This window comes from Hippopotamus amphibius, chromosome 2, assembly GCF_030028045.1.
Source record: "Hippopotamus amphibius kiboko isolate mHipAmp2 chromosome 2, mHipAmp2.hap2, whole genome shotgun sequence".
NCBI classification, from domain to species: Eukaryota; Metazoa; Chordata; class Mammalia; order Artiodactyla; family Hippopotamidae; genus Hippopotamus; species Hippopotamus amphibius.
In genome coordinates this window covers 220,788,814-220,860,902 of record NC_080187.1, presented here as the reverse complement: position 1 = coordinate 220,860,902, position 72,089 = coordinate 220,788,814, and the positions used below count along the sequence as shown (strand labels likewise).

General features: G+C 36.5%; 2 protein-coding genes, 1 long non-coding RNA gene, 1 other non-coding gene and 1 pseudogene across 5 annotated transcripts; 1 reads left to right on the top strand and 4 right to left on the bottom strand.

The window, feature by feature from the left end:
• Positions 1-1,778: 1,778 nt before the first annotated feature.
• On the bottom strand, positions 1,779-6,830 carry LOC130846090 (uncharacterized). Its single transcript, XR_009051509.1, has 4 exons — positions 5,889-6,830; positions 5,316-5,426; positions 4,633-4,781; positions 1,779-2,935 (listed from the first exon to the last, which is right to left on the bottom strand). It is a non-coding gene; the product is annotated as an uncharacterized LOC130846090 (long non-coding RNA).
• A 10,474-nt stretch (positions 6,831-17,304) lies between these two features.
• Positions 17,305-17,378, bottom strand: LOC130847267 (small nucleolar RNA SNORD107). Its single transcript, XR_009052048.1, has one exon. It is a non-coding gene; the product is annotated as a small nucleolar RNA SNORD107 (small nucleolar RNA).
• A 3,841-nt stretch (positions 17,379-21,219) lies between these two features.
• On the bottom strand, positions 21,220-27,014 carry SNRPN (small nuclear ribonucleoprotein polypeptide N). Its single transcript, XM_057724942.1, has 7 exons — positions 26,932-27,014; positions 25,495-25,646; positions 23,113-23,224; positions 22,510-22,662; positions 21,927-22,065; positions 21,441-21,566; positions 21,220-21,335 (listed from the first exon to the last, which is right to left on the bottom strand). The coding sequence occupies exons 1-7, from the start codon at positions 26,932-26,934 to the stop codon at positions 21,298-21,300; spliced, it is 723 nt and encodes a 240-aa protein (XP_057580925.1). The 5' UTR covers positions 26,935-27,014; the 3' UTR covers positions 21,220-21,297.
• SNURF (SNRPN upstream open reading frame) lies at positions 26,932-41,161 on the bottom strand. Of its 2 annotated transcripts, XM_057724944.1 has the most exons (4): positions 41,076-41,161; positions 35,770-35,865; positions 32,522-32,650; positions 26,932-27,077 (listed from the first exon to the last, which is right to left on the bottom strand). In XM_057724944.1, exons 1-3 carry the CDS (start codon positions 41,087-41,089, stop codon positions 32,542-32,544), a joined length of 219 nt encoding a protein of 72 aa, XP_057580927.1. In that variant the 5' UTR covers positions 41,090-41,161; the 3' UTR covers positions 26,932-27,077; positions 32,522-32,541. The 2 variants fall into 2 exon arrangements, with proteins under 2 accessions (XP_057580927.1, XP_057580926.1); XM_057724943.1 differs by lacking the exon at positions 26,932-27,077 and having other exon boundaries at positions 30,450-32,650.
• An 11,703-nt stretch (positions 41,162-52,864) lies between these two features.
• Positions 52,865-55,687, top strand: LOC130844719 (centromere protein K-like; annotated as a pseudogene).
• The last annotated feature ends 16,402 nt before the right edge of the window (positions 55,688-72,089 follow it).

The following is a 72,089-nucleotide window of genomic DNA, read 5'->3' as shown; positions in this document are numbered from 1 at the left end:
CAGGATAAAGAAAATATCCATGAGTCTACACTGAAATGAATATTTGAAAAACTGAATGGGGGAGAATGGACAACTCCAAATAATTGGACAACTCCAATTAATAAAATGTAAGATTGACAGAATTTTTTTAACATCATGATTTGACAGGAAACCTAAACCCAAAATTAGTATATAAGAACCAGTACTTGCAGTATCTTTCCCAAAAGATACTTATTAATTACAATACTAAGTAAGCAAAGTAACATCACTGGTCATAAGGCACTATCAACACTATGTGATCCCTAGTGATGAACTGAGAACTACATCATTTCTGTAGTATTTTTACTAAAAGAATATAACCTCAAACTCAAAGAAAAAAAACAAACAAACCCATACTGAGAGACATGTATGGTTAAGATATTTTGTAGAATCTTCAAGTGTCAAAATCACGAAAATCAAAGGAAACTGGGCAACCGTCCCAAAGAGGAGATTAAGTAGACTTTGACAACTATATGCAACGTCGGATCCCACTTTGGATGTATAAAACAATCAGTTAATAGTAGTTAGTACATCAACAGAAATCTGTTTTAGATAAGTGTATCCTGCATATGAAACATGTTAATATACGCTGGAAAATATTGAAAACCTGAATGAACAACAGCAAAACAAACAAAAAAAAACAAAAAAAAACTATGTACTACTTTTGAAATATTTTTGTAGGTATAAAGTTATATGAAAATAGAATTAAAAATGAAGTAATGCTAGTATTTTTTAATTGCTTCCAATCTATATGAAAAAATACTCAAAACTGTTTGATGGACTCAGTAAATAAAATAGAAAGTTCCAACAAAAATACAACAAAATAAAGCTCTTTGTTTAGGATTATCTCTCAGAAAGTGCAAATGAAACTATAATGACTATAATAGGGGAGATTCTAACCGAAAAATGAACAAAATTTAGTTCACATATTCATTGGATGCAAAATGTTCGTCTTTAGAAAAATTCAATTTTTTAGCCTAACCAATATCATAATGGCAAAATATGATCAACTGTAAAACACAAAAGACGTTTTATTAAACCCATCACGAAATTTGGTGAAAAATCCTTAATTAAAGGGAGAAAAATTTCCTAAAATGACCCATAAGTACTTACAGATTGTGAAAGAAAACCATAATTTTTCAATTTCAATGAAATTACATTTAAAAACTTTACAAAATGACTTTCATATATAAACATGAAAATAAACTAGGTGTACAATCCCTATCACTACATTAAAAATCTATGAAATGCTTCAGAATGAATTAAAAAAAATACTAAACTAGCAGTATCCCAACATAACAATTTGATAAAAAAAAATAAGAAGGACATACCTTGCTGTTTGATAGGAAGATTCAATTTTAAAGAGATCTATTCTCTAATTAATCTATTAAATTTGTTGCAAATGAAATAAAAACTGCATTATTTTTTCCAACTTGCAAAGTAATTTTAAGCGTCAACTGAGAGAAAAAAATGCAAGTATAGACAGGGAATATTCTGAAAAAGAAGAGAAATGAGATAGAACTCAATGGAATAGGTAAGACTCACTAGTAATTGTAAAGTATCAATAGAAGAATTGAAGATAAGTGGTAATTGCTTAAGTCAAGGTGAATAATTTGAATATGTAATGCTTTAAAACCACAGTAGAGATTAATGGAAAGAGAAATGACAAAAATACTTGATGAAAAAAAGAAAATACTAAGACTAAGAAATGATACTAATGCAAATGTGTTTTTAAAGAAAAACACAAAACTCAAAACGCATAAAACACAACATGATTATATTTTAATACACAACCAAAATACAAAACACCATAGTAAACTGATGGCAATAAAATATATTTCATTTTCATTGCATGACAAATTGTTAACATCCTTAAGTCATAAATGAGTTCTTAGAAGCCACTAACAAAGACATTGTATACCACGGGAATTGGAAAAATAAATGAACCAAAAAAACCCAAAACAAAACAAAAAAACCCAGAAAAAAATGAAATAACAGAAGTAACTAGTAAGGATTAAGCATATAAGATGACTGAGCTGACCAATAACAGGAGAAAAGCAATTTCTTTGTAATACCATATTACCAAAGATTAAAAATGTAACACTTGTACAGTTCTAGGAAATATACTCACATAAACACTAAGGGACAAGATTGATGAGGTCCTGCCTATAAAGTAGGGGAGAATCTAGTTGGACTCAAAACTATAAAATTTGGATATCCTTAGTCCTAGCAGTTCCAATCACTGGAATTATTTCAACAAATTAGCTGGATAGACTTATAATTGATATATAAACCATGTTTACTGCAAAGAAAATCTGTAGCTAGTATATAGACCCCCCTCCAAATGACTTGCATATTAATTTATTAATACACCCAGAAGGTGTATTGCACAAGGATGTGCACAAAATTTCATTAACAGTAGATAACACAGAGGTGGCAGAATTAGAGGAGGAAAAAAGGCATTTAAGAAGTAAAATATTATACTTTACAAATTTCCGTGTCCTTCGAAATCTTGAAAAAGATGATTTCTTTTATGAATCAATTTTAATTTCCCTGTGATAAGTGAAATTTTTAAAATATGCAGTTAATATTTATGGGAGCACTGAAATGAAGCCTTGAAATTACACCATCCTGAGTGTCTCTGTGTCCTAACGTCTCAAGCTCCTGAGATTTAGTCCAATGGCAACAATGAAAACAGTCAACATGCCTGGTCACAATTCTCTCCAATATCACCCTTTAGGTCACTTTCAAACTTGGGCCTTCTCAACCTGCTTTTCTGATCTACAAGGAGTGTCCATTGCAACACATCAATGAGGAATCTCCATACATTATGAAGACTGTCTTCTGGTTTTACTGAAGATGGTGACAGAAGCAATGGCATCAGTTTTCCTATTCAGTCGTCACCTGAGAGGACACACTGGGGAAAAAAAAAATGGGAAAAGGTTAGCTGCAGACTTCATGAGATCATCAGTAGGGGCTAATAAAACTTTCACGTAAATGAAATGCAATGGCCATTATATTACAGAGAAATAATAGGTGGATCAAAATTCGTTTTGGAATTTTCTAACAATGAGAAAGCCAGATTTGGGGAGTCTCTCTTCTTCTATCTTGCTTATATCTCCTCACGTTGTCTGTGTCTCTTTTTTACAATGTATGGTTTCTTGTATCTCTAGATCAACTCATTCATGATATGCAATCTACATGCATTTCTGTACAAGAAACATAACAATGCCTAAACATTGCAATGAAAATAACCAAGGAGTTTTAGTCTATTTGACAAGAAAAACAGTAACTATTAAAGATATAGAGACTACAATGGAACTTAGGAAAAGATTTGGCTCCTGACCCATTATTCCAGGGGCCATCAAAATTGCTAAGTAGGTACCTCCCAAGAAACCATTAACCTTCTATTTAGCTATGATTTATCCTAAGGAAAAAAGAAACACTTTCTGATTAAAACCTTCACTTTCAAGGTTATCCCACGGACAGCAGGTATGCAATAAAGCTCTCTGAGAACAAATGTTTAAGGAATTTTTGAGCATTCACTCTTCACATCACACCTCATGAATTAACCTTCCTGTGGGGTACAGCGAAAAATGAACGAAAAACTACTGGGTGTGTTAAGAGCAGTGATTCAGTATTTGTCATAACATTATTGATTTCATCAGCAACTCTCCCCCTCTCATTCTTTTTTACAGTTGCATAGCTTTCGTAGTTCTAAGATTATACATATTTTGGTATCAACATATTGCACCTGGGCCTTTCCCCTTCTGCATTCCCTAAACTGACAATCCAAAAATCATGTAGTTTTTTTCTAACTTCTTATCTTTTGCCTAATTAACTCCCAAAACAATTCATTAAGACTTTGTTTTATCCCAGGCAATGTATAAAATGTTTGTTGAAAATTATCTGTTGAGAGATTCCGAGTGTGAAAGTAGTGGGATTCTAAAAATCAAGGACCACCCTCACCCAAACAAAACAAAACAAAACAAAAACAAGTACAGTTCCACATCTCTAGCTCCTACCTACTGTGCCTTCTTTCATCTGGTCTTACAAGCTGTCTGGGTCTGCAGTCAGTCACCTTGGCACTATCCCACCATGCTATGGAATTGTTAGCCAACAAAATATGGCAGAAATGATGCCACATGACTTCTGAAACTAGATCAGAAAGGCCATGCCACTTTTACAAGGCTCTCCTCCAACACTTATTTTTATGATTCATGTGGGAACCTGGCTGTGTGAAGGAACTCTAATTGAAAGCTTCAGTTAAGCCCAACCTTCCAAGTTATTTAAAACCAGTGCCAGATGTGAGTGAAGAAGTATCCAGAAGACTCCAGTGGTCTGAATCACTCTCAACCACTGGATTGCGTCTTCCCAGTTGATACCAGACATTTGGGCACTGTCAGAAACCTTTGCCCACAGAATCCATGGAAGTAACACAATAATGTATTACGCACTACTAAGTTTTAGGATAATTTGCTACTCATATGTTACCTGCACAATACCCACTAGCTATCTCCAAAAATCCATCAAGCTTAGGAAAAACAGAATATAAGTTCCTGTCAAACCAAAGTGCCCCTCCCTGAATCAAATGAGCACTCAAACTGTCCTTACAAGCATTATCGCCAAGGGGTTCTCCTGGGCCTAGTGATGAGAGTGAAGAACACTTGAAATGTGGAATACTGCAACAGGTCTGGTGGTACCAATTATTGAGATTAAAAACAAAGATGGCAAAAGTATCTTTTCTTGCAACTATCATCTCCCTACAGAGAAAAAGAAAAAACATTATAAGGTAAAATACTTAGTATTCTGACCAAACACTGAAGCAGCAGGTAAATGGAGGCTCAAGTTGAACTTCGTTCCAAATTTCAGTTAAGGCTTAAACACAGTTCCTCATTAATCAATTCTGTAGCTGATTCAACTCTCCAACTTGACTTTACTACTACTACTCTTCTATATCAGTACCTTTTTTAGGTTGCCATAAACTTCTCCCTTTATCATACCACAAAACTATACATGTAAAATAGTTGGTAATTTATAACTATTAAAATATTGATCATCATTTCCTTTATAATATTAGTTATTAATTGAAGTAAGTCGTAAGTAATCACATTATTCATGGACTCCATCGTTTAATAAAATTATATTTTTAAATAATTGGTTCACTTACTAATTCTCAGGAATGTTTGATAATTGCAACGTGTTCAAAAAGAACCAAGTCTGCACCAGTGTTATTTTCCTGAGCCTAGCCAAAACCTCGCCCTAATACCGCATTTCTTGATCCAGAACCTTCTTACCTGTGGTTTAGAGATGAGATTTATAAATTAAGAAACTTCACAGGAAGAATGTTCCTGATGATGTCAGATATTCTCCGGTTATCTGCACCTTATGTCTTTCACCATGTTCACCTGAGAAGCAAGTATAGCGAAGTTCAGACACAAATGAGACACCAGGAGACACAAATTAGGATGACTTTAGAACTGACGGGAACAGTGAATGGAAATAAAAAACGAGCAGATATGACTGCCCAAAGAGATAACTGTTTTTCACATTTTCACCTTTTCAGAGTACCTTTAGCACAAATGTTGAGAGTATTGAAACATTTTTCATGCCAATTAGGAGTAATCTTAAAAGCCATAAAGACCTACTTGAAATTCTTCTGACAGACTCAACTACTATAAAAGAAAACAATGTTTTCTAATTACGCCCATTAATAGAGTAATTCCCAGTTACCCCAAGAGACTCTTCCCTCCAACAACAATATGTCACAAATAAGGCATGGCCTTATAAAATTACCCCTTATAGAAAATTTCAATAACTACTTTCATCACTCGTGTTTATCAACCCAAATATAATTGTTTAGCACCTACCTCAAATCCCATCTTCTCCTTCCTTTCCATGGGTAATCCAATACTGTTTCACCGTGTAAAACCCTGTGCCGCACTAGTATCTAAGTCACCGCTCTTCATGATCACTCAAAACTATTCATAACAGTCACTGGGAAAACAAAGTTGGATACAACAGCCCAACGCTCCCAAGATGCCAACAGGTAACAATGAACACAGGCACAAATTGGTTGTATCTTTAAAATTCCCTCTGTTGTTTAAATCTTGCTTTTGAAATACCTTCCAAATTTTAAAGGCAGAAAGTACCAACAGTCCCTTCTTTTCTGATCTATTTATACAGTAATGTTAACATTTTGTCATGTTTCTCCATTCAACTTTCCATTCAATAATTCACATCTGCATTTTAGATTGTCATGTAGCAATACACAAATATATAAAGGTTTTAGTATTTAACTTACACGTGTACAAAAATTTCAAAAAGTATGTTAAAATAATCACCATTACAGTAACACTAATGAGTAAGCATTACTTAACTCTATTATCATGTTGGACTAATCCCATTCCCCATGAATACTAACCATTAATATTGCAAATAGAAAAACCAGAGGCATATGGACACACCACAGCACACACATTTAGTTGATGTTTGCACAAAAATAACTGAAAAAAATCAACTTAAAACACCCTTCAATAACAATTTTTTTCAGTGTTCAAAAATTCTTAAGTATTAGCTATCATTACAATCGTTCTTTTAATGTATATTTCAGACATTCAAATTTTTTGTTATACTCATCTATGACATACTTTCTTCTTTATGAATTTGAGAGTAGGAATAGATAAAATCCCATCAGCAAGTTATACCATTTCAAAAGTTTTACACACTTGAATTTTGATTGTCATTGCCAAACTGCTGTTCAAAAAGATAACTGATTACACTTTGATAATACTGGATAGGATTCTAAGAAATTTTCATTATTTACATCATAGACAACTGAGAATACTGTTGACACTGGTTACTTAACATACAAATTAACTACTCATCAGAAAATTTTCAAAAGATCTCAGAAAAACATTGATAATCTTGGAAATTCTGTTCTCATACAGATGTATATATGGAAACATTAAAAAAACAGATCCATAGCTGCTTAAACATTTTATGTAAAAATTAATATTCATTTGGATATAACATGAAGTGGGCTTCTACACATGTTTAAGCTTACAATTGAATACTATTTCCATTTTAAAAAAAAGTAAAGCAATAAGCTAATAAATGAGAAAAGAGAACATTATTATATCTATACTCCTAAAACTATTTTTACATATGTATGTCTATATACACTTATAATATACATGTATATGCATATAAATTTATAAATTTGCAAATAGGTTTATGCCATAGCGAAATAACCATTACTTTACCAATGTTATATAGCTATGAATATACCTGTAATTTAAAACAATTCTCTTCTCATATCTCCCTTTTTCTTCCTAAAGGTAAAAATAAACTCAATGGGCATTTTTTTTAAAGTACACAATCTTATCTTTTCTTACAACATGAAAACCTAAAAATCTGAAGATATGGAGTCAGTCTGTGTACCCCTATCCACCAAAACCCCCTACATAAACACCAAAATGTTATAAAGCCCTAAAAGGCCCATTATTAGTTACCTATTACACTGCTAAAACATTTATAGAAGCCAACTCATATTTTACAGTGAGATATTTACAAATTTATACTTTGTGAAATTTCATACATCTAGAAAAACTAATTTTTAAATGACACCTTTACTGTTATTTACAATGTTGTCTTGAATGTTGTCATGCAGTCCAATTAAATACAAAGCTGTATAATTCAAAGAGAATAAAATCTTACCAGACATTTCCTGATTAAAATATGTAATACCCTATCAGCAACACAACTACAAATTATGATTTAGCTTTTTTAATGTATAAAAATCCAAGCACTAAACAATGATTAAAATGTAAAAAAATTTTTAGATGAGAATGCAAAAAAAGTGAAAAAATACCCTTTTAACTCCTGCTTTCCCATAACTCCACGAACAGATCCCAAAATATGTAAATAGCTTAAAAATCCACAATTGTACGAATTTCACTGCTGAGACATCTGAAGAAAACAATGAAACTTTACAATGAATTATTTACAAAATTATACTTTGTGAGACTCTATACATCTAGAAAGTCTAGATGTTAAAAATTAAAAACTTCTATTTGCCTATTTACAAAGCTGTCTTGAATACTGTCATGCAACCATGGGAACACATACAGAACCGTGTATAGTTCCTAGAGGTAGTATAAAATCTCTTTGACTAAGTCATTTATTAATTTGAATATTAAGGAGAAAAAAAGAAAGAAAAGTAAAAAAAGATATATAAGGGGAAGGATAAGTAGTTGGAGAACAGAGGATTTCTAGGGCCATTAAAATATGATGATGAATACATGTCATTATACATTCATCTCAACCCACAGAATGTACAACACTAAGAGTTACCCATAATGTAAATTACTAACACTGGGTGATTTATGATGTGATGTGTCAATGTGGGTTCATCAATTATAACAAGTGTACCAATCTGATGGGGTGATGTGATAATGTGGGTAGATTACACATATGCTGGGTTGATGATGGGGGAGGAATATGCATGTGTTGAGGCAGGGGGTATATGGGAAATCTCTGTGCCTTCCCCTCAATTTTTCTGTGACCCTAAAACTATTCTTAACTAAAAGTCTTAATAAAAAATAATAATATAAAGGAACTATATTAGGAATCTTGGTACATCCAGAAACACCAAATAAATTTACATGGTATAAGCTTTAAATATACATACTTGATACAATGACAAATTCTTCTACATGAGAACAGGGTAAATGCATAATCTTGTCAATGTTTCCTCTTAACACCAAACTAATATATGATAAAATTTGCATAGCTCTAAGAGCCTGTTTGTCAACTTCATTGCCATGTTAATTTTAAAAGACAATAGTATCAATACTAACACATTTACAACAAAATATTTACAAAATTATACTTTTTGAGACTCAATACATCTAGAAATAGCAGATGTTTAAAACTAAATATTTCTCTTGCCCCTTATAAACAAAATTGTCTTGGTTATTGCCATGTAACAAATGAACACAGAAACTTCTATAAAATGTTCTTTAGAAAAATGAACTGCATCATGAACCTCAGCACACCTGGGAAAGTTTACCTACATGTCCCACAAAGAGAGGTAAATCTGTATGTATATCAGAAATGTCTATATCTAGAAAGAACACGTTTGTAATGTAACTATATACACAGCAGTCTAAAAGTCACTCAACAATAGTGAGACAGCATACCATTTCATTTCTACAAGCATAAAGAAGCTTATGTGCTATTAATTTTAAGTAAATAAACATTCAAACTATGACAAATTTCTGTGCATCTACAAAATTATATGGTATTAAAACAAAAACCTGATCTTATGCACACAACTACCTCATTATTCCCGCCCCTCCCACAGAGACCACGTATAAAACACACAGGGGTCATGTAACTCTTCTATTAGTGATAGATACTTTTCACCATCAGTTTAACATTAATATACTGAGAGTGTGTGTGTGTGCGTGTGTGTGTGTGTGTGTGTGTGGGGAGAGGGAGTTTCTAAATACCTAGAAAGCTGTTACAGAAGAGCAGACAGCAGTCAAACACTTCCCTGCTCTGTCCCAACATTTAAAACTCAAAAATTATGTATATATGCCACATCTTCTGTATCCATTCATTTGCTGATGGGCATTTAGGTTGCTTCCATGTCCTGGCTATTGTAAATAGTGCTGCAATAAACATTATGGTACAAGTTTCTTTTGGGATTATGGTTTTCTTTGGGTATATGCCCAATAGCGGGATTACTGGATCATATGGTAGTTCTATTTGTAGTTTTTTAAGGAACCTCCAAATTGTTTTCCATAGTGGCTGTACCAACTTACAGTCCCACCAACAGTGCAGGAGAGTTCCCTTTTCTCCACACAATGGAATATTACTCAGCTATAAAAAGGGATGAGATGGAGCTATATGTAATGAGGTGGATAGAACTACAATCTGTCATATAGAGCAAAGTAAGTCAGAAAGAGGACAAATATTGTATGCTAACTCACATATACGGAATCTAAAAATGGTACTGATGAACTCAGTGACAAGAATAAGGATGCAGATACAGAGAATGGACTGGAGAACTCGAGGTATGGGAGGGGGCGGGGGGTGAAGGGGAAACTGAGACGAAGCGAGAGAGTAGCACAGACATATATATACTACCAACTGTAAAATAGTCAGTGGGCAGTTGTTGTATAACAAAGGGAGTCCAACTCGAGGATGGAAGATGCCTTAGAGGACTGGGGCAGGGAGGGTGGGGGGGACTCGAAGGGGGGGGAGTCAAGGAAGGGAGGGAATACGGGGATATGTGTATAAAAACAGATGATTGAACCTGGTGTACCTCCAAAATAAAATAAAAAAAATAAAAAAAAACAAACTCAAAAATTAGATTGGAATAAGAAAAACTGTACAAGTTTACATATTTAAAGAGGAATGGCAACAATTTCTACACTATAACCAACAATGTTTAATTTAAAAACCTCAAGAGCATAAAAATAAACAAAAAACCCCTCAAAAATCAAGCCTAATTTACGAAGATGCTTACTCTACTATATCTATTGTATCTTTAACATTTCAAAGAAAAGATATTTCCAAAATTATTGACAGAAAATACATAACCAAAATTATTTTATGAAGTAACATGTATCTTCAAGATAGAGAACAAAGTATTAATATAACCCAGGGCAACCAAATATATCCCAAATAGATGTGGTTTAGCAATTCAACTTACCAAAAGTGTTTTTACCTTCATCTATCAGTTTGGTACTCACAAAATATGTCTACTCAGCAAATCCTTTGCAGATATGAAAAAAAAAACCCACACATTTGTCTACCACATATCTAGCAGCCTCACAACACCCCCAGCAACTAAACAAAGTTCGTATCATCTGTCCTCTAACAATCCAAAGAACAGAATATAAGACTTAAGCCAAATGATAATTGTTTGGGCCAAAAAATATTTCCACTCTATAACTTTTAATAACACTAGTTTTATACACATGTATGCATGTGCATATATGTATACATATGTATATGTAGGAAATACCTATAAATCAAGGACTAAAAGTTTACAGCAAAACTATTACATATTCTAACTATTTTACTAACAACCATCTAATAAAACACCCCTTTAGCTGCCCAATTATTTACTCAGATAATCTGACAATTAGGGAAATTTTTCAATCTCTATATAGTTTATATTTTATAAAACATGCAGAAATTACAGAAATCATAAGCCTAAAAAATATTTAATAATGGTGTCTATTATATACACATAATACATAAACATTCCTTTGATCAGCCCACTATTTAACAAACTCAGGTCTGGTATACCATCACTAACATCAAGTATAAAAATTTACAAATTGCCTATACAACTAGAAATAAGTACTTTAAAACAATAATTCACTATTTTCATTAAAAGTCAAATTCCACTCTCAAATGAAAACTATTCTAACCTATGCTATTTTACCACATGTGGAGATTTCTCTAAGTTATACAAAGAGCTGTGTTCTATTTGTACATAAATATATCTGAAAATCATAAACAAGGGTAGTCCAGTGATGATTCCACCATGGTGAATCTTGTCATAAAATAATGATATGTTTATATTAGATACTACACAATGTATTTCTCACAACCTAAAAATTGAGTCCAGTAATCCAGGTGAACACAATGAGAGGCCAGATGGAACATTTCTTTTGGCAAACAAAAATATTTCTATCCTAATAGGTTGATGTGTATTTATCTTGATGTTTATTATACATGTAGAAAATTAGAGGTTAAACAAAAAATTTTAACAGTATAACACTATTATAACAAACTGTTTAACAATTTCTACTAGAAATGAGTTAATAAGCAATTCCACTGGCACAAGGAAAAAATTATCTACCTGTTTTTAACATTAGAATATTTATAAAATACATGTAGATGCCCAACATCTGAGAACGGAGTAAAGCCCGAATGCTGTTTAAGAAGTCTCTATGCATATGCATATATATACACAACCCTCCAAAACCCCCTACTCTCTATCTCCTAAATTCAGTTTTTATTTGCCTAATACAAAGCCGTCTAGAAATTCCTCTCAGTAACCAATATTATATTCTAGTAATTGAAATGCCCAAAATGTCATCTATCTCTATGCTTGATAAGATGGTATAGCACAGTACTTTTTCTATTATATACAAAGTAATAAAAAAAAAAAACCACTGAACCCTGATCATTCAAGTGTTCAGAGGTTGTCTCTTGTACAAAAATTTCATCATGATAAAGCAATCTCATTATATACAAATTGTAACATAAAAACCATTTACAGGATAACATCTACAACCAGATTAAGCACCCTTAATAAAATTTCTTAGGTAACAGGTATATACAGAACAATCCCCTGCCCCCCAAAAAACCCACTGCAATAATCCAATCAAATGATTTCAAACATATATCATTTAGAGGTATTCTAACAATCCTTATTTCTATAATCATGTATTAAAAATAATTCTTCTGTATATATTAGCAAACTCTTTGTTAGCACTTGCAATACATTAAGAAACGTCACAAAGCAATTATATTTGGTTATTTCATACACAGTATTCTCAAAATGCATATAAACAATAACTAGTGTCTTCCTTTGCTTTTATGATTCATGTATTAAACATTCTCATGTCCTTCTCTTTTCTGCTACCCAAAAACAATGCAGAATTGTGTATAGATTACAAAATGTCCTCAGAATCCTTTTCTTAAAAATCTTTTCCAGGAGACAATTTTACCAAACATGTTTCTACAAACTTCTTTAGGAAACAAGCTGTATTATCACAACACTCGTCTTAAAAAGTATCTAAAAATAACAGATTTATGTTTATAAATGTAGGCCTCTGTACTCGAGTATTAGATTCCAAAAGATTAAGCAAAGAATATAATACAATTAACTATTACACATTGAATGTCATTCTCTTCATCTCCTAACATTCACTTAACAGTTCACACATCAGTCGCTGAATGTTATATTTACATTTCAATACCATTACCCAAACACAATTTTCATAAGTATTTAAATAAATTAATAAGCTATATAAGTCCAGTTAATTAGTTAATCGGATTAGATTTCAAGTTGTTTTAAAATGCCATGGGGAAAAATAAGGTTTATCACATATGCATACAAATGCCATATATACAGGGCTTTTACTGGTAACTCTTTTGAAGGCAAGTTGATATTCCATGGCAAGGAAAATATTCTCCCCCACCAATCCAAAGATTGCCAATGAAATGTAAATATTTGAAAGCCAAGATTACGTGCAGGCCAGTATAAATGTCTACTTTGTCTGTAATTTTTGTAGCTGGTGAAGCTTCTACTAAATTCAAGATGCGCTGTCCTTCCCTTCCTAGCCACATATTCCTACAGGGTTAGCTTATGTTTACTTGAGATAATTTTCAATTCAGTAGATACCCTTCACACACTTGAATATTTGGGAGATATTTGGAATGAGAGATGCTGTACTGATGCTGTGTGAATAGAGTAAAATCAATAGAGTAAAAGATCTAGGAAATGTCTTTACAGGAGGGCCCTGGCCAAAAACCCCTTAAATTAGCATGAGGGGTAGACGTCCGCAGCAGTCCATAAGTAAAATTACTCAGGATACTCCAGAAAAATCTGTTCATCTACGTTAACAGAAAAAAGGCTTGCAAAACAACCCTAAAATTATCCTGGGTTGCAATCACATTGTATCTTGCTGAGCAAATTTCTTGAGATTCTTATGGACCAAAGGGTAAAAGGAAAGGTGTGTCTGAAATTTGTGAATCCAAATGTTCAGTGACTAGAACTGGAAATTTTCCAGTTCTGACAGTGGCAAAAGATGCTCCAAATATTATCAGTTTATATAATCTTTGTTCTCTTCTCTGATTATTGCTTATTTCTAACACCTTTAAAACATGTCAACTGCAGATTTATGAAGAACATGTGGTTTCATCATTTCTCCCAAAGACTGTTCTGGCAGACAGATGAATTAGAGAATCTGAAGCTAGAAGTAAGGGGACCAGTCAGAAGTTTCAATATGAAAGGTAGTTCCAAAAAAGCCATCTATATTGGAGTATCTATTGTGCAACAAAGGTTCTAAGTTTCTGGATGAAATCCTTGTCCATCTTTCTTAGGCTCCATTCATGTCCATGAATGACAGCCAATCACCTTCTAGTTGATATCACGTTTCAAATCTCTGTAAAATTGATAGTCAAATATATTACACATTTATTTTAAAAGGATGTTTATGAATTAGAGATATTTCCCACTTATTTGACATTATTTTCTTCTTTCAATTACCTGTACATGTGTTTGTCATTTTAAAAACAATTATTCAAAGTCTCTTCTTTTACCATGAGTTGTAGGACAATGTTTATGGAACATTACAAAAACCAAGAGAATAATCAATATATTTTGACAACCTAAATAACATCACAGATGAATTTTCACATAATTTTATGTGTTCAAGTACTCTGTTAGCCACTAATAAGTAAACTCTGTTGTATATGCCTCAACAACTATGCCCTCTTGACTTCTAAGAGATTTGCTCTAGGGGTACATTCAAATAAAGACATGCCTTTTGTTTTTAAACACAGAAGATTTATTCTCTAGTGAGCTAGACTGAAACAGAGAACGGCATCCAGTAAGAAGAGACACCCATTTCTCTTTCCACCAAAGCCCCAAATTGAAATTTGGCACTCTCACATAAGTGAGTTTAAGATGGTACCACCTAGGGAATTCCCTAGCGGTCCAATGATTAGGATACCATGCCTTCACTACTGAGGGCCTGAGTTCAATCCCTGGTCCTGGTCTGGGAACTAAGATCCCATGCTGTACAGGCAGGGGTGGGGGTGGGGTAATAGTACCACCCAATTCCCTGCTCCAAAGTTGTGGCACAATAAACTACTTTGTTTCTTAACTCAATCCTTACAAAAAAAAAATAATAATCAGAAATAAAGGTTAAGCTGGAAGCCAAATTTTGCCTATACTATAAGGCAAATTTCTTGTGCCTTTTGTTCATTCATGTATTGATTCTACCAGTAAGTATGACAACAATGTAACAAAAATTACTGACTATCCATCAAAAACCTACTAGGTTCCAATTTTTATGATAGGCCTTGGAGAAAGTACAGTCATAATGACACCAAGGCCTGCAGTGAACCGTTGTTTCATTATCCTAATAAAGGAAGAAAATTTAAAAATTTATGTACATTCTTATAACCATTTTCCCAAAACTTGCCATGCTATAATCTTAGGCAAACAAAAATATTATTCAGTAACTCGAGGCTTCTATAAAAGTTTCTTCATTGTGACTTCAGCAGTTTTGGAGGCTGGAGTACTTGTATTGTTACCTTGACATCATTTAGCACCATAATTCACTTTTAGTCAAGAAAATACCCAGTCTGTCTAAAATTCAAATTCAGTGTCCAGCCAAGTTCACTAGAGAGGGTTATACATTATGCAAAAGATAATTAGAAAAATATAATGCTTTATTTTCTGCCATCTTACCAAAGTAAGAAAAATCAATATCCCTGCAATAACTTATAGTAATCATATCACAATTTTAAAAAATCCTCTGTGATTTCTTATTTTATTCAGTCCAAGCCACGGAAAAGAAGTCTCCTTGTTTCAAGTCTGGGTTCATTCTTCAGTTTCTATAGCACGGTGAGCTACTGTGTTTTGACTTACAGTTTATATTCTTCACCACTTACAAACCAAGAGGAATCCCAACTAAAGGGACTAATTTTCAGAGATCGTAAGTGAAAGCAGACAATTCATTATAACACTTAACACTACAGAGAACTGTCCTTAGAAAACAGTACTAATTTCAATAATCAGTATGGCCAGAGTATTTATTTACTGCTAAGCCACAACATATTTGATAGAAATTTCCTCCAGAAAACAGGACATCCGAAAGCTACTGGTATTTCCAGTTTATGGTCCACTTAAAATAACCCAGAAGTGGACGCTTAAAATATATATGCCTAAAAGCAAAGTAATTCAAGTTATTCATAGTTCAGTAACTAAAACAGAATATAAACTGGATAAATCTTACCCTAAAACTATAATAGGTAGAAGTCACCATGTCTAGGAAATCAACACACTATTCACTAAGATCATACCTACTCTTAGAAATATGTTTTAAAACATCCACTATTTCCTGGAAATTTTTGTTTGTCATTTTTATGACTGAAGGACAGAAGTCACAGAAACAAGGTTTCTTCATATACCATTTGAAAAGGTAAATTAAGTATCCTGTATCAAAAACCCAACAGCTCCCCTGTACTAACTGCCCCTATTCATTGTTGGCAAAGACTGACTGGCTGGGTGAACACCTGAAGCTGTTTATTAACATTCACATCTAGAACAAACATAAGTGGATTTCAAATACTGCTCTTCTAGTAGGCCTTCACCATCTAACTAAGCAAGAGGTACTCTCACCCCTATGCACTGAAACAGCACTTTATTTCCACTTTTGACCAAAAATGACTAAACTGTAACCCTATAAATACACTGTAAACGTAACGACAAAGTATTTAGCTTCTCTACAAGTCCTGGTATACACTAAACAGCTTTTCCCAGATAAGGGCCAAACTGACTAGTGACAACTGAGTATTAAGAGTATGAAATTAGATATCAGATAGCCCTAAATTCTAATCATAAATATTTCACTAAAGGAAATAACTGTAAAATATCTAAAAACATGTTTTAAAAATCAGTAATGTCATATTTCTTAAACACCTACTCTGTGATAGGCTCTGAACCCACTGATCGACTGCAGACAATTGAAAAAACAAAAACAAAATAAACTGTCCTTAAACACCAACATCCATGTGAGGGCACTTACCACACTCACTGCGTTTCATAAAATGTTCCACAAATATTCTTTCTGGACATCACTTAGACACCTATAACTGTCTTTCAATGTTTGATCCAAGAGGTGGTACTTTTCTTTTTATATGTCTTTGTTTCCATCTCACCATATGCGTGCCTTCTGAGATCCAAGGATGAGCTCCCATTTTTGCTTTGAACAGTGTGTGTGTGTGTGTGTGTGTAGACACACACACAGAGACATACACACACACACATGTATATATGATATATAAAAAAAGAAGAAAAGAAAATAATTAGCTCACAAAAAAGAAAAGAAAAAGGATGTTTGAAGAACTGGCAAAGTATACTACTACACCTGCCATTTCTAGCTATTCAGTTTTCGCATGTCAAGCCAACATTTTCTGCCAAGAATAATGTTTTCTGAAAAGACTATTGAGGCACATTGACTGGGTTTCAGAGTATCCCTTTAAGCTCAAATTTTGAAATCATCATGTTCAGACAAGGTCCTGTGTCATCATAAACCTAGCCAAGGCCTCTGCAATACACTCTCACTTTTTTTTTTTAAAAAACAAGGTTATTTTACCTGGAGTGGTTTGTTTCTGTCCTAAATGCAGCTAATACGATTTTTAGCCTCAGTGCAACACTACTGGGTAGGATCCACACTGACATTTCAGAAAAGTCAGTGACCAAATTCTCTCTTCCTTCGGCACTGCAAATTACTTAAAGTTTCAAAACAAAAAACAAAAACAGAACAAAACAAAACCATGATAACATGCATTTCTTTATTTAAGAAAATTCAAATACTGAACATTATGAGGATGAGTTAAAAATTATCCGCACTCCACACTCCGTTGGCCTCACTGTCTTATCAGTGCTTTCTGTTCAAGGTTACTGTTTCCCCAGTCACTGCTGTGCAGGTGTGAACGTGTTCCATCAGTTCCTTTGTAACTGCTGTGCAAGCAAAAATGGATGCCCCACTGGTAATTTGCACAACAGGAGAGAAGCATGCCGTGATTCATTTTTTTTGTGGTCTGAGGCTGTACCTGGTGCCATTATTTATATAACACTTTGTGCATGGTATGGACAATGTGTTTCGTTGCAAAGAAGAGGAGGTCACACAAGTATTAGCCATCAAGGAGCCGTATTCACTTCTGGTGAAGAAGTGAAGACAGCAGTGCATTCGTGGCTCACAGCTCAGTCTAAAACATTTTTTAATGAGGGAATTACAGGAAGTTGTTGAGAGATGGACAAAGTGTATTGAGAAACAAAGAGATTATGTCAAAAAATGGTGTGTTTATTTTTTCTAAAAGGTAATTAAAATAAATTCTACAGCCAGAGTGCGGATAATTTTTGACTCACCTTCGTATATTTATGGCCAGTCCCAAGGGAATTAGAATGCAAAGATGAGTAAAACAGCATCTGGCAATGTGTTATAAACTGAATACCATGTATCTGAAAATTTCATGATACAGTTGAGGCTTATAACTGACTAAATGCTGAAATCAGTAAAAGTTTTACTTGAAATTAATGCAGTAAAGTGTTTTTTTCCTGATATTTGTAAGATTTTGAAAATTCTAAACAAGTACTACCATTTTTCACATAATTCCATAAACTACTTCTAGAAATACAGACCTTTAAGAAAAAAAATCAGTTTTGTTTACCAAAATTAAAGACTTTTGATCTCATTTATATGTGGAATCTAAAAATCTGAAGAAATAGAATGGTGATTGTTGCCAGGGCTTAGGGGGTGGCAGAAATGGGGAGATGCTCATCAAAGGCAATAAACTTTTCTAGGGATCTAATATACAGCATGGTGACTATAGTTAACAATATCATATTTTACAATTAAAATTTGCTAAGATCGTAGACCTTAAATATTCTCACCACGAAAAACAAAAAAGAAATGGTAACTATGTAAGGTAATAGACTGTGCTAAGTAAACTTATTGTGTTAATCTTTCTATAACATATACATATTACAAGACATCATGTTATGTACCTTAAGATTATACAATGTTATTTATTACTTAGATATCAATGAAGTTGAAAAAATTTCAGGACTTCTAAATGACATGATTAAGTAACAATGCGTTTATGAAGGCAGGAAACTATGTCACATTTGACATGCTTTTATACCGAGTCCAGTTTACCTATCACATAACACAGAATACCACAAATTAACTCAAAAATGTAAAGGTTATTTAAGGTAGTATAACTATTATATCCCGGAATTCTCACTTCAATTTTAAAGTCTCAGAATTCTATTTGAAACTGTAAACCACAATGAAAAAATATATTGCTATGCAATATGTATATATTTATGGAGTCACAATTAATAAATCTGAACAGGAAACCAGGAAGTTGTTGTCTAACAGGAAGTTGTTGCCTAACCATATTTTAGATGAAACATTCATTTGAATGTAGGAATGCAGGAAAAATTCTAAGGGACACCAAGTATGTACTTCCATGAATGTCTGAAAATTGACTACATTGGTACATGACTCCAACAGAACTCTGCAGAAGCTTTGGTCTAGCAAAATACCCACTTATCTTACACCCTATGTGCAATTATATAAATATCTGTATCCCTTAAGTTTTCTTAGTATATGTTCCACAATTAAGAGTTCTCAAAAAAAAAAAATTCAAGGAGGTTCTAGGCAGAGAAGAATACTATTATCACCAAACAAAAATAGCCATTAGAAGTAAGCATCTTGCGGAATCTAGAGTTCTCGTCACTAAACTCTAACTTGCAGAAGAGGCAATCTCTAGTAAAGAATATTAGAGAACAAGTCTTCTTCAAATATGCTGCATGACCACTCATGCCAAAATCTAAAGGCCATGCATGTCAGCAGATGTATATAAGGATAAATGTTTTCCCTCCAAAAACAGAAAAAAGTATCACAAATTATTTGAAGTTGATCCAGTGAACAGAGTTCTCAGAAAATAAGGCTCTATACATACTTCTGGTCTAAAATATGAGGGTTATATCTGTCCTATATATCAGGGTCAATTTTATCCTAAGAGAATGGTTTTGCCTATAAAACCAGATGCCTGGGGCTCTGGTAACCACAAATTTTCTCTGTAACATTCACAAAGTCTGAGAAAAGTATTACATATATATTATAAAAATCTCTTAAACCAAGGAAGGCTTTTCTCCTTTTGTTCCTTACCTGATATTGGCCATTAATCTTAAAAACTACTTTGGGATAGATCATAAGATGTTGGTGCAGTAACTATAGTCATTTTGAAGGCCCCTTTTCTTCCGGAGACTATTACTTGAAAGGCCATGATTTAAAAGCTGGAAAAGGCGACACAGATACAACCTCTGATGATAAAAATCAAAGAAGAAGACATAATCAGTCTAGTAGTCTTAAATTATTAAGGAGTTATTACCAATCGTTAACTGTCGTATTTTACAAGCTAATTCCTACAATCAGTAAGGACTTATTTATTGTCTAGTTGAAACCTTAGCTGTAAACCTAAAACCTCCCACCTCTTCCTTTTAAAAGTGATTTCTTTGTTCCATAACCAACTTTAACTGGACCTAGATATTTGGGCATTCCTTAACTATTTAATTGGAAGATATTGTTTACTTCTCTGAATACTTCCCATGCATCACTAAGTGATGAAGTGATGCATTTGGATATAATCGTAATTTGTACTTAGGAGTGTCAACTAGGGCCTTCCGTAGTGGTCGAGTGGTTAACACAACTTGTCTCAAATATGCAGTCTCCCCAGCTCCCAAGACCCATGCTCTGCCACTTATTTAAAAATTTGTAAGTAAATACTTACTCACTGGTAGGGAATGACGATTACTCCAGGATCCTGTCATCTCTCTGACCACACAGATACAAGGGCATCGTAAAAAGCTCATCAACTGAGGTAACTTGCAAGGAAAAGGAGTACCTTCCTATTCCAAATGCTTTGATTGAAAGAATAAAGTCTAATTCAGTACCACACCTTCCTTCTATAGATGGCCTTATAAGGCCTTTCATTACATCCCTACTTTCCTTCAAGTATGTATGGAATATTAAGTAGAGGGGACTATGCGTGAGTCTCAGATCAACCACTTTACCCCCTGGTCAAGTTTCCTTATGTGTAAAGCTTATTATGTGACACTAGTCAGTGCAGATAGGAAGCTGAAACAAGCATCACAACCATTTCATCTTAAGAATTAAAGAGAAAATTATTTAAATGAGCTGGTTAACAGGATTTACCTCAACCATAATAACTTCAAGACCAGAAAAATCTCAGTCTTCACTCTGACCTCAAAAAAAAATCAATAGGCCAAAAAAATGTACAACAGTACCTCACAGTTTAATTGCTCTATGCATTTATTAGCTAATATTAATGCAGCAGAGGGGACAAAAGCTCACAAACACTCCACACATTTCACAAGACGCAATGCAGGAAAAAAAGTTACTAAGGAGGATCAATAGTATCCTAGGGTCTTGGTGGACGCATTCCTGGGGGAGGTGGACCTTGAAAAGAAAAAGCAGAATTTCATGAGACCATAAAAAAGTAGAAAAACATATAAATTTTCAGGGGCCTGACTAGCACTATGGAGAATATATATACCCACTCACCTCTTATTCCTGGTGGAGGAGGTCTCATTCCTGGAGGGGGCATGCCTATCGGCGTCCCTCGAGTAGGAGGAAGCCCAATTGGTGGGCCCATGGGTGGCCTCATACCAGGTGGAGGAGCCATAATTCCTAGAATGAAAAATGGCAGAAATAAAGGCCTCATAAATCAGCTAAGATGGCAGCATTAAACACAGGATATTTAAAGAAATAAGCCCAGTACTAAGTAAAGAGTTGAACAATTTCTCCTTGCCCACTGCCATGTAGGCCATTCCCAACTCAAAAAGACTCCAAATCCTCTCGTTAAAAATCAGTGTCTAAAAGTGGAAAACATATTCCAAGTTCCTAGTTAGGTAGTTAGGCTGGGTCTTAATTCAGTATCTTCTTAAGAGTATTTTTCATCATCACTCCTCAAGATGATATGATTTTTCACAGACCCACACCTATATCTAAGAATCAAATTCTTTTACTTCTTTCCCATCATTTCCTTACCTGGAGGTGGGGTTGCTCGACCAACAGGTGTAGGCGCAGTCCCCCGTCCTGGTGGATACTGAGTCGGGGCTCCAGCAATGCTGGCAGTAGCAGCAACTGCAGCAGCTGCTACAGTGCCTCTTCCCTGTGGGGTCATTACCTGAGAAGGAGGGGTTAGAAAGACAGCGAAGGTAAGGCACTTCCTCGCCTCACTCAAAAACAGAAAATAAAAGGATGACCATGGACTATTAAACACAAAATAATTACAGCAATTGTGCACTTCTCCCGTTATTCTCATTTAAAAAAAATCTTGGCATACTATCATACACTCCTTCAAAGTGAGTATGTCCCCTTTTAACCTAATCACCCGCTTTACATTTTCTCAACTCTGGTTTATCCATCCATATTCCTCTTCACTCGCCAACAATGGTGAGTTACTGTTATCATGGTGGCTTTAATCTACTGCCTTCCTAATGTATATCTGTACCTCTCTTCCCTCCACAGCATATGCTGCTTATGTAGTATAGGAAGTACACTCAGATTCCTCAATCTCTTCAGCCTCAGGCTCTAGGCACCAATAATGTAAAAACTTCTGGTTCCTCACCTGTTGGGATGGGCCCCCAACACCTCGGACAGGGCCTGCTAATCCAGCAGGAGCCTGGGGAATTGGAACACCAGCTGGAACACCTCTGCCAGCTGCCCTGCCAACCCCAGGGCCTCCTGCAGCTCCAGCAAGTGGTACCCGAGCAATGCCCGTCTGAGACAAAAAAATTACAGATTGAAATCAAATGATTTATGAAAGTTATCAATAATCTTACTCCTAAAAAATTGCCCCTTCCCACCATTTTCCCATATCACCTATCTCATATTAGTTCTGTATTCAAAACAGCACCACAGGAGGCATCCTACAGATTAAGTGTACATTTGTCAAACTGGGAGTCCATATATTTTCACGAACCTTACCAAGAGAAAATAAATCAGCAACTCCTACCTTTATCTAGGTTATAGTCAGCATGTAGAATAACCCATCAGAAAACCTTTAATATCCCAGTACAGACAAGCAAGAACTTACATTAAGCGCCAGGCACATTTTACTTCACAAAGGTATACTATACTGTGCCGCTGTTGCACCCTGATTTAGCAAATAGTTCAAATAATGTGATGTCCTTCCACATTAATGCTCTCTCCTGTTCTACATCTTCCTTACATCTTTGGGGGGTGGTCCCTCCACAGTCATGGAAACCAAGTTCTCCCCACGCAGCAACACCAGACCCAAAACCCGCTTTTCTTCACGCTCTGGCTGCTTAGCATTCTTTGGCCTATAAATTGCAAGAAAAATTTAGTATGGTAAGTTATGGATCACTCATTCACTAACATTTTTATAATTACCAATTAAGACAATAACTGATGCCCAGATGCTCATGCTCAGTTAGCAAGTTATTACAGAAACAAATGAAACTAGACTCAGTTGATATAAGGTGAATGGTAAAGCTCTTTTCCTATCATACTTCAATCTTCCAGAATGTTCCCTCAATGTTATACTGTAGCAAAACTTATTTCCTCTTTGTGAAACACAGATGTAAATGATATGACTAAGATTTTTTTTAAGAGTACTGATTGAAAATCTTGGAATTTTACTTTTTTCTTCCAGTTTTACTGAGATATATTTGACGTACAGCACTGTGTAAGTTTAAGGTGTGTAACATAATGACTTACTTCATGAAATGATTACCACAATAAGTTTAGTGGACATCCAACAGTTCTTATAGATACAAAAGAAAAAATATTTTTCCTTTTGGTGAAAACTCTTAGGATTTACTCTTGTAACAACTTGCATATGTAACATACAGTAGTGTTGATCACATTCACCATGTTGTACATTACATCCCTTGTACTTAATTATCTTAAAACTGGAAGTTTGTACCTTTTGACCACTTTCACCCAACTCACCCTCCCCCATCCCCCGCCTCCAGTAGCCACACAAATCTGATCTCTTTTTCTATGAGTTTGTTTTTGAAGTATAACTGACCTACACTATGTTGTTTTCTGATACATAACACAGTAATTCAGTGTTTTTATACATTATAAAATGATCGCCACTGGCTAAGACTTTGAAGACAGGCAAACCGAAAACTCAAGTTTTCATGTTAAGATGGGATTTAAATCATTTTTCAACTAAATAAGTAAATATTGCTAACAGACAACTGAAATAAGGGATGGGAACAGCAATAAACAATGACGGCACGCCAAAAAGTTTTTAATAACAGACACCTGTTTACTCCTTGACTTACCACATACTGTTTAACCATGGGAATTTTTTTTTAAACTTTTTTCTAACCTCTGCGATTCTAATTTCTTCATCTGTCAGCAGCAAAAATCATACATGCATGAGGCTTATACCACATACTATAGGTAATGCTTTATTCAGGTGAAATTATCCCTATAACTTACTGAAGAGTGAAACAGAAATCAAGACTATACCTAAAGGACTTGTCAAATGTTTTTAGTGTTTATTAACATTGTAAGTTTTTTTTTTTAATTCTTTTCAGTAAAAAGGCAGATTATTTAAAAGAAAAAATTAACACTGAAGCATTCACCATCCTAGAATTTCTGAAATGATTCAACTTTGTATGCAGGAAAAAGAATAAGAATAAATAAAAAGGGAAGAACAAGGAAGGTTACTAATTCTATTCCGATTTGAGAAGAACAGACTTATAGCAGGCAGGCAAAGCTCATCACTGCCTTACTCTTCACATCTGAAATCCCTAAGTGAAGTGGTCAAATTAAATTTTTGGACAGTATATCACTAACTGTGGAAACGGAAGAAATCAAGCCAATGGTCAAGAGTGATGCCTTGTAAATTGTGCCCCAATATAAGAGCCTGAAACAAAGCCATCTTAAACGCCTGGAGATACCACAAGTACTGACCCAAATACTCTGAATGAAAAGTTAACTGAATGGAAGTAGAATGCCCCTGGGATCTACCAAGTGGCATGCTCTTATTGTTAAAGGAAGCTCCCCAATCACAGATGCAAAGAGGGTGGCCTTCTATGGTAAGGCACAAGCATACAGAGATTATTTCTGAAGAAACAGCATGGGCAAATCACAAAGATAAATAAGGAAGGAGGCTTAAGTACTGAGACCAAATCAAAACTGACCATGATGATTCCGATAAAACAAGGGGCGTGCAAAGAGGCTGGCTGAACAATTGCTAGACCTGGCCTGAACTATTCTATTCACATCTCAACTCCTCAACCATGAAGAGTAATTGTTATTCTTAAGATTCTTTCAATCTGAAGCAATGTTGCAGATTAATGCTACCTATTAATAACATTTCTCAACTTTCTAAATAAATGTAACTTATTTTGATACCAGTCTTATTTGCAGTTTAGTACATAATTATATTTCCAAAATTAAAACAGTAGTGTGGATACAGGACTCTAATACTAGGAGAACAATCCCATTCAAAGATGAGGTCAGGGCATTAGACGAGACCAGTTCTGCCATTTTCCCTACCTCCTTCAGTTACTCTGACCACTGTTTTGCCTCTCCCTCAGTATCTCACTGCGCAAACCCAAAGCAGCCTTACTTGATCTTTCTGAATTCATCACAATCACAGAGGATCAAGTTCATATGCTTGTCAAAAGCCTTAAAGGTGCCAATGAAGATCCGGCCATCTTGCAAGATACATCTCATCCTATAGTCAATGTGCTGCAGCATCTTGCTGCTCTTTCCCACAGTCTGGAAGGAGTAAGAGAAGAATTAGTAGTCATCAACTTGTCCGTAGCTACTTTCTAACCCTTTCCTGTTTCTTCCCCATTCCTATACCAATCCAAACCTGGCTTCCTTAACAAAAATATCATGCCTCCCCTTTTTTTTCCATACCTTTAAGATACTAGACCAAATTTGGACCCAGGGCCATTTATAATCCCCTATGGAACCCTCAACTTCTCAAAATCCCTCCCCATACAGTTTCCCATTGCCTTAAATATATTTCCTCCCCAATAGATTCCCAAACCCAGTTCTCCCTTTCAGTTTTCAATCATTCTAATCCCTGTCCTTTCCCAATTCTAATCCCAATTCAACCCTCCCACTGAATAGTTGATCCTGTGGACTATTTCATTTCCCCTAGACACCTAGCCAAATGGTGGGAAATTCCTATCTCCAAACTCTGCAACTCCCATCAACCCAATGCAAATATAATGCATTATTTTTCAGTCCCCTTTTTAAGGAAAGGCCTCTATCCTAGTTCCACCATACCCTACACATCTCATATCATTCAGAACCTTGATCAGTGTTCCTCAAGCTTTTTTCTTTAATTTTTGTCCAGCTTAGACACCTTTTGAAAAGATTTTTCACCCTAATCGCCCACTCCACTGAAACTTTAATATGCAGAAATACTATATCTCTATTTACATACTATGGCCCTTTGGAAGACCACAAACCACTGTAAAATCTAACATTCTTCCCATTCCTCAAAAACTAATTTTCAAGCCCTTTTGGATATCCTTCCTGTTAAGAATATGTATTTTTGATTAGCTAAACCTAAACAGAAACACAAAACAGATTAGGATGCTGTATCTCTCTCTACAGTTTTCCTTTGTACCAATCAAGCCTCAAAGCCCCAAGCCCCTCCATTTCTCTTTCCCCACTGAACCCACCAAGCCCATTCCCTGGGCTCTGTTTTCACTGGACCCTCCATTTTTAGAGTTTTTAATCTACTGAAATCTAACCTCAGAGTCCCCCATTTGCAGGATGGTCCCTTACCACTGTAATTATGACCATAAACTCTCCTCTGAATTTCCTCATAATGCAAGATCTCTCATAAGATGTTTCCCAAACCATTATACCACTATAACAGGACAACAGACACAGGTTTTCTCCAGTTGTTATTCCATGCAATGAGGTTATCATCTCTATAAATTCCTTACTAAGAACCCAAAAAACACCCCACACTCTGGAAATCCATTATAATAATAGGCCCTTACAGTAGCTTCGCACCCCTCTGCCTTAATATATATCTTACCATGATTGCTGTTTCACCAAATCCAATGTCCACAGGGAAGTTTCAGGATCCTTAAGACCTAAGAGAAGGCTACAGATAAAGGTATGACGCAGGTTCTCCTATAAACAATGCAAGCTGGGGCGGAAGCTTCAAATAGCAGATGGAGCCTGCAGAGGAAAGCATGATCTAGCTGCACTGCAATCTACCATGTTTTCAAACAGGCAGACAATTTTACATGAAAAGCACTATAAGAGACATTCAAAAACACCCCCTCATACCCACCAAGTAAACACCCAATTTCACTACTCCTTCACCTTAATTCCCACTTTTTACACACCTAGAGTTAACAGTTTGTTGAATTTAATTTTACACAGAAATTCTTAAATGTTTCAAAAATAAGCTTCATTTTCCATTCCCAAAATGTAATATTTTCTCTTTCCATCCTTAATTAAGGTAGTGTTTCATTCTCTGGTCACAAATTAATACCAAGTCATCTCAACTTCAACAGTTCAGTATCCACGTTTCTCCACCTGAATTACTTCTTAGTCCAAACTTTTGCTCCTTAGCTGAATCACCTAAATGTTTTCAACTCAATATTCCCTTTCTCCAAGCCAAAGTTCCTTCAAAATAATGCTAGGAAATCTCCCTTTACCAATAACCTAATATATTATCATGTACCTGTTTAAAATGTCCTTTGTTAAAAGGGGACATACAACTACTGAATGCTTAGGTGCATTCAACTGTCTCAGTAACCAAAGAAACAAGCATTAGAACAATACTCTCACTTCCTCCCAGTATACTTAAGAAAATGCTTCTAATAAGTATGAAAACCAAACCTAGCCAAAACTGGTAAAGGGTCTGAAACTGCTAATTTGACTCATTTAAAAGGAAATACACAAATTATGTTCCTTTTGAATGGCAATTTGGATTTACGCATAAAAGTAACACAGTATCATAAACAAAATCTGATATAATTGTACTTTTAACAATGCAAACATTTCCAGTAAGACTGTTGTCTCCACTGTTTTCAATAAAGAAAATTTACATAAACTTGTTAAGTACATTTAAAATTATCTATTTTAGGATGTGAAAATGAAATCATTTAAATAGTGGTTATGAACTGTGGCAACATCAAAACAATAAAGTAAAATAATGGTGAGGATACCATTATCCATGTGCAACTGTAACCCCAGATTAGAAGAGAACATGATATAAAATAATCCAGTAAGGATGGTAAAATGTAAAGGGGATGTTTCCCTATAATTACCAAAATTTGATGGACGTTCAATACGTTTTTATGAGAACTTGGAGGGTATCAGGTTTTCTAAAAAAAGCTTTGCTCTCCACATGCAAACTGCCATGCATCCTTTGTACAGCTTTTCCTGAAAGTCAATCCTCCTCTCCCAATAAATGCAGTTTCTAATCCAAATTCACATGAGAAGTTTAAAGCCTATAATTTAAATGTTCTGAATTCTGACAAGATTCTCTATAAAGCAGACTACAAATTCAGGAATACTTGGTATACGTTTGAATCACAAGCGATTTCCATTTTTATGATAGTATATCTAAGATTTAAGATCTTCAGCAATCCATGGAGACAGAAAGTAAATTAAGTGGTTGTCTGAACTAGGGGGTAGAAATGGAGAATGAATTAAACGAGCACGAGGGGATCTTACCTGGATAATGGAAAATCCTAAGAGTACGTGTGGCAATGGCTGCAAAATTCTGTAAATTTACTAAAAATCACCTGTTTACAACTGGGTATATTCTATGGTATATGAACTATACACAAATAAAGCTGTTTGTAAAAGGTAAACTGTCTGGACCTTCAAATAATGTTCAAAGTTTCACAATAAGATTACTTTTTACTCTGTCATTGGTGCCTCCAAAAAACAAAAACAGAGCTAAATGCTCAACAAGCACTATTACTAGAGCTTACTCCATTACGAACAATGGAGACATGCTACCAGACAATGAGCCAGAAGACAGTGATTACTAGGAAAAAAAGCAGGGCTGGATGTAGCTTTCCAAAATTCCATTTAAAGGAAAGAAATGTAATCACAAAAATATTTCTGATGTAAAGATTAATACAATGGGAACCAATATCAAATGTGCATTTAAGGTGGGAATCTGTTGTCAGTCACCTCCCCAGTAAAAGTTTAAAATTCAAAGACAGGGCTTTTACCTTCAAGCGCCAATCAAGAGTTCAGATTTCCCAATCTGACCACCTGTTTCAAATGTTTTATCCCTCCTTAGCATTTCAGTTAACACATACATAATCAGCCCTAGTTCACAGAGTTTAGCTATTAAAAGATCAACAAATGTAAGCAATATTTCCTGGTATAGTAGATCAGAACAAAAAGGAAGGCCAGTCAGGCCTGTGTATGTCCATCCAACCTGTTTGAAGTTCCAAATCCCTCCCACACCCACTATGTTGTTACCCAGTTATTAAGTACAAAAATGCATCTGGGAATTTGAGTCATAGACTAAAGAACTGGAGACCTATAGAACTGGGGATATAAACATGCAATATGTGTAAAATAATGTGTATAAATAAGAAATATACATTTCACTCAGAATAGGGGTTAACTGCCTGAAGAAAGGCTTCCCTTAATGAGAGGTATTTGACATTTAGAAATAGTTACCTCTCATCCCTAAATTCACCACACCATAATCATGAATCCTTGTAAAGGAAAGGAGATATATCACTTTGTAGAATGATCAAATGTATCTCCACAGCAAAGGAGAACAAAATGTATTATGTTGAGAAGACAAGTGCAGCAATAACGCTCTGCACTAAGGAATTAGCAGTTATGGTAAATCTTCCTGAGGAAAAGTGCACATAAGCAAATAAATGGCCCAGAGACCCTGACTGAAACATCCTGGTATTTCTCAGAGGAGGAAGTTCTTAAACGCTTGAAAAGTGTGGACTGTGAAATGATTAAACTACGTAAACATATAAAGCTTCCTTAAATCAAATGATATATTGGCCAAGTAACATATAAGAAATGAGAAGTCACAGAATAATGGTAATGTATTAGTGCTCATTCTCCTGGTTAAATAATAGACCCTTCACAGAAAAAAAAAAAATGCAAAAAGTCTAATATGAGAAAACACAAATAAGTGTAAACTATTAATCCACAAAATAATGCCAGTTAAACCAGAGGAAAATAATTTTTCCCTTTTTGGAACTGTTTATTTATCAAAGGGGAAAAATAAGATAACAAAGGTGCTACTAAGAAATCACTCTAGTAATTATTCTCGATGGCAATCAACACTGCTTATGATACTGTTAGAAAGCAACATAATAAAACATTTAAGAATCGTACTAATATTTATACTCTGCAGCCCAAAATTGGATCCGTATCCTAATAAATTTAAAATACCAAATATATCTTAAAAATATAGAACTAATATTCATACCAGCATAGCAAACTAGGGGGAAAAAAAAACCACAAGTACAAAGGAAAAGTAAACCATGAATGGACCATCATTTATTCATTACAAATGATAATTGTGAAGACTATGTAATAAAATGAAGGAACATTAATGATATACATATAAGTAGAATAGTTTAAAAGCATGATTACAACTAACTACATTTTCAAAAGAAAAGCAAATGAGCAAAATGAAAGAAAATTCAGTATCATACTGCTGCAGTTGAAACAAGGATATTTAAAGTTTGTGCTTTACTTCCCCATTTTTCTTGGCTATCACTCACATGCTTTAGATTTTTATAATGAAAATGAAAACATATCAACTGTTAAAATATCTTTAACCATTTACATGTATAGCAGACTTTAACACAAGTCTTAGACCTGGCTCTTATTCCAGAAATCCATCTGGCTTTCGCCCCTGGAATATTTACTTCATATACTCTCCTTCTACAACCGCTTTCCCTTCACCACATTGTGTAGTATCACCACTCCGCTAGTAGCTCCACCCTAGTGTTTTCATCTTTGAAAGTGGTTCTCTAAGAGAGAAATTAGCCAACTTTTTCTTTTAATGGAACGATAATAAATATTGTAAGCTTTGCCTGCCATTCAACCTGTCGCAAATTCTCCCATCTGCCACTGTACTGCCAATAGCAGCCACAGGCCATATGTAAATAAATGGACATGGCTGTGTGCCGATAAAACTTTATTTACAAAAATAGGCAACAAATGGGTCAGACAGTTCACCAACTTCTCCTCTAAAACAATCCTAGTAACAAGTACTGTTTAACTGAAACTAGCACTTGAAACTCAGAAAATTATAAGACCCTAGTTATAGATCATAATGTATGATTTAAACAATACTTCAGGAACTTACAAGAGTAAACTGCACTAAGCAGCCAAAAAGTTCTTGGTTACAAGAAATCAATTATGCACACTCATTTAAAAATGCCCTTACTCTGGGGAACAGCTGAGGACAATGATCAGATTCCACTGTTTGAAATCAATTCCACTGTCTTGCAATCAAGTTCAGACAATTACTGTAGGATGCTGGGTAAAGGATTCAGCAGGAGAGAGTTTTCCCTTTGCTTTAAAATTCAAAATGATGGCCACCATAGACAGGCCTAATTGATTTGAGTTGAGGGGTTATATTCCAAAACAGAAATAAAGAAAATCTAGAAGAAAGCTCATCTATAAACTCCTTTCCTCTCTTAGTTTCCAAAAAGTATATATTAAACCCTTTGGATTGAAGTCATTCAAATCTTAAAATTTTAAAAAGTCAGAAAGAAAAAATAAAGTATTAAATCAAAATTAACAGCATTTTCCTAAAAATCTAAGCAACCAACACAAGAAGATACACTGTAAATAAATCTACATAACATTGAAAAATCATGGATTAATAGCTTTATTACATTATCAGCTGAATCAAACACATTGGTTAAAAAAAAGTGAGAAAAAGACAAAAAAATAATTAGTAAATAAGCATGGGAAAATATTTAGCTTCTCATTTGCTAATGGATGTGATGTGTATTTATAATTCAAAAGAAACAAATTATATGTAATTAACATAATCAATGCAGATGAAAATTGTAACTGGCACTGTATTTTTTCACGGCAATAAAGAATTTAATAATTCATAATGCAATTTAGAAAATGTACCTTACTTCAAATTCCTTGATTCACTTTATTTTTATATCTGCATACCCAAGGAATTGATCCTATCTGAAGTCTTATGCTAAGCAATTCACTGAAGCTCTACTTCAAACTACCAGCAGAAAAACTGAAGTCTCTCACAAAAAGGAATTATAAAACATATTAGGAGGACATTCAACAGCTATTTATAATGAAATATTTTTCATGTTAAGTTGAAAATCAGTACAAGTTAAATATGAACAAAACTACCTAAAAAGCAAAGACTATAATGTTTGGAAAGTAATGCATGACAAAAGTGTCTGGGTAAGAGCATTAAGGTCCTGCTTTTACTTTTTTAAACTTTCTGCTATGTGTTTATTTGTATGAAGCTTTTAAGGAAAAAAATTTCTTTGAACATATCCCACATAATTAAATGACCTCCAAACACTCTACTCTTTATTAGTTCTTTACTCTTGATCATGACTGCATCAGCTCTAACCTGTTTTTTTGTTTGTTTGTTTGTTTCCTCTCTTGGAATCAGCTACCTGGGTGTTCCAATACTGCTTTAACCACCTCTTGGTGTCTCAGCTAAGAATGCCTGTCTCAGTTCCGCCTGGAAATCCACCACAGGTACTTGCTGCTGCTGTTGAGATCGCCTGGGGTACAGGTGACACCTATGATAAGAGCACAATACACACAAATGAAAAGACATTTGCCTCTTTAGATAACCATGTGAAAGAAAAAAGACCCTTACATTTAAGGAGATCCTCCTTTAGGCTCAGAGCATGCCATTACCTTATGAAGAAACTATAAACCATGAGACTCTCTGCACACAGGGATACTGCAATTGAGGGATACTTACCCTCTTTGGGGATGCTACCAAGGAACTTAAAAAAAAAAGAGCTCTTTTGGTTTAAAATGCCCTGTGAAAGTATCATCAGTATCATCCATTACTTACTTCCCAATCTGGAAACAATTCTTTAACACCCAGGAGCAGGGTGGGAGGTGGGCATTTTTAAAGCATTTCCAGTGAGAAATTAAGGCTGTCATTCATGCTGACAATTCACTACCTGAAACAAAGAACTTCCAGGGCCCAGGCTATGCAGGCTCTCAAACTATGTAAAGACCATCTATAAGTTATCAGGGAATTCTGGAAAAAAACGTTCAACATATTCCTACCTATCAGTCATCTGGCTGTGAATCTGATTCTGAGAATAAGATGCAGGCAGTTACACAGGTTGCTGGCTAATAAGACAAGCATGAAAAAAAGAAATCACCAGCCAATTCTGCCCTTGTTGATAAGTATATATATATGAAAATATTCAACAGCAGCTGGATTTGAAAATGGGACTGTGATAAAAGGTTTTCCACTATTTTCTGTAGTTTTCAAATAACATTTTTAACATTCTGTTATAAAGAATGAGGCCTGAATTTGTCCATGGTTCCTAGGAGGTAACCTCTAATCCTTTGAATTTAACAAGTGATAGGAGTATCTTTGTTATTCATGGTGGGCCTCTAGGATCACACCAAAGTTAATGCTAACTAGATGGCTCAGTACAAAAGCTGCGCTTAGAGAATATCAATACTGCTTACCTGTTCCTATAATCCACTCACTCTTAAAATGGACAAAGGTGACTGGGGAAATTACACTATTCTCCTAACTCAAAACTCCCCTCAGATTCTCCCCCTAGTGCAGCGCTCTCTAGTATTTATACATAATGTATACAATGGACACCAGAAAAATGAAGTTATTTCTTCTTCAAAAGCAACAAAATATTTCATAGATATGGACAAATTAATGACACCTAAAATTAAAGCAGGCTTTTACAAGTTTAGGATATGATCACCTGTTATACTGGTCTACATTGATGCTGCACTGAATACAGGCTCTAATAAAATATAACATATATTCACCCACTAACAAAGATCTTCTACCAAGAAATCTCCTCCCATACCTCCACCACAATCTCTAAACTACCTCAAGATATTCTGGGGAGGAAAAAATGCCACTATTAAAAACTCTGAAGTTACAAGAGACTGAAGGGGAAAAAAAGACATTACCATATAAAAGAAAATAGGCAAATGCTTATTATAAAGGATAAATTATATAATACATTCATTCATAAAATATTCCTCTTCAAAGTAATTTCCAAAACAAAAATGTAATAAAGGAAAGAATAATGAACGCTGAAGAATAAGTAAAGTAAAATAAACACGAGAAAATGGAAAAATCTTTTGCCTCACCAATAATTTTAAATGGGCAAATATACTGAAATTTTTGCATGCATAAAATGAGCAAATACCGAAAACAAGACACAAAATGCTACCCACTTTTTACAACAATTTCTGTAAAAAGCTTCATATTTGAATAAGTGAAATAAAATACAAATAAATATTAATAACTACAGCTGACCCTTGAACATAAGTTTGAATTGCATGTGTCTACTGATATGTGGATTTGTTTTCCAATAAATACATTGGAAAATTTTTTGGAGTTGCAACAATTTGAAAAAACTTGCAGATAAACCACAGAGCCTAGAAATATCAAAAAAAGAAAAAGTTAGGTATGTCATGAATGCATAAAATATATGTAGACATTCAACATAAAAATGTGTTATCAGTAAGGCTTCTGGTCAACAGTAGGCTATCAGTAGTTAAATTTGAGGGAACTCAAAAGATAATATGGGGATTTTTGCCAATGTGGGGGGTTGCTCACCAACTCCCTCATTATTCAAGGGACAACTGTAATATTAATCTTCAGACTGACTGCTCTTATCTTCATTGTAATAACTAAGAAATGCAAACAACCTAAATATCCATCAGTAAGCTAATGATAAATATAGCTGTTATGACAACATCCACACTCTGCAATTTATAAAATAAAGTACATTTATATGCACTGACATGGAAAGATCCCCAAGGCATACTGTTACAGAATAAATCTCATGTACGTAAACAAATCACAAACATGCCTCTTCCCACCCCATGTGCTTACACATGAATGCACAGGGAAAGGTCTGAAATGACAGAGATCAAAGTACCTGAGGATTATCTCTGGAGAGAGAAGGGGAATGGGACTAGTGGTATCTTGAAGTAGATACTCACTTTTTATCTCAAAGTTATGTGTTTTACAAAGAGATTATATTCATGTATTATTAATACTTATAATTTTGAAAAATAACAGCTTTAGGAAAGAAAACTGTTAACCACTGATACTGTCAAGATTTGTGTTAATGACAAAATGCACAAGACTGAATGTAGACTTAACATGTATCATGTCATTAGAAATGTCAATATACTTTTAACTGAAATGTCCCTTCTAGAAACATATGTATATCCTAAACAAAGGAAGGAAAAAATGTATATATTTCAAGTTTTTAACTAGATAAATGCATTAACTAAAAATAAAATTCTAAGTATTGCAGGGCAAACATGAATACATAAATTAACATCTTTTCCATGTACAGAACATTTTGCAAAAAGTGATTTAGTAACGACATAAATACAGCAGAAATAATTTTAATATAAATATGTTGAAGGATGTAAATTTTTTTGAAGATACCACTCACCTACACATGTACGGAAAAAAAGGGAAATACATATTACTAAAATTTTAACAAAAGTTAAGTTAGGACAACATGGTTAAGGATGATTTAACTGCTTTTTTGCTATATCAATATAACATGCACAAGCTTCTTTCATTAATTAAATTCATTTCAGCCCGCTGATTGCACGATATTTTGTTCCAATTTGAAAATGCCCTAAATTGTTTTTCAACCCTGACTGTACTCACTCCTGATTGCTCAGTGAGGCTGTCCTTCTACGTTTGACTTGGACTTCTACCTCTGGTACGTGCTGTTCTGTAGTCCGTCTCAGGTGTAAACGGTCCCTGAAGCAGAAAGAGGATTATGTTCAGAAGATTATGTTCAGAACTATCTTTAGTATGACTGAGTTTTTAAAGTCCATCTAACTAATCTAACTAATTCTAATTAAAACAAGGTACAGTAATGTATGTCAATTATATCTCAATAGAACTGGAAAGAAAAAAAAAGGTAAAATTAAAATACTAGAGGATCTTTATTCACCAATAAGTCAGAATCTATCCTAAAACCACTTTCTCCCTTTAGCATCCCCTTGACATCAGAAAACTTGGTAGAAAAAAAGATCAAAAAAATCAAGCAAAATTGTGTATTCCTACATATATTCACATATACAGATATAAAACTATACGCTTACAGAGATATATTTATATACAGACATACTACCCATTACCTACATATCCCTGAAAAAATAGCAATGTTGATTCTAAAAATACTTTGAAAAATATTTTATTTATAATAGATCCTTCTGTATAATGGAGTAAAGCATAAAATTTAAATTACAAAATGTCTATTTAAGCAACCTCTTGGGCATATGCTTCTTAGGATTTGCAAAACAAGAAATTTTTAAAAAGCTTAAGAAATAAAAAAACATAGCCATTGACATAATCTGTGGAACATCTCACAAAATGGCTGCTCAAGGGACCATGAAATCTACTTGGGTCATCCAGATTAGAAACTACAGGAACCACTCATGAAATAGAAATTTTAAAATGTCAAATTGGAAAGGAGAGAAGGAAAGGCATTTTATAAAAGTCATGCAATGTAATATTTCAAAGGCAGAATTCAAAGGACACATCCCAAAAGATAATTCCTTGAACCCATGCTATTTTAAAGAATTCATGTTAGATTATGCAAAGGAAACAAAATAGCTTATCAATGGCCCCAAAATGTTTTATTGCTTCAAAAACTTAAATGTTCTAATCAAGCAGTAGAAAAGATCATTTAAAAAAAAATCACACCAGATTTTTAAATGGTAAAAGTACTGTATATACTTTGTTAATCTCCTTGACCTTTGATTAGGCAATGCTTTCTTAGATGAGAAAGGAATCTTATAGTACCTAATGGAGAAAGGAATCCATATATGGGATTTCATCAATAGTGAAATAGTCTTTCCTTCAAAACTCACTATTAAGAAAATGAAAGAAAAACTAGGAGAATGGGAGAAAATATATGCAAATCATATAGTTGATGAAAGTCCTGTATCCAGAATATGTAAAGAACTCTTACAACTCAATAATAAAATGACAAAACAATTTTAAACTGGGTAAAGGATTCAAACAGATTGCTTTCCAAAGCCATAAAAATTTCCCTTAGCACAAGATGCTCAATTTGAGAGTCACTAGGAAAATGCAAATTAAAACCACAAACATACCATTTCATATCACAGGAGTAGGAGGTGGAGAAACTGCTCACAGAAATGTAAAGAGGCACAACCTCTGGCACTTCTTAAAAATGTTAAGCATGTTAACGTATGACCCAGTATTTCCACTCCTAGCTGGAGTGAAATAAAAACTCAAACTGAAACATGAATGTTCCTAGCAGTATTAACCATAATAGCCAAAAAGTAGAAACAACACAAAGCACAAACAATTAATGGATAAACAAAACATGATGTGGTGTGGTATATCCATACAATAGAATGTCATTAAGTCATAAAAAGGGATGAAGTACTGATACACAAGATGGTAGTTTCAAAAATATTTACTAACATAATACATTAATACAATAAAAGGAATTATCATGAACCTCTGCTTTGTCATAGACCACCCATTATGATTAATCTAAGTGTAACTGAGAATACCCCATTATCCCCACCTCAGAAAAAGTCTTCAGTTCTTTTATGTAACCTGCATCAGTTGCTCAGGTCTGTGTTCAATTGAGAAAAGAACCAGCATACAAAGATATTTTATTCAATTTTCCAAATCTTTCATAAAACTACATGCAAAATCATCAATGAGCAGCTTTACTTTGGAAATACTGAAGTCTGTTCTAATCACACATAAGTACATTTATAATGTCCCTAACTGTATTTCCAACCCAGAAGCCAACATTTCAGACAATTCTGCATATAAGGGAAAAAAAATGTTGTTATATGTACACAATGTTAACTTTCTGCTTCAAAATCACTTTCATTAAAAAAAAAAATACTAATCTGGAAATACACTGAAAAGTAAAATGTGACGAGATCACACAATATTTTCCTAGCTGTCTAATATTCTATCAAATACTGAGAATGCTTTACACCTCTCCTCCCAAAAACCCCTAATAACTCAATGACTAAGACTTCAAGAATAAGAAATAAAATAAACACGAAGATAATGTGAGGTAATCCCAGTCTGTGAACTTTCCACAAAAAGAAGAAAATCAGTGCCTCTAAAAACAAAACCTGTATAATCATCAAAGAGAATTCTGAGCCAGCCAGTATCCAGGAACCAGAAAATAAACTTTGCCAAACCTTTATTAGTGCTGCCTTAACCATCAACAACTCTTGTTCAAAGTACCCTGCCTTAGAAAGCAACACACAGTCCTTCGACTAAGTGTCCTTGTGCTAAACTTTAAAAAGGGCTCACACTCCCCTCCCCATTCTCAAAAAGCAGTGGTACTATGCCAAATATTCACAAGGCAGGACAGAGACCTTCAAATTTTAGGTCTTTCCACAGGGTCCGCCATATTGAGGTCCTGAGCCCGAAGGCAAGACTACAAAATGGCGGACCAGGATGATGCTCACTCGTCTTGTAAAGGGCCAAATGATCGGAAGTTCATATTTGAAGCAGCATCTTCCTACAAGCAGATAAAAAATAGTGCAAATCGTAAGTATGGCAAAATACCTGACTTTCGCTATTTTTCAAACTACTCAAAAATAAACAATTCCAGAACAAAGCTTCCCAGGCTTCTGAATTTACATTTTCCTTAATTACATTCTAACTCGGCACACAACCAGGCTTACTGTTCCTGATGGATGGGGGGGGGGGGGTGGGGGGAGGCAAGCATATCAAAATCCTGCAAAGAAAATCCTTAAAAATATCTCCCCCAAAATCAAAGTAGTGGAATACATAATACTGGAAAAGTTACTTTGTTAATTATCCTTTTTCAGCAAATATTCATAGCAACTCTAACTTCAAAAATGATAGAACGAAACCATGAATTAAAAAATTCGATTAAGGGCAAGAATTCACTAATCCCACATACACCCACAGCCCTATAACATTCTACTTTTCTCTCTCCTGTTCTCCTTGAGCAAGCCCAACTCACAGCCCTCAGTTCCTAGGAGCCCTGGAGGAGCCCCCATCCCCAGATTTAAGGAAATTACCTATAAAGGTGACATCACCAATGGAACATCCAGCGATTAAGAAATATGACAGACACCTAAAGAAGATGCAGTTGTGGAGTTATATAATCTGGAAATTTGAAATCAGAGGTTATAGGAACGGGAGTTGTCTAAAGGGTTACTGAATCCACTTAAATGGGACAAAAAAACTGATTGCTCACAGTACAACCTAGGGAATATCTACAAAAATGAAAAAAGCTCCTGCACCAGTGATGGAGGCTGTCTGATGTAGCACAGTGAATCCCGGAATGCCCCTGCCTCTCCCTTAAGCGTAACAAAAAGCCAGGAGCACAGTGCGGCTGCCCTGCCATTCCAGGGAGGCAAAGAACGTACAAATTGCCCCCTGCATAAATCTCTGGCCTCCCCTCCTTCCCCAACTCCACTACGGCAGTGCGGGGAGGGGGTGAATGCCAGGAAGACGCTGAGCAAACCTGTGTTCTTCCCCCGCCAACCCCAACTGCCGCAAAACAGGGAAGGAATAGGGATTGGACATATAGGTGAAGGGGGTGGTTGGCCGCCCCATACAGCATAAACTGCACAAACCCTCTCCTCCTCCGCTGGCATGCCTCACTGCAGGGTGGAGGTGGTGGCATCGCTGCTGCGCCTGCATACCCTGAACCCACACCTTCCCTACTGCGGCACTAGGGCGCGGCAGCCGCCCACCCAGGCCCGCCTCCTCCGCTTAGCACTTCGCTTTGCACAGGGTGCGGCTAACACCCCTGCCAGGCAGAAGTGGCACAGGTCCCCTTCCCCCACTGCGGCACTGGGGGAGGGGCGGCGCCCCCCACCCCTCGCGCCTGCGCAGGCCCGCACAGCTGCGGCGGCAGCCATCTTCACCGAGCTGCACAATGGCCGTGACGTGACACCGACCCCCGCGCACTCCCGAGCCAGCCTTCGAAACTCTCATCCCAGATGCAGGGAAAACCCATGCGGACGCGATGACGCCCCTGAGCGTCACATCCCAGAACCTGGCAGGTCCCCCACAAGATGCACTGAACAGGCTGTGGACATCACATCCCTCATGTTACACCAAACCCACAAGTGTGAGAAATATGGAGTTAAGTATGTAAGGACCAGACATTTTTCCAGCCACCCCTTCAGTTGAGGGGCAGGGTACGGGTTTCGCCACAGTATCCCAACTCTCAGAGCACCCCCGGTCACACTGAACGTTCTCCCTTTTCTTCAAAGGGATGGCCTCCTCCACCTGCCCGTCCCCGCCCCCTCTACCAGTGCCCAGACGGCCACTCTGCGAGACCCCCAGCCCCCTCACGGCCCCGCCACCCCTGCACACCGCGGCAACACAGGCCGCGCTTCCAATGCTCCCGCCGCCCCCTACAGTCGCCGCCACAACAGCCACCCCCTCCAATCACCCCACGCCAAGGCCACCGCGGTCACCCGGCCACCCCCTCCATACCAGTGCCATGGGGACCACCCCAACCACCTTCGCCCACTTCAGCCACACACCCGCACTTCCGCGGACGCAGCACCTACCACCCCCCGGGCACGGCTGCGGACATCACTGACCCCGCCCCGTGTACCCCCTCTCCCCCCCGCCTCACGCACCGCGGCCACCGCGGTGTACCCTTGCCACCCACGATCACGGCCTCAGACCTCAAGGACAAAGGGCCACCCTAGAGAAGGTCCGAGGGAACGCGACAGGATGCTGCAGACGCACCCAGACCTGACGAGATGCGAATAGGACACCTCCCGAGGAGGGTCTGCCCAGCCCCAAGCCTCCAGAAGGTGTCCCATCTGGCCTCCGGACAAAGAACTTGAGAGCCAAGATTCCCAGTAAATACTTGAAATACTTCTAGTTCTGGAAGCTTGGGATATTAGACAAACAAAAATGTTCCCCATGCTGCCTCTGACGGAAGACACCACACGGCTGACCTGGCCCGCTCCATCGTGCCGCTGGCCGCTCCTCAGAACAGAACCTCAGGCATCTCCGGTAGCCGCACCACTCTTACGCCGCTCTTGCCACGGAGGTACCAGCTAATACACTGGCTGTGCGCACGCGTGGCGACCCCCGACTTGGCCGCGCATGCGCGTCTGTTTGCCGCAGGGGCGAGGTGCTGCGGCATTGCAGGCAACCCGGCGCGCTCCCTGAATGGAAAACCTGGGAGATGGTATCTACTGGACCCCAGGTGGTCAAAGCATGGGGGCCTTACGGGTGGGGGAACTGCAGGGACCTCCACCAGCATGCAGTTGATGGCTATTAGAGTTGCACTAAATGTTACAGTGCTACTTCGACCCAGGGGAGTGGGAATTGGGTATTTATTTTTTGTGAATTTTATAAAGTCTGTACCTTTTCCAGATTTCCTCAGGTTTCCCTTCGGTGTCCTTTTCCTGTTGCAAGGTAACACAAATATTGTGTTCAGTAGTAATGTTTCTCTAAACTCCTCTTGGTTGTGGCAATTTAGATTTTTTTTTGGTTTTGTTTTTTAATTTTTACCATGTTTATATTTTCACAGCGATCATTAATTACTTTCAGAACTAAAAATATGTATTATTAAGATAAAGTTAAACTTAATTCTAAGCTCTAATGTACTTGACTGTCAGTTTTCTGACCCATCTTCACCCTCTTCTAGACTGCTTTTTCTGTCAAGTCTGACCACTCTCCTAATTTCCTGACTGCTCTATAGTATTAAGAAGCTGGCTTTGGATGCCAGGGAAGGCATGATAGGATCCCTGACCTTACAGAGGATCCAGAGACAGTGAACATTCTGGCTCACTCATCTACTGAAAGAGGATATTTTAAGTCAGTTTATAGGCCTGGTGAGCATATCCTGCAATTGGGAAGTGAATATACAGAAAAGGAGACTTCCCAGCAAACTATGCTATAAGGACTGTGCAGCTGGAACCTGATGTCTCCCAACCATTCCTTTTTTCTTTCTTTTTTTTTAAACCAATCTAGACATCCCAATTCAAACACTCAAAGATATGAGCTTAAAGAACATCAAATGTGGACTAAAACCATCCTCTATATGACTGAAGCTGGGGTCTGCAAAAACTGATCAGAACTCCTACATTACACCGTATACAAAAATTAACTCAAGATGGATCAAAGGCCTAAATATACGAGTAAAATGTGAATCTCTTAGCAGGAATCATAGATGTAAATCTGTGTGACCTCGACTTTAAGCAATGCTCTTAGATATGACATCAAATGCACAAGTAATAAAAAAAAAGAGATAAGTTGGGCTTCATCACAAGAACATTAAAGTTTTGCTTCAAACATCACTATTAAGAAAATGAAGACAACCAGCATAATAGTAAAAAATATTTGCAAGTCATATACTAGCTTTTAAAGGAAGACTAACAACTTAACACTAAAAAGACAAAAAAATTTTAATGGATAAAGGATTTGAATTAGATAATTGACCCCAAACTGGCAAACAAATGGCCAATCAGCACATGAAAAGATGCTCAGCATCATTAGTCCTCAGGAAAATGCAAATGAATAGCTCGGTTAGATGCCACTTCACACTCACTAGGAGGGCTATAATAAAAAAGACCATAACAAATGTTAAGGAGGATGTGGAGAAATTGGAATTCTAACACTGCTCATAGGAATGTAAAGTAGTATAGTCCTTTAGGAAGAGTTTGGGAGTACCTAAAAACTTAACCATAAAGTTACCCTGTGGCCCACCCCTCCACAGTTCTACTCCTAAGTATATAACCCAAAATAAATGAAAATATGCATCTGTGCAAAAACTTGCATTTGAATTTTCATAGCAACCCTGCTATAACAGTCAAAAGCAGAAACAACCCAAATGTCTATCAACTGATGAATGGATAAACAAAATATGTGGTATGGCATAACTATACAATGGAATAGCATTTGGCCATTAAAAGGAATGAGGTATTGATTCATGCTACAAAATGGATGAACCCTGATGAAAGGCTATATATCTTATGAGTCCATTAAATCAATTGTTCAAAATAGGCAAATCCATAGAATCAGAAAGCTGATTAGTGATTGTTAGGAAATGGGAGAAGGGCAAATGGAGTTTGAGTGCTAATGTTACGGTGTTTCTTTACAGAATGATGAAATGTTCTAGAATTAGATAGAGATGGTTGTAAAACATTGTTAATATATTAAAAAACAGTGAACTGTGCAATTTTTAAAAGTTAGATTTTCTGTTATGTGCATTATAAATTAATTTTTTAAAATCCCAATTCAGGGACATTCTACAAAATACATGACTAGTCATCCCCAAAATTGTCAAGGGCATCAAAAACAAAGGCTGAGAAACTTTCTGAGTCTTGTCACAACCAAGAAGAGCCTTGAGACAGGACACTATAGAGAACCTGAGGACATCTGAATAAAGTATGAACTTCTGTTAATAACAATGTGGCAATATTGGTTCATTATTGTAACAAATGTATGATACTAATGTAAGAAGTTGATAATAGGGCAATATATGTATGAAGTATAGGGGAACTCACTCTACTACCTTCAAATTATTATGTAAATATAAAACTGCTCTGAAATTACAGTTGATTAAGGGAATAAACTGATCAGAAAATGATATATACAAAAATATCCTAACATGGCCACCTATAAAGGAGAAGTTTCATTGACAAGGGTTGAAGGGAGACATCCCACTGAAAAAATATTTGTACTTCTAATTTAAAAGACTTTTTTCTGTAATTTGAATTTATGAACTGTATGAAATAAAAAGTAAAGGGTAAAAAGAAAAAGGTTTTCAAGTCTGGCATAAGATACAATAAACAGAGTTAAAAGAAAAAAGACAAGAGAACTCATTTGCTATATACTTAATGAATTGATTACCTACCCACTACATCAAGAGCTTATAGAAATCAATAAGGAAAAGGGAACCTCAAAGAAAAAAGTGCAAGGACGCCCAGTCATTATGAAGTATTTTCCAGGTACTTTAATACTAGTCCAAATAACAACCATGTGAGTTATTTCCAGTCTCCAACCTTTTTTACAGATTAGGAAACTGAGGCCCTGAGCAGTGAAGAGCCATACTCAAGAGTCACACAGCTCACAGGTGGTTGAACCCAGATTCAAGCCCAGCACGCTAGGTTTCATGCCCCTGCTCTTAACCACTACTGTATGCTGTAATGACTGTTTCATAGGGGTAATGGCTCTCTTCATTATAATTTTAATTCCACAAAGGATGTATACAAATCCACATATATGAAGCTCAAGCGCAAGCAGAAAGCTGGGTGAAAAGCACAAAAGCCCCAAAACTGCCCCCTTGGGCTCCTTGTTTAAGGCACTGGGTGGCAGTCTTTCACTACATGCACAATTGGTTCACAAGAAAGTTGAACAGGAGAGAGAAATCTTTGCTACAGGATCCCTCCCCCACCCTGGGAACAGCAGGAGGGAGATTCTCCTTTTAGCAGCCGTCTTGAAAAATCCCAGGACCAACTCAGGAAGAGGCTGAGGGGAAGAAAGCACCTACTCTTCTAGAAAATGGTCAAACAGACACAAGCAATAAAAAAAACACTCTTCTACCCACAGATTTTGCATACATTCTCACTATGTCTCCAGGCTTTGGGGCAAGAATTCTCTAGACTGTCAGACAACTACATCAAATCCCACCTACAGCCTATGCTTTTTTTAAACTGTTGGGAGGGAATCAAAAAAAAGACTATTTCATGACACATGAAAATTATATGAAGTTCAAATTTTAGTATCCAGGAATAAAGTGCACGCAGAACATAGCTGAGTAAAAAACCCAGGCTTTCCTCAAGTAGGGAAAAATCCAGGTCCCTACTTCCTGTGTGTTTCTCCTTTAGCCTTACACAATTAGCACACTCACATATGATACTTCCCTTCTGACAGCTCTGTCACCAAATGTGTGTGGGGTTTTCTCTACACCAAGCAATTTTTCATTACACCAGCTGGCTGTCTTACAGTTTAACTCAATTCTAACACTATCTACCTGGATATGGTGTCAGATCTCACAGGTCAGATCCCACAGCTCAGTCCCACAAGACTGCTCCCAACCCATATCAGATGACAAATGCAAGGAATATGTCCCCATGTTACAGAGAATGTATCCTGCCATATCAGTAAACAAAGGATGTTCCCACCATGAAGCCATCAGCCACTGCAGCTGTCCCCAAATGTGCACCCCAAGGGGATTCAGAATGGAGAAAAACAGGATGCTGGCCCTAGATGGTTAAGGTGCACATCAAAGGAATGATTTCAGTGAGCCCAGATTCGTATCTTCCTAAACATAAAAAAGTGTTAAATTCATTAACTTGAGGTATTGGTTTTTCTTTAATTAACAGTAATCCTTTAATGTTCTCATTACCTGTTTCTGTTGTTATTTATTGGAAAAACTCCTATATATCTTGGCTCCTCCTTTACCCCCAGGGAACAGTCCCTCAAAACTATCTGAGGGACTGTCTTCTGGGCTAAGTCCCCGGAAAATGTGCAAAATAAAACATAATTCTCAACTTTTAGGTTGCACTTATTTTTCCCCTAGTTGACACTTCTGTCTGGCTTGGCTGCAAATTGGAGGTTCCTATGATCTCCTCCCACTTCAGGTTTAATTAATTTGCTAGAGCAACTCACAGAACTTAGGGAAAATTTTACTTACATTTACTAGTTCATTAAAGGATATGATAAATGCTACAACTGAACAGCCTGATGAAGAGATACTTAAGGTGAGGTCTAGGAGGGTCCCAAGCATAGGAGGTTTTGTCCCGTGAACCTGGGGTCCATCAGCCTCCCAGTACATGGATGTGTTCACCAACCTAAAAGTTCTCTGTACACTGCACCTTGGGGATTTTTATGGTGGCTTCCACATGTAGGCATGGTCAGTTATTAACTCCATTTCCAGTCCCTCTTTCCTCTCTAGAGAAGTGAGGTGTGGGGCTGAAAAATTCCAAGCTTTTAAGCATTGGTCTTTCTGTTGACTAGGAGCTACCCAGGAGCCCACCCAGAGTCACCTCATTAGAATAGAAGATGCTCTGAGTGTTCTTATTATGTAGGAACTTACAAAGGATTTAGGAGCCTTGTGTCAAGGATGAGGGCAAAAACGAAACATTAGAATAAGAGATGCTCCTAGTGTTCATGTTACTTAGGAAATTTAAGAGGTTTTAGGAGCTCTATACCAGGAACTGGGAGCAGAGACCAATATATAGGTTTTCTATTATCTCACGATAGCTTTGTACATTTGTTTACATATTATCTATGGCTACAACTGCACAGTTGAGAAGTTATAACTGATGGAGTTAAGGGCACACTACCCCAACATATGACACCTTGGCATATTGAATATTTTAAGCTGAAGGTGTCTGAGAAAATGGCAAAAGCAGGAAGGTCAGTTTGATCTTCTCCCAACCCTCCTCCTCTGAAATAAGCCATAAAACCTCATGTGAGCTGTGCCCTCCGTATACCCAGGGGGAAGGACCATTCTTTTCCAAAGATGAAAGGATGCCAAGATGAATCAGAACAAATAAATTTTAATAAATTTCCCCCAGTTTCCTACACTAACCTCATCCTCTCTGACCTACTATATTTCTACACAACTGCCTATTCCTCATCACACCTAGCATAAAAATACTCAAGATCTGTTTCTATGGGTATTAATTTCCTGAGAAATGAAGGCTCCTGTGTCACATAAAACTCACATTATATAAATTTGCATGGGGAATTCCATGGCAGTCCAGTGGTTAGGACTCCATGCTTTCACTGCTGAGAATCTGGGGTTTAATCTCTGGTCAGGGAATTAGGATCCCACAAGCCCTGAGGCACTGCCAAAAAATATTCATGAATAAATTTGCATGTCTTTGTTTAATTTTCAGACCCAGCCAGGGGGAGGGTTGAGGAAAGCGTTTTTCTTTCCTAAAAGGCAGAAACTATTTGGTCCACAAAGCCAAAAATATTCACTATCTGACTGTGATGGTAATTTTATGTGTCAAATTGACTAGGACACAATACCCAGATATTTGGTCAAACACCACCTGTATGTTGCTGTGAAGATATTCTTCAGATGGGATTGACATTTAAATCACTAGACTTAGAGTAAAGCAGATTACTCTTCATAATGTAGGTAAGTCTCAATCTGTTGAAGGTCTTAAGTAAAAGCAGACTGAGGTCCCCTAAGAAAGATAGAATTCTGCCAGCAGATGGCCTTAGAACTCAAGCTGTAACAACCCTTCCCTGGGTCTCCAACCTGCTAGTTTACCCTGAAAATTTTGGATTTGCCAGCCTCCACAATCATGAGTCAATTTCTCAAAATAAATCTCTGTCTCTCCAATAAATGGGCCCTTTAGAGAAAAAGTTTTCTGATTTCTACCTTAGTCACTTGACTCACATCACAAAAGGTGTCAGGGATTCCTAGTCAGAACAGCATAATTAACAATCCTCCTTTCAAGGACTTCCCTGGTGATCCAGTGGTTAACATTCTGGCCAAGCTCCCAATGCAAGGGTCCCAGGTTTGACCCCTGGTTAGGGGGCTAGATCCCGCATCCCGCAACTAAGAGCTTGCATGCACAACTAAAAGAGCCCTCATGCTGCAAATAAAGTTTCTGCATGCTGCAAAGAAGATCCCACATGCAGTAATGAGGATTCCGAGTGCTGAAACTAAGACCCAGCGCAGCCAAATAAGTTAATAATTATGTTAAGAAAAATCTCCATTTCACTATATATGTAAATGAAACAATCATGCTATAATGTCTTAAACTTATAAAGTGATATATGGCAGTTATTTCCGAATAAAACTGGAAAAAGTCTTTCTCACTGTATTTATTCCTATATGCTGAACTAGGAATGCTGATTTTGAAATGTAAAGCCTAAAAAATATTTTTAAGGAAGAACGCAAACCATATAGACCAATGGAATAGAGAGCCCAGAAATAAACCTTTGCATATAGGTCAAGTGATTTTAACAAGGGTGCAAAAACCATTCAATGGGAAAAGGACAGTCATTTCAATACACGGTACAGGGAAAATTGGAAATCCACACGGAGAAAAAAAATTAAGTTGGGCCCTTACCTTACATAACACACAAAAATTAACTCATAATGGATCAAAGACCTAAACTTAAGTGCTAAAATTATAAATCTCTTAGAAAGCATTGGGAAATGCTTTGTAATATTAGATCTGGCAATAATTTCTTGAATATGACACCCAAAGCATAGGAAACAAAAGAAAAATAGATTAGAGTATATCAAAATTAAAAACTTCTGTGTACCAAATCAACAGAGTAAAAAGCAACCCACAGAATAGGAGAAAATATTTGCAATCTTATAAGCTAATACCCAAAATATATAAGGAATTCCTACAACTCAACAAAGCAAACCTGATTAAGAAACGGGGAAAGGACCTGAATAGACGTTTCCCCAAAGAAGATATGCTAATCAGTAAAAATCGGTATACAACAAGATACCACTTTACACTCATTAGGATGGTTATTATATTAAAAATAAATAAATAAATATAAATAAAAATAACAAGTGTTGGCAAGGATGTAGAGAAATTGGAACTCTTTTGCCTTGCTATTGGGAAGGTAAAATGGTGTATCTGCTATGAATTCATCTTTATGTTATTTCTGGGGAAGAAAACAATACAGAAATACCACATGTGGTACATATATGTGTTATGTACATGCAAGGGAATATTATTCAGCCTTGGAAAGGAAGAAAATTTGGACACATACTACAACATGGATAAAACATTAGGGCATTATGTGAGTGAAATATGCCAGACAACAAAAGACAAATATTGTATGATCCTACGTATATGAGATACCTAGAGTAGTCAGATTCATAGAGACAGAAAGTAGGGTGGTCATTGTTAGGGGCCGGGAATAGGGAGAAATGGGGAATTGTTGTCCAGTAGGTACCATTTCAGTATTGCAAAATGAAGAGTTCTTGTCTCTGCCAGGGAGTTTCTTTTCCTGATTGCATTCACTCAGCCAATAATGAAACTAATGCCGAGACTGGAAAAACACAAGCTGTATTCAATGGCCAAAGAATGGAGAAGCAGGAATCTAGTTTACAAATCAACTTCTCAACCCAGCTGGGGCAGAGACCCCAAATATATAGAAAGGTTGAAGTAAAAGGGAGGGGTTTGGAAAGAGTAGGAGGGGTATTCTTGAGTTATCTGAGACAGATGAGTGGTTTGGACTCAGAAGAGATGCAACTCCTCTTTTTAGTCCTTGTATGGAATTTTCTGGTTGATATCATGGCAATCGCCAACTATCATGGTGCTGGTGAGTGTGTCATTTAGCTAATGTGTTAACAATGAGCATATAATGAGGCTCAAGGTCTACAGGAGGTTGAATCTTCTGCCATCTTGGGCCTAGTTGGTTTTAACCAGTTCCTGTCTTTTTTCTCTTTGCAGTTTCCTCCTGAAATTTAGATAAGAGTAATTGGTTTCCATTCAGGGGAGTGGCAGGGGTATGATTCTGGGGCAACAGCATTGGTAACATTTCTTGTCTTGTCTGTGAAACGGAAAACAGTTTTGGAACAGCATGTGTCCAGTTGACCAATTTAGTAACAGAAACACTCCCCATTCCTCTATGATCCTCTCACAACTGAATCTCAGCTCAGACTCTTGCCTCTGCCCTTTAACCTCTTTCCATCCTGTCTCACTTTAGGCAACATCACCCTCAGGAATTCTCTCAGAAGGTTTTTTGAGGGAGAGATGCCATAGCATAAAGCACATTCCATATGCCTATACTTCTATCTAGATTTCAAATAAACCCACCTAGTAAGCAAAATTAAACTTCCACCAAAATGAAACCTCTAAAATGAAAGGGGTCTTGTCCTCTTAACTTGTGATCCCCTACCACGTACACATGAGTAGCTGATAGCCTGCCCTTACAGTCAACAAAAATAGTTTAATTGTGTCAGTTACAGGTTAGCAATCCTTTTCTATAAAGATCCATAAAGTAAATATTTTAGGCCTTAAGAGACACGTCTTGTAGCAACTACTCAACTTCGCTGCTGCAGTATAAAAGCAGCCACAGACAATGTGTAAACAAATTTGTATGACTATTCCAATAAAACTTTACTATGGATCCTGAAATTTGAATAGTATTCTTTGATTTTCCTCAATTACTTAAAAATATAAAAAAAAACAATTTTATTTCACAAGCCATATACAAACAAGGCAGAGGTCTGGATTTGGCTACAGGTTGCACTTTGATGACCCTCAGTATAAATGAATACAGTTTGAGTCAGCCCCTCTATGATCCCATTCTTTCTGCATCTCCACCTATACTGTAGACTTCTCCATATCTCACCAGAGAACAACCCTGATGAAAATCCTTCAATGCCTGCCATGTGCCCTCTCCTCTTTGGGGCCTGTATGCATGTTAAACCCCAAACCTTTGCTATCCCTTCTCTCTCCATATGTTTGTGAGGCAGCTCTTTTGCCTTTTTGGCAATGCCTCAGATGTGCTCAGTTTCCTTGTCTGTGAACTTCCATTAAAACCCTCTACTTCCATACCCTGGGATTCCCCTGAACCCCAACCCAATCATTGCCTTCCCTAAGAATCTCTTCCTGGCCACCGTCTACTAGGCTCCTAAACACCCAGCACTTAGCTCATTGTCCTCTCGTAGACAGCCGGTTGTCTGATTCTTTGCCCTCTCTCTTTTCCAAACTCGCTCCCTACAAGAACCATAGCGGTTTTGCCAACAATTCCAAAAATGGGAAGACAAAAAGTTAACTTTCCATCAACATTATGGAATCAATGACTCATTGCTAGGAGGCACAGTATAATTAATGAAGAAGACTGAAATAAGCTAGAAACCATTTAGTATATCTGGCATCATTGCTAATATAGACAGGGGCTTAGGAGAGGAGGGCCAATAGGCAAAACTGAGAAAACAGAAGCAGTGGCTCTGTGGTGGTAAGAGATGGGCTGAGGAGAGTGCCATAGTGGTTGAAACTTGCCACTGGAGCTGCCTGGCAGCTCACAGGATATGGAGTCCCAGCCCTGGAGGAGAGACCCTTACTGCTGGTGAGACAGGAATGGGGCAGGGCACAACCTTTAAAAGAATGACGGCCATTGAGGACATGACATAAACTGGTTAGAACCAGCTACGTCCAATATGGTGGACAGCTGACTTCCACTAGGCCTTGAGTCTCAGTATATGCTCATTGTAATACGTCAGCTAAATGACACACCCACAGGTGTCATGACAGTTCTGAGGCCGACTATAAAAGGCCAAAAAGTGAGTGGTGGCCCAGTTCCTAGAAATCCCCGCCCATTGCCCAAAGTAGTTGGAATAATCCTCCCACTCATTAGCCTATGAAATTACCCGCCCCTATAAAAACTGACAAGCCTGTACCCTGGTTCCTCTTACCTTACTCTATGGAGTGTGTATCACCCTGAATAAACCTTCTTTCACCTTATTATGGCTTGCTCTTGAATTCTTTCTTGTGCAAAGCCAAGAATCCACACTCAACAGCTGTCCCAGGGGCTCAGACAAGACCTGGGACGTGACCATTCTTTCCGGCCCCACTTCTTCCTGCAACACTGGGGAACTGGATACCTATGATACTGCAACTTATAATGAGAAATATATATTCGGTCCCTCTTTCCAGCACAGAGCTCCTAAAACTCTTGGAATTTCTTGTGCAAAAAGTGAAAAGTTATTTTTTTATGTTAATAAGGTGACTTTGGAAGGTAGGGAAGGGTTAGCGCTGGTTTGGTTGCCAAGGTAACCAAGTGATAAGAGAGCTGGAATTTTCAGTCCCATCCCCAGATCTCTGAGGAGGGGAGAGGGGCTGAAAATGGAATCAATCTCCAGTGGCCAATGATTTAATCAACCTTGCCTATATAATGAAGACCCCGTTAAAAAAAAAAATAGGATGGGATTTGGAGAACTTCCAGGTTTGTGAAATAGAACACTACCATAAGCCACAGTGCTGGGCCCAAACTCCATGGGGAGAGAAGTTCCTTTGTCCAGGACCTTGCTCTAGGTGTCTGTTCCTATTGTTGCTGATTCCTAACTTTTAATATCCTTTGTAAAAAACTGATAATCTACTGAGTAAATTGGATTTTTAAGTTTTGTGAGCTATTCTAGCAAATTAACTGAACCCAAGGAGGGGGTCATAGGAACCTCTGATTTTTAGCCAGTTGGTCAGAGACACAGATGACAACCTAAACTTGTGATTGGTATCTGAAGTAGAAAGGGGTAGTTTTGTGGGACTGAGTCCCTAACCTGTGGAATCTGATGCTATCCCTGGATAGATAATGACAGAATTGAGTTGAATTGCAAAACACCTAGCTGGAGTCAGAGAACTGCTTGGTGAAATGGGGGCAAACTTCCCATATGGTGGAATTGGGTGCAGAAAACTTAATGCCCAAAGTCCAGCCAGGCCTCAAGTGCCACTCTTATCTAGCTCCTTAACCAATGACAGCTCCAGAAACCCAGCAGTTAAGAAGGAAAGACAAAGGGGTGGGGAACTGAGGAAACTGATTAACTTAAGGGTTTCTCTTCAAGTACTCCTTTATTCTCTAATACATTCTTTGAATAAAGTGATAAGGAAACTGATGCACAAATACTTTAAGGGCTTGTCCAAGGTCCCAGACCTTTCTAAAATTATCATAAGTCTAAGAAAATCACAAGCATGAGTCACTGAATCAGCAAGATACAGATACAGACTGTACTACAGATGTGGAAGATACTACAGATGCTGAAGAAGAACTTACTAAAGAAGGTGAAGGAATATGAAATATGGAAGAATGTCAGAGTAAATTATTGCTTGCTGGAACTGAGACATTCACTGATTCAAATGCTCAGTTATTATTAATTATGTAAGTGAAATGTTTGACCACCTCTAGACTTAGTCAATGGCAGAAAGAAACTCCTAAATTAATTCCACTATCTGAAGACTTTCTAATAACATTAGGAAAAGAAGAGTTCCAAAAATTAAGACATGATCTAGAAGTGGTACTGTCTACTATTCAAAGAATGAAAAGATAAAGGAAAAACAGTGGTTGGATGAACAGCAACAGATACTGGAATCTCTTGATATACTAAACAATGAAACATCACAGAGTGACATAATTTTCTGACTCGAGAACCATTAATAAGCTGAAAACAAAAATGCTTAATATAAAAGAATATAAGGAGAAACTCTTGATTACCTTGGGTGAGTTTCTAGAAGACCATTTTCCTGTGATAGAAGATTGAAAAAGAAAAACATTGTCTTTTCTTGCCTCCTTTGTCATAGATTAATTGATCATAAGTGCCTGGGTTTATTTCTGGGCTGTCTACTCTGTTCCATTGACCTATGTGTCTGTTTTTGTGCCAGTTCCATATTGTTTTGATTACTGTAGTTTTGTAGTATAGCCTGAAGTCAGGGTGCCTGATTCCTCCAGCATTGTTCTTTCTCAAGATTATTTTGGCTATTTGGGGTCTTTAGCATTTCCATATAAATTTTAAAATTATTTGTTCTAGTTCTATGAAAAATACCTATGGTATTTTTAAAAAATATTTATATACTTATTTATTTACTTATTTATTTATTTATTTGGCTGTGCCAGGCCTTAGTTGTGGCACTTGGGATCTTCACTGGGTGTGCAGGATCTTTGATTGAGGCATGCAGGATTTTTTGGTTTCAGCATGTGGGATTTTTTAGTTGTGGCATGTAGGCACTTAGTTGCAGCATATGGGATCTAGTTCCCTGACCAGGGATCAAACCCAGGCCCCCTGCATTGAGAGCCCAGAGCATTAACCGCTAGACCACCAGGGAAGTCCCACCCATGGTATTTTGATAGGGATCTCATTGAATCTGTAGATTTCCTTGGGTAATATGGTCATTTTAACAATATTTATTCTTCCAGTCCAAGAACACAGTATATCTTTCTGTTTGTGTTGTCTTCAATTTCTTTCATCAGTGTCTTATAGTTTTCCAAGTACAGTTACTTTGACCCTTTAGCTAGGTTTATTCTTAGGTATTTTATTCTTTTTGATGCAATGATAAATGGGATTGTTTCCTTAATTTCTCTTTCTGACTAAAAATGGGCAGAAGACCTGAAGAGACATTTTTCCAAAGAGAACGTTTTCCCAACAGGCACATAAGAAGATGCTCAATCATTAGGGAAATGCAAGTCAAAAGCACAATGAGGTATCACCTCACACCTGTCAGAATGGCTATCATCAAAAATAACACAAATAAGGGAGTTCCCTGGTTGCCTAGTGGTTAGGATTCGGCACTTTCACTGCAGAGGCCCAGTTTCTTTTCTTTTTTTTGTTTTGTTTTGTTTTGTTTTTTGTTTTTATTTTTTTATTTTTTTGGGGGTACACCAGGTTCAATCATCTGTTTTTATACACATATCCCCGTATTCCCTCCCTTCCTTGACGCCCCCCCCTCGAGTCCCCCCCACCCTCCCTGCCCCAGTCCTCTAAGGAGGCCCAGTTTCAATCCCTGGCAAGGGAACCATCCTGCACGCCCTATGGCACGGCAAAAAAGAAACAAAAACAAACGAACAAACCCCAAATAACAAATGTTAGCCAGGATGTTGAAAAAGAAAACCCTCATACACTGATGGTGAGAATATAAATTGGTGTAGCCACTATGTAAAACAGTTTGGAGGTGTCTCAAAAAACTAAAACTATTACTAACATACGTCCCAGCAATTCCACTCCTGGGTATATGCCCATAAAAAACAAAAACACTAATTCTAAAAAATACATGCACCCCAATGTTCACAGCAGCATTAATTACAACAGTCAAGATATGGAAGTAACCTAAGTGTTCATCAACAAATGAATGGATGAGGTGGGTAATATTCCATTGCGTGTATTATATATACACGCAATGGAATATATATACATATACATGCAATATATATATTACATATAATGCATATATATGTAATATGTATATTACATACAATGGTAACATTCCATTGTATGTGTGTATATATATACACACATACAATGGAATATTGCTCAGCAATAAAAAAGAACACAATTTTGCCATTTGCAGCAACATGGATGGACTTGGAGGGTATTATGCTAAGTAAAATAAGTCAGACAGAGAAAGATATATACCATATGATATCACTTACACAGGGAACCTAAAAATACAATAAGCTAGTGAATATAACAACAACAACAAAAAGCAGCAGATTCACAGATATAGACAGCAAACTAGTGGTTACCAGTGGGGAGAGTGAACGAGGGAGGGACAATAGAGGGGTATGGGATTAAGAGGCACAAACTATTATGTATAAAATAATCTACAAGGATATACTGCACAACATGGAGAATATAGTCAATATTTTATAATCATAAATAAAGCATAACCTTTAAAAATTTTGAATCAGTATATTTTACACCTGTAACATATAGTATTATATAGCAACTATACTTCAATACAATTTTTTTAAATAAATTAAACATAAATTTAAAAAAATAAAAATACAGAGAAAAAAACATTCAAAAATCAACTGTGTAACTGATAGCATTACATGAAATGTTAGAGATTCATTAAGTAGATTATTTGATGTCCCACATGATCCATATGTCAAAATCAGTGGTTACTTTTGAGTCCAGTGGTTAGGACTTAGTGCTTTCACTGCAGGGGCTCAAGTTCAATCCCTGGTCAGGAAACTAAGATTTCACAAGCCATATGGCATAGTCAATACATACATACATACATACATACATACATACATACATACATACATAAATAAATAAAAACTAAGCAACAAGGTGGAAGCAAAACTAATTGTGAAGTTCCTGGTAATCAAAGACCATGCAATTGCAATTAAAATAGATAAATGAAAATAAATTTTAAAAAATTAGCTTGTAGCAATGTACTTTCAATTGCTTTTCAATTACAAAACAGCTTTTAAAATTGTTAAAACTCAGTTCCAATAATGTACAGATATAACAGGACAGAACAACAAATGCTGGAGAGGGTGTGGAGAAAAGGGAACCCTCCTGCATTGTTGGTAGGAATGTAAGTTGGTGCAGCCACTATGGAGAACAGTATAGCATTTCCTTAAAAAACTAAAAATAGAACTACCATATGACCCAGGAATCCCACTACTGGGCACGTACCCAGAGAAAACCATAATACAAAAATATACATGTACCACAATGTTCATTGCAGCACTATTTACAATAGCCAGGACATGGAAGCAACCTAAATGTTCATCGACATATGAATGGATAAAGATGATGTGGCACATATATACAATGCAATATTACTCAGCCACAAAAATGGACAAAATTGAGTTATTTGTAGTGAGGTGGATGGACCTAGAGTCTGTCATACAGAGTGAAGTAAGTCAGAAAGAGAAAAACAAATACCATATGCTAACACATATACATGGAATCTAGAAAAATGATACTGATGAACCTAGTGGCCAGGCAGGATAGAGATGCAGATGTAGAGAAGGGCCTTGAGGACACAGTTGGGGAAGGGAAACTGGGACAAAGTGAGAGAGTAGCATTGACATATATACACTACCAAATGTAAAATAGATAGCTAGAGGGAACCTGCTGTATAGCACAGGGAGATCAGCTCAATGCTTTGTGACAACCTAGAGGTGTGGGATAGGGATGGTGGGAGGGAGGCTCAAGAGGGAGGGGATATGGGGATATACGTATACATATAGCTGATTTACTTTGTTGTACAGCAGAAACTAACACAACATTGTAAAGCAATTATACTCCAATAAAGATGAAAAAAAAAGAGTTTAAACTAAGGACATAGGCAAAATAAAAGAAAAATATCAATGCATAAAATAGGCTTCCCTCTCTTTCATGAAGCAATATATTTCTCCATTCCACCATGGAAAATTTAAAAACCAAGAAATCACCCATTCAACACTTACTCAGAGACCTCCTTACTCAGAACCCCGAAGTTCAATCTTAATGAAGTAGGTTTTTGATTCTTCTTTAGGTAAACTTGAAAACTCGTTACTCAACTTTACTTGAAAAATATGATTTTTCTCCTGTTGCAGAGTCTGATGCTGACAGAAAAATCACCACCTGAACCCCGACCTCATGTCCACTATCCAACAGAAAAAGAAAAGTTGGACACAGCTTGGAAGAAAATGCCCATATGCCTTTCATAGGAAACTGAGTGGCAGCCCCATGGAAGGTTGGCTGGGACTCAGCCCAGGGTCTGAGGCTTCTTCTGCCACCCAAGGCTCAAGCAGACAGGCTGCCACCTTCCCAAGGGTGGTACAGCATCCCTGCAGCTGCCCCTGAGCCAAGGTCACTCAAGGCCCTGGGTGCCTACAAGTATTCCTCATCTTCTTGGATCAAGCCCTTTTCACTTTCCAGAAGCCTGTTTGCAATTTCCATGACATTTTCAAAAGTTTGATATTAAATCTTTGATGCCGGCATTGTGCTCCTCTGGCCTGACAACCAATGGGAGGGAAGGGGAATGGAGGGAAAGGAGGGGGAGAGAGAAAAGGAGAGACAACAACACTAAGAGAGAGGGTTGTCAATGTGGAAGGAGGTGATACAAATCGGGAATGGAAGAAAGCAAGGAAAAATCCTGTGGGAGTGAATTGGGATTGAACACATTATAAACACATGAAAAAATACACACCCCCATACAGAGTTTTATATATCTAAATATACATACTTACATAGAACTACATATAGTTATATACACATATAGTTATAATTATATACATAGCTATTTCTATATATCTGAAAGGACCTAAAAGAAATAATATATTAGTAGCATTGAGACTTTACTTTCTAAATACCTTTCCACGTTGTAGGAAATGAGAGGGGGCCAAGATGGGAGGGTGGAGAGGAAAGTCCTTTCTTATATTACGCGTGGAATGTCAACTACAAAATGCTAAAGGAATGATACGTGTTTTAAAACAACATTTTGGACCATGATAGTAAAAAATTGTTTCATGCAAACCAAAAAGGCATCACCATTGCAACCTAAATACAGTTTGGCAACTTTTAATTTTTAAAGAATCATTACAAGACAAAAATGTAATAAAAATTAGTCAGTGGGTATGTAATAATCTACAGGGCTAAATAGTTACATGGGGATGTATTAGAAACTTAAAATAGAAGTAAATGAAGTAACTGTTACACGTTATCATCATCTGATCCATCTCCTTCCTTCAAAGGTTCCTTGGCATATTTCTCTGCCAAGGTAATACAGTCTCAAAGACATTTCAGACAGATCTACACAGAGGACATTCTATAAAATAAATGGCCTGTATGCTTCAAATATAATAACTACATGAAAGTCATAAATTAGTTAATCTGGGTAAAGGGTAAATTAGAGTTCTTTTTAATATTCTTGTAATTTCTATAACTTTAAGGTTATTTTCAAATAAAAGTAAGATAAAAATAGCATGGTTAGAGTACATCCATGTATTTAGCATATGTGTTGCCCAAGTGAGCATTTGTTTAAAAATTTTAAAATATGTAGATTATGCATTTAGTCATGTAAGTATAAAAGCATTATTTTTATTGTATAAAAAGTTTTTCTATTGTGAGAAAAATTTGGGTTCTGAAACAAGTATAGATATCTAGATTTATACTTTTGGAGTACTCATAGAACAGATCTACCTAATTCTCTTAATAGCTACATTATATTCCACTCTAAGGATATCCCAATAATTCAGCCAGTTCCTAATGCTTGTTATTTTTATGAATATTTAAGTTGGGGACCCCTGAGATAAGGAACTGTACTGGTCTGAGGCCTGTTAGGAACTGGTCTGCACAGCAGGAGCTGAGGGGTGGGTTAGGGAGTGAAACTTCATCTGCTGCTCCCCATGGCTTGCATTACCACCTGAACCATCCCCACCCCCTACCCCCCCAACTCTCCCACCTCCGTCTGTGGAAAACCTATCTTCCACAATACCAGTCTTTGGTGCCAAAAATGTTGGGGAGCGCTGCCTTATCTAACTATGCTTATTTTTATTTAGGTATTTGAATAACTAATACAGTATATTCACATAGTTAAAAACAATCAAATGCAGGACTTCCCTGTTGGTCCAGTGGGTAAGACTCCATGCTCCCAACGCAGGGGACCCTGGTTCAATCCCTGGTCGGGGAACTAGATCCTGCATGCATGCTGCAACTGATTCCACATGCCGCAATGAAGAAGCCCACATGCTGCAACTATGAGCCTGCATACCACAACTAAAAGATCCCACATGCCACCAAGACCCACCCCAACCAAAATAAATAAATAAATGTTAAAAAAAAAAGATCAAATGCACAAAAAGACATACAGTGAAAAGTCTGTTTTTAACCCCTGATGACCTTATGTCCCTATCTGCCTAGTAAAGACTCAGTTTACAACCATTATCCTGGAATGATTATGAATAGCCCCTCTTTTTCTCTGAAGTACACTAGTTTGGATGATACTTAGAACCCCATTTTACTTAGATCCCTGTTCTTTAACAGACTGCCACCCTAAGACTTACATAGGCACCTGTGTTATCAGTGTCTGTGTATACTCCTGGAGGAATTTTATGAGTATGTAAGTTTAGATAAATTTTATCTTTTTAAATTTTTAACAAATGGGTATACCCATGCTATTATTTAACTTTCATTTTGAAATAACCTTAAACACATAGAAATTGCAAGAATATTGAAAAGAATTCTCATTTACTCTTTACCCAGATTCACTAATTTTAAATATTTTGCCACATTTGGTTTATCACGTTCTGAGACACCATCACTTTCACCTGGATTACAGTTTCTAGCCCCACTCCTCTCTCAAATGTCCTTCTAAATGATTTGGAAAAATTAATACAGAAAGGAAGACTCCAAGAGTACAATATTTAAAACTTCATAGAGTACATTTGCAGAAATGGTGGCAGAGGAAAGGGTGTGTGGAGGCATTAGAATGTGGAGGGTACAGAAAGGGAGCTAGCAATCCTAATTTTGAGAATCGAAGAATTACAAAAATCTGTAGGCATAAAGATGCTTTTTCTGTGGTTTACCTAAAACACTGGAAACCTTCTTTCTCCCAAGAGCCTTTTATAAACAACTAACTAACGTGTACCAAATGCTTGGAGGCATAGGTGAAAAGAAAAAAAAAAAAGAGAGTTTGAAATTTTAGCTATTCCTGATTCAGTCCTGAATAACTCCAGTATAAGCTTTCATACACAATTCTACTTATGTCAACAAAGAAAATAATCATATGGATTTTGCCCTTACTGTGTTCACAGTCTAATAAAGAGATAGATAGAACTAATGGAATTTGCATATAAGTAGCCAGAAAATCACCACAGCTAAACCAGAGCCCTCAATCCCCACCAAAACCTCCTGCTGGATATGTAGGTTATTTATTTATTAACAATTATCATTTGTCAGTTTTCACATTGCTAAGTGAATGGGTCTGGTCTACTCTTACATTTAAGTGCTAAGCTCTAAAGATACGCATACTTAGATGTTCATGGCAGCAGTGTTGGTGAAAACTGCAGACATCACATGATTCAAACAATCATCTGGTATAGAAGGGGCACATCTACTGTGGGATATAGATATAATGGTATCATTCATACATATATACATATATTTAGCATTACTATATAAACACAAATATGCATAAGTGTGTATGTATATATACACATCTCTACATATATAGTGGTATGAGATATCGATATAGTGGTGATAGATACAGATGGATAATGAGAGAATACTACCTGGAGATGAAAACGAACAACTGTAGTTACAAATAAATGGATGAATACTGAAAACATAGTATTAAGTGAAAAAACACCAAATATATACAGTTAAGATCAGGCAAAACTATATCAACTGTATTCCTATAGTTTAAATATGTAATCACAAGGGATAAAAGTGTTAAGAATGGCATGGAGGATTCATCTCTGTTGGAAGAGGAGGTCAAGATTGGGAAGGGACACCCAGTAGTTTTTGGAAAGCTATGGATCTTCTATTTCTTCACCTGGGTATAAGCCTGAATAAGACACTTAGTCTCTCTGTATGAATTTCTTTTTTGGCTGCGCCGCGAGGCTTGCAGGATCTTAGTTCCCCAACCAGGGTTCGAACCCAGGCCCCACTGCAAACACAGAGTCCCAACCATTGGACCACCAGCGAATTCCCTGCATGATATTTTTATCATCTGTAAAATGGAATATTCCATGGAGAGCAAGAACAACAGTCACCAATATAGAACAAGTACACAATAGATGCTGGCTGATACCAGTTCCATTCACATCCTCTGTTGTACTCAAACCCCAACAACTCTAGGTTCTGCTCAAAAGTGCAACGCTTTCAGTGCACCAAGGAGGGCCACTGTGAGTTGGTCTAGATGGCTGTGCCCACCTTCTTATCAACCCTGATCGCTTGACTGGAAAATGGAAGCAGGTCAAGTCTCAGTTCTGACACCACAGGCCCAGGGCTGAACATACATGTTATTTACCAAGTCCTAGACTACTCACTCTCCTTGGAGTTCAGCTCATCTCTCTTGCTGGAACCCCTTAACTACACGATGACTTGGAGAAAGTGATTCTGCACATTGTCTATATTACAATTAAACCCCATACTTTAGGATTCTGCATCACAGTTGCTCTTACCTGAATAATCAGTTGAGCTCTCAGACTAATAGAAGGAAAACTCTTTTTGAGTGCAAACAGAAAATGATTTCCAGATTACGCTGCAGCAACATTCTCCGGAAAGGTCTACTACTCCTCCAGGACCGGTGTTTTTCAAGCATATTAAAGCATGCACCTGTTTCCTTACTGATTCCTGAGTAAGCCTCGGGGCAAACTCTGTTCACCTGCTTGATGTCAATTTTCTTAAACCTGGCTGCTTCAGAATCCTTCACAAAGCCAAAACTGCAGTGCTAATTCTGGTTGCATTGGCTTTGGGTCAGATTCAGTCATGCATGAAGGTGATCCTCCCAGAAGAGCCTTGCGCGTTTAGGATATTGTAACCATCTTTGGATATACACCACTCCCAGAGCTTATGAGTGTCCTCACCAGGCAAATCATGGGATGCCTCTGCCCTGTCAGTCAGAAGCTGTCCTGAGGTGAAAAGGGAAGATATTATACCTCTAGGGCATGCCCTTTAAATCCCTGCCGACTTGGCAGGGTCCCACACCTGTATAACTCTTCAAAACAAATCTTACACAGCAGCTGAATTAGAACAATAACTACAGAGCCATCCAAATGCTCTCTGGGCTGAATTCTACTTCTGGGACTTGAGATTTGAGAGGCAGTTTAAGTCTGGTGAGCATAGGATTCACTGGAGGGCTTGTTACCTTTCGGATTGTGATTCAGTAAGCGTGGGGTGGAAGCTGAGCTCTGCATTCCTAACAAGATCCCAGGTTATGCCAATGTTGTTGGTTCACAAACCTCACTTTGAGTAACAAAGATCTAGCATACTGCTTAAGAGTTTACTTGCCATGGAGACAGATGTAGACAGACTCCTAATTTTAATTAAACTGCTATGGGATCTGGAACAACTCCTTTCCCCCTGGAGTTGAGTTTGACTAAAACTTGTCCCCCATTTGCCTTAAGAAAGTTTGAGTATGTAAAACATACTCATCTTTTTTTCGATAGAAATGCCATTATTTATTCTTTTTAATTAAAAGGTATCCGTACATTAAAAAAAAATGTCTTCTAAGAAGAAGAAATATATTATTCCAGGTCATAAATAATCAGCAAAAATACAACCGCTGACAAAAAAACAAAAAACAAAACAACAACAACAACAAAAACACTGGTGCTTTCCATTAGTGCTAAGAACAAACCTGCTTAGGATATGTTTACAGGATATTATGGTACTCAGTCACAAAAATTGAGGTATCTGGATCTTCTAGGGGCAGACACTGATGTTTGTAAAGGCAGATCACCTACATAAAAATAAATAAGGTATATTTACACATATGTGTTGTCATGAACAGCACTAGTGGTAGGTATGTCAAGCACAAAGTTTCTTCAAAATACAAGGACAAGCAAAAATAAACTGGCTTACATGCTGAGTCCAGTATTAAATCTCACATTTGGTGCACTTTAGTGATTTTCTCCACCCCAAGCTGGTGAACCCCAGTCCCACTGTTTGTTTGGATTGTTACTTCTCTCAAAGTGTGGTCCTCAGATCAACCCTGCCAGTTGTTAGAAATACAAATCCTCAGGCCCCAAACCGGACCTAATGAATTAGAGAAACCTGGGTGGGGGTTTTCACTTTGTTTTAACAATCTCTCAGGTGATGCTGATGAACACTCCTGTGGAGAAATCATTGCCTTGCCAGAGAGATAAAGAAGCATCAAACTGAACCACTGGATTAAAAAAAAAAAAAAAAAGCAAATATCCAAAAATGAGGAAAGGGCTAAACAATAATTAAATTTAATTGAAATGATGATTACTTTAGCAATACAAAAAATGTTTATAAGATTAAGAAAAGTTTTCTAAGCATCCATAACAGAAGAGGTGGTGGACTAGACAGGGTGTGCATGCAAGTGGAGGGTAATCATTGAGGGGCTAGAGATCTGTAAGATTTCTATTTACGTAAGAGAAAGTACCAGTACCACCCATGACTGGAAAAAGGGGCAGCAAAACCAGAAGAAATTCAGCTTCATTTTGCTCAAGTTGAGAACTACAAAAAGAAAATCTATATATCAGGTCGTTCAAAATACAAGTGTATAAATCTGAAAGTATGTAAGAATGTGTTTTGTGTTCATTGGAAAGCGGAGATACAGATAGGAGAGAGGAAACTTTATAAAAGTTCAATTTCCTTCATTCTCTAACTTTCTCTGTCACTCACACACACACACACACACACACACACACAAACAGGAAAGTGAAACAAACTATATACTGATGTGCAAAACCGATATGATCTTTTAAGATAAAGCAAGTGACACTGTGGCAGTTGGCTTTAAGAAGTCCTTGTCTCTGCCTCATGTGAGCAGGAATACTTCCTTAGAAAAGTGATGTGCTAGAATTAGAAGAAAACTCTGAACACTTTTTTTTTTTAATAAAAGGAGTCTCATTAAAATTAAAAAAAAAAAAAAAAAACAAAAAAACAGATGAACTCAACCATCCAATTTACCGAAATACACATGTAACATTTTGGCAAATATATTAAAAACAGCACCGAATAATATTTTAAAAGGAAGGCATCCAAATTTGCTCTCAATCTCTTTAGCCATAGAATGAATACAAAATATTTCCATATCTTTCTGTATAAAATCCAAAGCTCTTTAAACCACATTTCTACTGCCAGAACGAAAGGAAGAAAGATAAAAAAGGGGAAATGAGGTAGTTTAAAATCTGTATCATATAGGTGTCTTTCTAACCCTGTAGGTGCAAATTCCAGCTTTAAAAAATTAAATCCTTAACATAATAACGAAAGAGCAAAAAAACCCAATTGTGAAACCGGCTGGTTTCCCTGAGGAGCGGAGATGGAGAGAGAGAAACGCAGCGACGCAGATCGCAGCGACACACCGCGCTACGCCCCGCCGATACAGACAGAACCCAGCCCCGCGATCCGCCCCTAACCCCAAGTACTTCACCTTCCCAGAGTGCCCAGCGGGCGAGCCAACCGCGCCGGATGATGACGTAGTTCCTCTAGGCTGCGGTGCCGGTGGGCTCGCTGATAAAGGCTAGCACGGGAAGTGCTTAGCAAGCGCGGGTCTTCGAGTGAAACTTTTTCTAATAAGTTTTAGTTTCCTAAACAGGCTACGCTGGCCAGAAAAGAAAAAATTCGGAATTACTCATTACTTGAGTTCATCAGGTAAGTAATGAGTAATTTCCCCAGAAGAATTCAAAAATACAAGTTTTAAAGAATTAAGACAACATAACACCACCGTAAAACATATGCCTCTTTAAGGTTTGATTCAGAAGGAATTGAATTATTGACCAAGAAAAAAAAAAGGCAACATATGCTTATAAGGAGACTTTCCTCTCTTTAGTTATATTACAAACTTGGTATATACTACATTCTGAACAAATACATGCTGCTACCGCTAAATTTAACACTGTTGCCATTGTCTGATGTATATAATACAGACACACATGTGATGAAACATACATAGAAACATTAAATGAAGGCATTTCTTAAGTGCAGATCTGAATAGAAAGAAACCAAAGTTCAGATGCTTCAAGATTTACAGTTTACAAGGCTGAGGTGGACTTTCATTTCCTAAGTTTTGAATTGGTTATTCTTTCAACTTGTAACTCCTTAAAAATAAAGTCTACATGGTGAAAAAATACATAGATACAGCCAACATGTCTCATTATTTAAAAAAAAGAGGTGGGTGGGTGACTGGAAACATCTGAGGATCATTTCTAACTATGAAATGAATCGTTTTATTGCCTTGTTGTTCCCTGCCCCGCCCCCCCTTAACTTTTCCAGTAGTCCTAATGTTTGCAATCATTAGTTAAAAAAAATATTTAAAGTCAACTTCCAAATAATTAATGAGGAAATAAGGAATTCATAAATTTTGGAGTAGTTTGGAGTATTGACTTATTTATGTTGTGGAATGTGACAGATAAAAGTTTCTGCCATATTTTTGTAAAATACAATTAAGCTGGAAGGAGATGAACAGCACTGGGGAAACGGCTCCACTGGACAATGATGTTGAGGCAGCAAAGTGAGCTCCAGTGCAAGCTGGTGCGAGGAAAGAAAGGGAGTGATGCGTACAGTAAGGTCAATAGCTACTTTGAAAAGAATTCTGATTTAAGTATTTCAAAAGTTTATAAAACACAAAAACTTCTCAAAGTAAGAACATTTTTAATTATCAAAATTCAGTTATTTTTCACGTAAATCTTGAAACTTGGGTGAAATTTTGTCCTATGCAAGCAAATGTTCTTGAGTTAAAGGAATTTTTTAAAAAGGAAATACCAAAAAATGCAAGACAAAACCTAAAATTTAACTTTATTAAAATGGTATTCTCATTGAAAATTCAGACCTATGAAATTAAAGAGAAGTAAAAAAACAATGTTATAAGTTGATGTGACTTTCTACAGACAATAATTATAAAATAAAAAAGTACATGGAAATAAAACTAGCACTTTATTTTTCTAAGTAAACGCTGATTTTATGCTAAAATTCTAAAATCACAAGAAACCCCCCACCCCTCCTCCCAAGAGAGAATCAGTAGCCGAGTTAGGCGAGCACCTTTGGTGGTCTGGGTCTCCGGTGGAGCAAACTACTGATGGAAATTCGCCAAACATAAGATCTCATAGGAGCTTGGAAGACAGAAGCCGAGAAGCGGAGGGAAGTCGCTCCTGGCTCTGCTCCCCAGCTCGAGTTCATTCCTGCGGGCCACAGTCCTCCCAGCCAGTCCCCAGACATTCTCAGGCGCTGAGTGACCCAGCTTGCAGATAAGTGGTGCTTTTCCTGCTGGCGATAGTGCCAGGCCGGGCGCACCAATGGAACCCAGGCCCCTGCCCTTTAGACTTTGGGACAGTAGCTGTCTGATATCCTGCAGATGGTTCAGAAATAAGAATTTCAAATTAACACAATTCAAAATCGAGGTACCATAAAATGGACTTTTCTTAAAAAATAGTTATAAATTGAAACTCTATGTACCAACATGCTGAAAGAAAATCACAGACTTCTGGAAGTTTTTGTCCTCTTTTAAGTTTTCAAATGCTGTGTAAATTGACTTAAAATGAACAGATTTTAATTAAAATCTCAACTAAATCTCAGCATAATAAGCCTAATCAGTTGGCTTGGGGGAAAATACTCAAGACATTTCTAAGAGCATAAAATAGCAAAGTTAAATCAAATGTTACAACTTCAATACAAAGAAAGTATCTTAATTTCAGATCTAAGAGTACATTTTCAAGCATGATAGGAAATCTGATAATTTGAACTCTATTACAAAGATTTCAAAGAGATGTAGAGAAAAAGTGGATAAAGAAAAGCCTGGAAAAATAAAATACTAAGAAAACTTCAGTTGTTAGAAAGAACAGAAGAATTTAAATTTAGTAACTAGACTCCTTCAGGTGAAAAATTAGCAAAAGAAGAAAAACAATCATGAGAATATAATTCACTTAGAGAACCTCCAACGGGGTGAAAATAAAGTGATTTTTTTTCTCAGTCAGTTTGGAAATCTCTTTTTAAAACAAACCAAGGATTTAGGCTATGAAATTACATTCATCTTATGATCCATTTTGCAACTATTGAGGAAAATGACATGCATATATACACAGGTACTTATGGAAGGATGCACTTAACAAAGGACCAGCACAACTATACAGGTTTTATAATTAAGTATAAACTATGTATGTGTGTCCATGGAAGCACACTCCTGTATGTCCATGTTTGTAAATGAAATTAGCCAGCCTAGTAGGGTTCACATTAACCTTAACAACAATTAAGTGCAGAAAGTGGAATAAATATGTGGACACGGAGCTAGGCTTCCCTGAATTTTTACTGTGATTAATTCTGAATTGTGTTTTTTCTTCAGAATCAGATCATAGTATTAGATTTTGGTTTTAAAATAAAGATTTTTTTTTTTTCAAAAGATTCTTGGTCAAATGAACGCAGTTATTTTTGGTTCTTGTGCCCATCTTTTCCTTGTTCTGACTTTTTCTTCTTTCAATCTTCCGAGACTTTATTCCTTCCATCATGACTCAGCATTATCCCTGGAGCTACTGATAACCATCTCTGAGGTTTTCAATGAGTCTGGCTTTGGCCTCTCATTTTCTTGCTGCCAGATGGCGCTGCAACCCTGAATCCTATAAACCAAGTGAAGTTTCCATTTCTGAAATGATGACGGCTCTGAAGTAACTTGTAGCACATGAAGTATTCATGGACTGATTTGGGATTCTGCACAGGAAAGTCTAAATGAATGAAGAGAATGGTGCAAACTATAAACTATAATTCCTTGTGACCTCTCCGTTGGCCCTTAGGATGTTTGTTTGTTTGTTTTTTCCTCTGTCAAACCCTCTATCTTTTTGCCTTCACAGATGCTTTCTCTAAAACCAAGGGTTTACTTTAACAAATTTTCAGACACCAAGAAACCAGAATATTTCAATTTACAGTCACAGCAGTGGCATTCCTACTAGGAAGATGTTAAATGTAGCTAATGAATGTATAAGAAAACAGCAATATAAAATTGAGTAATTGAAGTGTCATTTATTACCCTCAAAATCTATCCCCAGCATGTGTATTCATCTTGTCAGGTGGATGAAATATTCTCTAACTACAGTACCTCAAATATTTTGTCATTTGTTCATAACCTATTACCTACCTTAAACAGGAATTCCATTTTTGTCTTTCCTGTTCTACTTTCCTTAAGTTTCTACTAATTATCCTTTATGTCTCTAGTCATAATTTGCTTCCTCCAGGAAGCCTTCCCATACCACTTAAATCTAGACTGCATGCCCATATACCCTCTGAAATCCTCCAGTGCCATGTGCAATCCACCAGCATTTCTACTGCAGGGGAGGAAAAAGATCTTTTTCTTTCTACCATTCTGGGTTCTCAGCAGGGGCTCTGTAACAAAAGACTGATTAACAAGAGAAAAGTATAAAAATTTTATTTAAGTTTTATATGATACAGGAGCCTTCATAAGGAAATGAGGATACATAAAAATGGTTAAACCTGAGTATTTTTATAGGAGGTTTGATGAAGAATGGAAAGTCATGGAAAAATGTGATAGGACAAAAGGATATGAGCTAAATGAAGTAAACTAATGGAAGCTCAGCAAGTCCTATTCATTCCACTTGGTGTCCCTCTGTCTTCAGAGATAAGAATGCTCCTTTCCTCTGGTTATAGGGAGGGAACTTCTCTCTTTCTTCTCACCTCCTTCAGTGAAGATCAGAGTCCTCCCAGCAATTTTCGTTTCTCAAATTACTTCAACTTAAAATACTCAATATGCCAGGGTAGTGTATTTTGCGGTAGTGTGTCCTGAACACTGTCACTACCAAAAATTTAATTGTCTCTTTATTTATCTGAATTCCACTCCATTTGTGATAAGAGGAAAGCTGTAGTTTTCCTTCACCTGTTCATCCACTAAATGTAACAAAGTACAGGCCACATGGTTGCTGTTTAAATTTTGTTTGTATACATACAAAAATTTCCTTATAGCCATCTTCCCTTTCTCAAATTAGGCACAATGTAGCATTTAAGTAGCACCACCCTAAAGTTGAAAAATACTGTTAGACCTTTTCCTACATTATGATTCCTCAGTTTCTCCTAATTGCATTGAGGTCAAATGACAGCAGTCTACCCTTTCTGCTTGGTCTCATCTCCTCTTCCAAACCTTCATTTACAACTCTATGACATGGAAGACATTTAGATCCCTTTGGACATTTAGATCCCTTTGAAATTTGTCTGTGTGCCATGCTCCTCCTGGCCTTATTACACTTGCAAATTTTCCTCTCTACTTGCATGTTCTTTCCTTTCCTTATTCTGTACACTTAAAATCTATATTCACCTTTTAAAAAATTATTGAAGTATAGTTGATTTATTATGTGCTAATTTTTGCTGTATAGCAAAGTGACTCAGTTTTATATATATATATATGTATATATATATTCTTTTTTTATATTCCTTCCCAATTATGGTTTGTCATAGGATATTGAATATAGTTCTCTGTGCTGTACAGTAGGACCTTTATTTTTATCCATCCTAAATATACTAGTGTGCATCTGCTAATCCCAAACTCCCAATCCTTCCCTCACCCCACCTCCCCTACATTGGCAATCACAAGTCTGTTCTCTATGTCTGTGAGTCTGTTTCTATTTCATAACTATGTTGATTTGTGTCATATTTTAGGTTCCACATGTAAGTGATACCTTATGGTATTTGTCTTTCTCTTTCTGACCCACTTTGCTTAGTGTGATAATCTCTAGGTTCATCCATGTTGCTGCAAATGGCATTATTTAATTCTTTTTTAGGGCTGAGTAGTATTCTATTCTATATATATATATATATATATAATTCTATATATATATATATAATATCTTCTGTATCCATTCATCTGTTGATGGACATTTAGTTTGCTTCCATGTCTTGAATAATGTAAATAGAGCTGCTATGGATATTGGGGTGCATGTATCTTTTTGAGTTAGATTTTCTTTGGATATGTGCCTATGAGTGAGATTGGTAGATTGTAAGGTAACTCTATGTTTATTTTTTTAAGAAACCTCTACTGTTTTCCATAGTGGCTGCACCAATTTACATTCCCACCAACAGTGTAAGAGGGATCCCTTTTTTCCACACTGTCTTCAACATTTATTATTTGTAGACTTTTTAATGATGGCCATTCTGACTGATGTGAGGTGGTATCTCATTGTAGTTTTGATTTGCATTTCTCTAATAGTTAGCAATATTGAGCATCTTTTTATGTGCCTATTGGCTACCTGTATGTCTTCTTTGGAGAAAAATCTGTTTAGGTCTTCTGCCTATTTTTGTATTGGATTGTTTTGTTTTTTAGTTATTGAGTGGTATGAGCTGTTTGTATATTTTGGAAATTAAGCCCTTGTCAGTTGCAGTATTTACAAATATTTTCCCCCAGTCCGTGGGTTGTCTTCTCATTTTGTTTACACTTTCCTTTGCTGTACAGAAGCTTGTAAGTTTGATTAGGTCCCATTTGTTTATTTTTGGTTTTATTTCTATTGCCTTCAGAGACTGATGTAAGAAAACATTGGTACAATTTATGTCAGAGTATGTTTTGCCTATGTTCTGTTCTAGGAGTTTTATGGTGTCATGTCTTATGTTTAGGCCTTTAAGCAAATTTGAGTTTATTTTTGTGTATGGTGTCAGGATGTGTTCTAACTTCATTGATTTACATGTGGCTGTCCAATTTTCCCAGCACCATTTTCTGAAGAAGCTGTCTTTTCCCCATTGTATATTCTTGCCTCCTTTGTCGAAGATTAATTGTCCATAGGTGTGTTGGTTTATTTCTGTTCTGTTCTGTTCCATTGATCTATGTCTGCTTTCATGCTAGTATCATGCTGTTTTGATTACTGTAGCTTTGTAGTATTGTCTGAAGTCTGAAAGGGTTATGTCTCCTGCTTTCTTCTTTTTCCTCAGGATCATTTGGCAATTATAGGCATTTTATGGTTCCATAGAAATTTTAGGAATATTTGTCCTATTTCTGTAAAAAATGTCAGGGGTAATGTGATAGGGATTGTATTAAATTTAATTTGTAATGCTTCCAGTTGAAGAACATGGGATATATTTCCATTTTTTGAATCATCTTCAATTTCCTTTATTAACGTTTTGTGGTTCGCAGCATATGTCTTTCACCTCCTTGGTGAGGTTTATTCATAGGTATTTTATTTTTATCATTGTGATTTTAAAAGGTATTGTTTTTCTACATTCCTTTTCTGATATTTCATTGTTAGTGTAAAGAAATGCAAGTGATTCTTTTATGTTAATCTTGTATCCTGCTACCTTGCTGAATTCACTTATCAGTTGTAGTAGTTTTTGCATGGAGTCTTTAGAGTTTCCTAAATATAGTATCATGTCATCTGCATATAATGACAATTTTACCTCTTCTTTCCAATTTGGATATCTTTTATTTCTTTTTCTTCTCTTATTGCTATGGCTAGGACTGCCAAAACTATGTTAAAGAGAAGTGGTGAGAGTGAGCATTGTTGTCTTTTTCCAGATTTTAGCAGAAATGCTTTCAGCTTTCCTGAGTATTATATTGGCTGTGGATTTGTCATAAGTAGGTTTTATTATGTTGAAATATGTTTCCTCTATACCCACTTTGGTAAGGGTTTTTATCATGAATGAATGTTGAATTTTGTCAAATGCTTTTTCTGCATCTATTGATATGATCATGTAGTTCATGTCTTTTCTTTTGTTAATGTGTATCACATTGATTTGCATATGTTGGACCATCTTTGTGACACTTAGATGAATTCAGCTTGGTCATGATGTATGATATTTATTATGTGTTCCTGGATTAGATTTGCTAATATTTTTTTGAGAATTTTTGCATCTATATTCATCAAAGATATTAACCATAATTTTCTTTTTTGTTAGTGTCTTTGTCTGGTTTTGGTATCAG

What these genes read in the sequence shown, in the direction of transcription:
- SNRPN (XM_057724942.1), bottom strand. An exon ending in GATGAATTCAGAAAGATCAA is followed by an intron (nt 23,225 to 25,494) that starts GTAAGGCTGCTT and finishes TGCAATTTATAG; the next exon opens with GCCAAAGAATGCTAAGCAGC. An exon ending in TTGGGGGCCCATCCCAACAG is followed by an intron (nt 22,066 to 22,509) that starts GTGAGGAACCAG and finishes CCTCCTTCTCAG; the next exon opens with GTAATGACCCCACAGGGAAG.
- SNURF (XM_057724944.1), bottom strand. An exon ending in GCCTCACTGAGCAATCAGGA is followed by an intron (nt 32,651 to 35,769) that starts GTGAGTACAGTC and finishes CTCTTATCATAG; the next exon opens with GTGTCACCTGTACCCCAGGC.